The following is a 72,089-nucleotide window of genomic DNA, read 5'->3' as shown; positions in this document are numbered from 1 at the left end:
TGAGTCAACCAAGACATCGAGTGTATTTTTAGGTATCCTGTCCGACAGGGACTTTAAAATTTGAGGAAACTTTGTGTAAAAGTGCATAGGCCTGGAACGTTGGGTGAATCATTTTGTAAACTATAATTATAAATAATAGCAGTAACCATTTGAAGAAAAAAAAGTATAGATAATTTCTTGATAGACTTTTGTATTTTACTATATTAGTAAGAGAAGACTCCAGTATTATTCTTCTGCCGGTCTACATAGTTTTGAAACTTTGGTTGTATGATGTTTGAGAGAGGTGTTATAACACAGTGTGTCGTTCTAGTGTGTTTTTCTATAGTTTGCGTAGAATAAGTTTGGAATGTTTTTTTTTTTTTAAATCTTCTTTTAAATGTTGACAAATTGATTAATTGGCATTGCTTAAAAGCATGTGGGCTCATCATTGATACCAGAAGTCTGTAAAAAGGAAGATGCACCGTTCTAGTGTAAAGTAAGGAAGGAAGGCTCGGATTTCTCATAAGTATTTAACTTTATTTTTGTTTATTATTTTAATCCCATGGCATTAGGTGATAATATTATGATCAACGATAGGTGATTATAATTTAGAGAAAATTTCAAAATTATAGAATGAGTAAAAAGTTTGGCTTATAACATCATTATTATAGATGTCCACGAGGGACAATATTGATATTATAAAGGGGTATCCAAAAGTCTTAAACCTGTAATCTGATTGGTTGTTATGCAATCTGAGTTCAATCCCTTACTTCTGCTATAAAAAGAGGACCATTAAAGATTTTTTTTTTAGTCACGATACATAATATAAGAAAAGCATTATAGAGTCTTCATCGTACTGGCAAATCATCCCTTCAAATTTATCAGATTTCGAGCCCTTCAATCAGTCTCAGTTCTGTTAAATACAACGTTAAAAAGATTCAAGAGACTAGAAACTTTGATGACAAACCAAGAAGCGGACGCCCAGGTTACGCTTGGAACCCTAATAACATCCGGAAAGTTAAATTAAAAATATACCGAAACCTCAACAAATCAATGGCAAAAATAGCTAAGGAGATCTACGTGTCAAGGACTTTGATGAATCGAATCGTCCATAAGAACCTAGGAATAGTTTCTCTCAAATTTCGGTCAGAATCTCATGGAAGATGCACGGATGAAACGGATTCAAAGATGTAAAAACGTTATTAGAACTTTGCAGGTGGAGAAGAAATATTGATGAGAAGAAATGAAACCTGGATCAAAAATTCAAAACCACAAACTCTTGATATCATCATCAAAAGATGTATCCTTAGACAAAAGAACAATTCTGAAACGGGTTCATAGTCGATCCTTTTGATTTGGCAAGGATTTCAAGTAAAGATAAGCTTCCTTTGGTTTTTATTCCGGAGAGCCTCTGTATGAAAACAGGTGACTACATTTCATATGTTTTGGAGCCTGTGGTCCTTCTGCGGTTCAAAGCCAATATATCTAAGACAATTAAGGTGGCCTTTCAGCAAGATGGAGCTCCAATAAAAACAGCATTCAATGCCAAGATTGGCTTAAAGCAAATTTTCGTTTCTGGGGGAAATCTATGAGTCCCCTTCGAGTTCAGATCTTAACACCCTCGACTACTTTGTTTAGGATTATCTCGAGTCGAAGGTAAAAACTCGTCAATATCTAAGTTTAGAAGCTCTCCGTCCCTCAATTCATATGACATAGCCAAAACTTCCCTAATCTATGGTGCGTGCAGCATATGAAGCATTTCAATCACGTCTAAGGAAGGTAGTCGATAAAGGAGCAGTTATATTGAATAATTTATTAAATATGTAATAAAATTAAATACATTTTCTAAAATATTTAGAAAAAGAGTTTTTCTCTACGATCAATCTGTTACTCAATATATAAAATTGAAAAATGTTTAAAACTTATGGTCACCCCTGTATATTACTGCAAACTGCTTGGAGGTGCAAACATCCAATTTTACAGATAATAATAAATAGTTTTATGTAGAATAAAAGTAAACTATTCTTATCTGTCCCAATAGGTATAACATCGAAATATATTTGTGATGTGTCAATACAAAAACTAACTGGAATGATTCTTCTTCAAATTGAGTTTGGATTACATTTATATTCTTTGACAAAATATCGTCAATTTATATTTGCATATTATTACAATTTACCCTTGGAAGGTGCTGTAAATTAAAGTTATATAGCCAAAAATGATAGTTACAATAAAAGAATGAGAAATTGATTGATTATATTTGAAAGGCCATATCGGGGCCAAATTAAGTCAAATTAAAATGGAATGATAATTTTAAACTACCTGTGTGTTGATATGAAGTAAAAATAAATTTGGATTTTTTCTATTTCTTGATTTTTGTTCAAGATTGTGTTTGTGTTGACTGGCCACTTTTAATGTTTTTACTGAACAAATTGGATTGGTAAAGTAAACTCATTCATACTAATATAAAAAGTGTTATGTTTTGAGGGTGTTTGCTCACATGTTCGATCTGAATTCCAAATTTATTTGGCTATGGAAATGCGTAGGGTAATATATATTACTTTATATCTAAGTACATATTTTCCATGAATTTAAGGTTGAATTCTGTGAAGTAAAGACACATTTGCATACGTCACGAGGAAAATTGATTGAGGGAGGATCTGCTCTAAAGAAATTTGAATGAATAAGGCGGCAAGCCTGTTGACATAGTAATGAAACAAAAAAATTGTGTCTAAATTATGTTCACTCATTCGCAAATTCTTGATTAAAGAAATGAATGTGAATGGGAGTTATATAGAGCGCCGTGGGAAATAAAACTGAAATGTTTATTCACAAAATTCATAAATCTAACAATGAAGCTTGACAAGTTATGAACATACGCAGTAAACAATTTTAGACCTATCAGAATTCAAGGTGATAATGTTTTCTCTCATTTCCTTAGAGACTCTTTAATCTTTGATATCTCAAAAGGAACAAATACAAGTTTTTCTAGCTAATAAAAATGGTACAAAATAAAACTTGATCATCGTTTTTTTTTTTTTTTTTTTTTTTTTTTTTTTTTTTGGGGGGGAATTAGTGAAGGGAAGAAACAAACAAATAACATTAACTAATTTAAAACAGATTAACTGAAAAGTGTGAACAGGTTCAACCCTGAATACAGTCCCACATCAATCCCTACTCTGTGACCATAAAAGTCAATAAACAATCTCGATCAAGAATAAGAGAAAATCCAAATTCATTTTTTTTACTTTATAAGTAATATATACAGGGGTGAGCAGAAGGATACAGACACTATTTTCAAGTAAGTTTCCATAATAGAAGATGACATTTTAAGACAAATTTTACAATATATGAAACTAAAAAATGGAACAATTACCTGTTGTCTCATTCATGAGAACGTTCGTTTACCTTCCTTCTCATCTCTGACAACAGTTAGAAATCAAATGGACGTAGATCTGGCTACTGAGATAATACATGACAATTTTGCTAACAGGATAAGGCCCTGAGTCTTGAATCCACAAGAACCTTGTACCTGGAGGGTATGTGGCTTTCAGCCATGGCATCAAAACATCCTTAAGAAGGTCCAAGTACAAAAGGAGGTAAACATGAACCGTTGTCAGAAATATGAGACGGCATGGCATTCTCGTATCTGTTGATCAAGCCAAACAGCATTATACAGGATGGGATATTGGTCTATATCACAAGAGAAGCATTCCCTCTATCCTTTGTCAACTAAAAATCATGCTTTGGGTTGTAGGTAGAGTCCAAGGGGAAATTTTACACATCACTGAATAGCTTTATGATCCCTAGATTTGATTTACAAATTTGTCGGAGTTTCTTGCCTCTTTGCATCTTGATGTCATTTATCTTTGTGGTAAGAAGGTGACACCTTCCCTTATTGTGGGACCTCAAGCCAAGGTCCTACTTGACGTTTTGTGACTTTTATAATTAGCTTAGCATCTTTGCCGGCCTCAAACAATTAAGACATGACCTATGTCTTCTTGCTGCTTCATGCTAAAACTGAACAGATTATGTATAAATAAAAAGTTGGTGTCTATGGACAGTACTTTCTGGTTAAGTTAGATCTGAGCAAGATAAACTCACTTGATAAATAAAAAAAATAGAAATATGACTGGATACTTCTACCACCAGTGTACAACATACTGGCCAAAATTCCAAAGACATATTTAAGTCATTTGTAGGTTTGATATTCAAATTTGTGCTATGATTTAAGATACCCAAGAATTTTAATGATATTTTTTTTTTCTTATTTTTTAGATAAAAAACTTATATTGCCCCAATATGACTTTACAAATAAATTCAAAGCAAATTTCTAATTTTTTTTATTGTTACAATGAATTTTAACCAATTTAAATGGAATTTATGGCACTTACAAATAATTTAATAGGAATAATTTGTTGATAGAAAACATATTTGAATCCACTATAGGCTTTTTACTCAAATTTGTTGAATGTTGTAAGATACGCAAGAATTTTAACAATTGTTTAGAACCTTTATTTGATTTAAAATGATTCTATTGGCCCGTTATGATCCCATTCAAATAAAATCCATCAATTTCCCATTCTTTATGCTGATGATCAATTTTGACTACTGTAAGTGTAGTTTGCGACACACCCAAAGGAGTAATATAAATTATTTATCGATAGAAATTGAGGATAATTCTTGTAAGAATACAAAAGTAATCCTTACTCAATTACGAAAAAAATATTTCTAGTATGCTCTTGTGTTGGAAGGTCATATTTATTCCCTACAAAGCCTTTGTCAGATTATGGATGATTAAAATAGAAACATTTTGATATTAAAGTCTTCAGAAAAAGGTATTTTTCTTCTTTTATTTCATTTTTTTGTTTTTTGTATTATTATTTAATCTTCCCGCATCTTTTCGTAATCTAAAAAGAAAATAAAGTCAAATCAAATTGCATTATATAAGAATATCCCTGGAAATTTTTTCCCTACGGATCATTTCATAACTAACAGTCTGATTCATTCAAGAATGATTATTCATATAAGAATACTGTACATTAGGGGGGTTTGTTTTTCAACTTTTTTCGAATATCCATTACGGCTTCTTCAGAAAAGTTGTGATATGTTAAGAAAATAACCTTTTTGCAAAATTTCATTGGCAGGGGGGCAGTTTTTAATGATTAGAAAAGGAACATAGAATTGTCATTATTTCTTCACAGGAGATTGAAGACGTTGGAGGATTCTATCTTTAGTCACGAAGTCAATCGATAACCCCAAGTGTGTAAAGGAATTATCAAGATCAAGTGACTGGCATAAAATATTCATCCAAACAATAATTTAACTTATTAAATGTTTATGGACTTAATTTTAAATGTTCTCACTTCTTTCCGGCCATCATCAATACAAGCAAAAACAATTTTTATCCTCTCTTGATTATTGAAGATATGAATATAGATCTGTATCATTCAAAGTCCCACTACCCAAATCTTCAAACTCTCTATTCAAGTTTTAAACCTACTGATATCATAGAAAAAGTGATTTATGAGCTCAATTGCCAAAATTAATGATGGAAAAAGTTTTACTTTGCAATTTCAAATCTCCAGAGGATTTCTTTTTTTTATCCTCCTTCCAAATGTATTACCCTCAACATTTCTGGACTATAGGATAAAGTTGTAAGTCCTTTGATATAATTTGGGGTGAAATCAAAGGTCGCCAATGCTATAACAAAGACGCGTGCCTTGGACTTGAGTTGTAAAAGTAGAATAGCTGGTATTTTAACTGAAAGTGAACCAGTCAGAAAAGAAGAAATGAGATCTATTTTTATTGGGACTACTACAAGGTATTCAGCATTCACCCTCAAAATCCCTGATCTGGATGGTCTATCGTGGAAATATGAGAGGGATCTTACTCGCTACCACCCTTCAAATTCGAATAACATTAGGAAGTTTTTACATGCCTGATATACATCCATAGGCAGTTTCAAAAGTTCAATAGTTATCTTTTTTATTGACATTTAAACTATAGCTTTTGTTTCATTTTTTTATTTTGTATTATTAATATTTTAATGTGAATTTTTGGATTAATATAAAGGTTTTTTTTAATGCCTATGGACATATTTAATAAATCTTTTAGAGCAAATGCATGTAATAATGCACATTATCTGTTTAGCATGTTGATAGTAGTCATGTCTTTTTAGGTTAGGGATTTAATTATAAACTATATATATTTTTTGCGTATGTAACTTCCCTAGATCAATAAAGAGAAACGAAAAAAGGTGGAAAAGTAAAATGTAATAACATTAATGAATAAGTCCATATAAAATGGTAGATGAAGTTAAAATAACTCCATAAATATATTTATTTTGCAAATATATTATATCGTGTAGGAGGGAAGAAAGTTTAATAATGTATTTATACTTTAGTCATTCATGCAATATTTTCACGGTAACCATATAAAATCAAGAATCTTTTAGAAGACATATATTTTTTTTCAAAATAAGAGTTGAAGGGACTAGTCAGAAGTACCAAAAGGGCAAAAATATTATCACAATTGATTAGCAACGGAAGAAATGCCAAAACATTAGATGGATTTTAGAATTGAAAATACGGCACCAAGGCTAACCCACTCAAAATATCCAGCTAAAATGATAGTTATGGTGAAGGGGGGTCAGATGAGAACTTTATGCCTCCATAATTATATAAGCCAGGAAGAAGGGAGTATATTTGGGGCATTGGATATTAGAGCAGTTTGATTTTCTTTTCTTTTTTAGAATTACGTTTACGGCTAAATCAAAAAAGTTGGAAAAAAGGCAAAAACTATTTATTTAGTGAATATTGATACGAAGAAGATTAGTATTTTTGCATTAAATAATTTTGTTACACATTTTTTTAGCCTATAAAAATTGTTCTATGGAACTGAAAAGGCGAAAAAGTTAGAAAATGGATGATCCGTATCCATTGGTAACATTTTAAATAAGGAAATATTAAAAAAAAATTATCCTATTCCCTTTTTTCGTCAACAGAGTATCTTTGGGAAAAAGGCATTATTAATGCTTTTATTGGTTAGAATAAGGTTGAATAAGGTTGTAGAAAATTTATTATTGATAAATTAAATTATTGGAGGGTAAATGTCCCCCCTACCCTCCCTTCAATTCTGATGGTCCTGGGTATTTAATCATAAGCCGTACTTTGTTGTTGTTGAGTTCTGTTATTATTATTAGCTAAAACAAAATTGTTTTCATTAAAAATATTTAAAACTTCATATCCAAAATTTTAATGCGTACACAAGTTATGGAAGCTAATCTATGGGAAGACTGCTCCCAGCTAAGTACATATTCAAAAGCTCAAAACAAATTTAATCTTGTTCAACTGTATATAAATGTTGCTATTTTTTAATATAATTTTACCAACTTTTAATCTAACGAGTAACTGATGTTTAGAAATGGAGATATTTCTATGTAAAAGGGTTTACGTTTGATCTTGCATTATTTTTTATTTTGAAATTAATATGAAAATAAATAAATACATACATATAAAACAATTAAATAAATAATATGTTGTGGATATTCATTTTGACAAGGGATGGATTTTTATATGTAAAATAATTTATTTTGTTGGATACCTATCTATTTTTTTCAATATAAATATTCAAATATTTTGACAATGTAAGATCCTAAATATTGTGTATATATTTTGATCAGAAAGGCTTATGAATATTCTTCCCTAAGAAATTTCCTTGTATTCTCTATGTGGTCTTATAAAACTTTTCAAATTTAATTTGATTTGGTTCCAACAAAGTATAACCCATGAACTGAAAAATCCCCGGCTACACACATGGATAGTAGCACTGTTTCTTTTTTAATTCCCATCATTTTTAGTTAGTAGCAACCTTCAAAAGACAGATGTCAAAGATTCATGATAATCTCTTCTTTAGTATGTGATTTATGGTTCTAAGTGTGACGCTTCTTTCGTTATTTCAAAAAGAATGGTGAAAAACAATTTCCTGTTTTATTTTTACAATGCTTCTAGATAGGGAAAAATACCATTCAAACTAAGCTATGGTTTGAAAATTGTTTAGGGGACTCAACTCCATATAGTGTATAAAAAATAATAAAAATTAAAAAAAAACATTTAGAAAAAAACGTGTTTTCTATGTTAAGCCCGGGAATTTTGAGCACATGAGTTAAGTGAGTAGTAGACATTGGCTAATAATAGGGCTCTAGGACCTTTTGACGTAAACCTTATTGTCGAAAGCCATTTTGACGTAAACCTTATTGTCGAAAGCCATTTTGACGAATTAACACTTTGCAGAATGACAATTTTGCCGAATGACTTCCTTGACAAAACAAAAAACAAAACATATACTTGATGATGGTTCTTGCTGCAGTAATATGTACTCATCTACGAGACTACTCCATCTTGATAATTATAAGGTCAGAGACAACCTCGGGAAAGAGGAGTGTACATGACCAGATACATAAAAGCTTCAATATATTCGATAAAAACAATTGATTCATTCACATTGTCCATTGAATATCAATCATTGATTGATTTATTGACTTCTTCTCTTCTTCAAACATTGCTTTTCTTTTTAATTAATTTATATTAAGACAGTTTAGACAGTTGTCATGATTGTTGTTATAATAGCAGTTTAAGACAACTGTTGAAGCATCCTTATACTAGACTTAGAATTTGTAAGCTATCGCTCAATTGCAGAAAATAGCCCACTTTAATCTTTTTTTTTTTTCGAAAAGATGCTCATTTTACCCTAATATGACTAATTCAAAACTGGTAATTACACATCAGGTTTTGACGATATTTTTCGAGGGGAAAATCTAACTTCCAAAACACTCCTTTATTAGTCTATATTTTTGGAGGTAAAATATGTATATGATGAAACAGGATTATGATTACACGATCGAGTAAGTATCCGAGAACAGCCAAGTAGAGGAAGTAGACATTTTGGTGCAAAATTGACTCTTATATAACCCCAAAAAATCTTGCAACAACTGAGAAATACTTGTGCACCAAATTACTAAATCTCGATCTTCCATTTATGCAAAAGGTTGGACGTAATATCAGTGGTAGTGATGATAAGATAGCTCCTTCTGACAAGACTCTTCAAGATCCAACTTCATATTTCCTTCATCTACTAATATGGATATTTTTTCTATCTTTAAAACTACTAATATTGATCAAAGGCAATAATCTTTTTAAAATCTTGATTTGTCGATATAATATATCAAAAATATTGAATAAATTGCAATAAATATTGATCAACACTAAATATTATTTTAAATTATTATTATCCAACTGTATTTTTCTTTAAATACAAATCTCATGATTAATGCATTGCATTAAAAAAAGCTAAAAGTATACTTAAAGGTTAAGTGTACACTTAAAAAGTTCATCTACAGCTTCGTGTTTGGTGAAGCCAGATGAGTGTAAAAGTGTTCCAAAATGGAAATATATAAAAGAAAATTCGATACATTCTTAAGAATAACTACGACCAAGGTGAAAAGGGGAAAAAGGTTTCTGAATAAATTGCACTGGACTCAATACAGTATCAAATGCAATAGCAATGCAGTTGATCTAATGATTCCGTTCTGGTTATATGGACGTTGAAGTTATCGATAAAAAAATTGTAAGTCGTCGAGTTAGACCGGCATGTGAGGAATTATTTATTTGTCCAGGAACAAAAGATTAGCCAAAAAACCGATTTAAACCATCTACATCGGATAATCCTAACGATGTTAATTTATTGTCAAAATAAAGCGATAAAGGCTCAGAACTTTTTATTTCACCAATTTTTGTATTTCTTTTCTGGTTCTGTAAATCATCAATATTCCCCGAACAACAGCCTTTTCGCCCATATTGAGCAAGTTTCAGTTCACAACTTTCTTTATAGATTTTGGTGAAATGACTTTGTTGAAATATATTACAATCTACGAAATGAAAAATTGCTAAGAAAATTAACAATATAGGTTTCAAAATGTCGGATATTTTGTTTACATTAGGTTCCTTTAAATAATAGGTACCTTTTTGTAAGAAATAAAATAAATCATTCTTATTTTATCCCCACAACAGAATAGTTGATATATATATATATATATTTGTTTTCCTCTATAACATATTGAGTAACAACACCCTTGGGAAATTCATCGAGGATCAGCTTTCACTACCTTGGATTGAATGCCTTTATTGTGTTTTGTATATGTATAAAAAAAGAAAAGCAACAACAAGAATTATATACATTTACAACTTGATTCTAAATCCTTGATAACATAAGTAATATTTTATATAGAGTATATATATTCACTACCTCCATAAATTGAAGGAGACGATATTTTGGATAAAGACCCTTGATTGAACAACATCGAATTACTCTAAGAATTTAAAAAAAATTGCTGACAATGCTATGGACTGAAATTTGAATGTAATCAAAGTAATATGTACTAAAAATCCCCATAATCTCTCTGGATTTGTACAATTATTATTGTTCTTTTGATCGATTTGGAAGGTGAATAGGATGATAATCAGAAGAAAAAATATTTTTCTTTCCATTTAATAGTCATATGGAAATAAGATTGTTCTGTACAATGATGTAATTATATTGTATTATCTCATTAATTAATATGCATTACATTGCATACAGAGCGTTATAGTCAATCTCATATCAATAATGACTCTTTTGTCATTTACCTTGAATTAGAGAGAGCGACGTTCCAACCTGTATATTAAACTACTAAAATCCCAACATCTCCCTTCTTAGTTTAGATTATTATGAGCTCTCAATGATCTTCATAATTCCTTGCATTTAGGAATGTCGATCCTTTTCTTAGGTTGACTAACTTCATATTGCACTTTCAAGAAACTCTAATTTCTCCACAATATTTTTCCGAACTCTAATCGGACGTGATAGCTTTTATCGACTCCCTTTTCTAGAACTTCACCTACATCTGCCCATCTTCTAGATATATAATTTGTACAATTATATTAGTTTCCACATCTAACTAAGGTAAGTCTCTTGTATTTAGATTGTCATAATTTATTTCCTTTTCTCTATGTCTCTCCTCATCCGTTGATGGAGTCCGGGCCGTTGTATCATAAGTTCTCCAATGTTGTGGTATGCTAGATCGTACTTGATGGCCAAATAACATTTCATTAGATGATTTTTCATAAATCTTCAATGTATTTCTAAATCAAGTTCCAGAAAGCAAATAATTTCCACTCACTTTTTTAATAGTGCCTACATTTCATTAACTATGTATACTCGCAGCGTGGGTGTTGCTTTGAGGATAATGAGAAGATGATGGGCCCCATATTATACTCTATCTCTTCGAAAACTCCTTAAGTTCTTTAGAATTGAACTGTAGACCTTGATATGTTCTCAAATTTGTAGGAATTCAAGTTTCCCAAAATATCTTCCTCAACACTACAATTAAATCCTTAGAATAAGGAACTCTCTTAAATTATTGTATGTAGGGGTAATTCGAAAGTCTATCACCATTAACAATATAATGTTTACCTTTACTCTCAAACAGGTCAGCAAATGTAATGTCGGCTAGTAAACCGTTTGTCTGGCTCTTGTCTTTGTCTGTTCCTTGATGTGAATTATAAAGCTTCCCCAAAATATATTTCCGTATATTTTTTGAAATTGTCAATTGATTTCTATATAAAACAAGGCCCCTTTCATGTAAAAAATTTCAAGTCAGGATTCACTCCATCTTCAATTGCATTTACAAGGTAAATATACTCTTGATCTCTTAAAGAATCCTAACAAATATGCTGTACTTATGGTCCAATTACTTTATCTTCTTCTTCCCATTGACTCATTTTTAATTATGTAATCCGTCTTACTTAATCTCTGTGGTAGCTAACCATTCAAGGTGTTCATTAACTTCTGGAGATGACGCAGGTGCCCTTGATAATTCGTCTAGGATCTCATGATCCTTTCGTTTCCTCCATTCTGCCCTAAATTGATACATGGACAACTTAATTTTATAGCAAATCAATCATGCATTTTCTGATATATCTATAGTGTAGCTATTTAAAATAAGGATAAACCATTTTATGATAAGCTAGAAACGCAAATGTAGGCAATCGAGCCAAAAATATATGGCTCGATTTTCCTTAGTATTTATAAAAAAAGGATTTTCATTGTTACAGTACATGGTTATTTATGTCCTTAAAATGGTGGACATCAACAATGTTGACGTCACATGAAATCATATGATAATACATTTAGTATCTATTCTAAAAACCAGTAAATATCTCCAGATTTCTTGCAATAAAAACCTGCTGAGCTGAAATCATTTTAGGAATACTCTCTATTCAAAACTACATACTGCAGTTAAACTCAACTTTGTGGTGACATTATCTCCATTAAATGCCACACCCTCTGCTTTCCTTAGTTCTGATTTGAAGCCCTTAACAACAAAGTCAAGACACATTCGTCCAGATTCACATGTCATTCTATATTAACGTAATTAACGATTTGCTATAGGACGATTTCATTGAGAAGAGTCAAAGCCTTTGGAGAGTTCAAATAGTTACTGTGCCCCTAAGAAAGAAGAAAATGATGATTTTTGATTGCTCAGATACTCTCAACATGTTTAAGTTTATATATGCCTATTCCCTGCCTGTAATGGATGAACTTATCTCAAAGATCTCATAATACTCGGTTTTCAGCACAATAGGCCTTAAAATAACCTAATATCTTATGTGGAAGGGACACACGATTTACAGCCTTTGAAGAACTAGTTCACACGATTGTGTTTTTGTCTGACGGATGACGTAGCATATTTTTCAACGAAAGATTAACGAATTCGTTCGAGAAAATAATCTCTCTGGTACTTATGCGTACTTTGAAGATTTCCAGGCAATCATATATACAATGAAGTACATGAATCAAGAACTCTGAGCATGGCTCCATATTTACGTTTCTCAAACTATTCTATTCCTCATTTCCCGATCAATTAAAAAGAAATTCAAAATGTTTACAAAAAAAAAGAATATTTTTCAGAATAGGATAGCGATTCTTTCTTCTCGGCTATACTTAATAATACTTAAAATATGTCCTGGCAGTATGTAAAAATGAAAAATCCGAATTTAAAGTGGTAATCCTGACATTTTGAAAAAGTTTGGACAAGAACAACTTAGATCTGATGGCGTCTTATTAGATCAGCTACAAGCAACCGTGAGATTTGGTAATAAACGCAAATCCCACTCCCTATGTAGCAACAACATATAGGCTAAAATTACTCCGTTATCAATCCTCAATTCTACTCCAAGTACAACAAGGCTTACACTTGTAACTCCCTATACAACCCTCATGTTCCAATTTGTCGTTCATGAGAACATACAGTAGTGATTACTTTATACTTATATTTTCTGTCTTCAAGAATTAAAAATAATGATTACAGCTATGGCAAATAAAACCTATTTGAATTGCCAACTAGAAAAGCCATTCCCGCTTTTTAGGACCTATATATACATCTCTCAGAGATCTGATATGATAACTAAATTACTGGACCACCGGTTTTTATTTCTTTTTTCCGTGATGTTCACTTATCTTCCTTTATTTTAATAAATTTACGATAATATAGTTACATTATAAAATTAAAATGATGGAATAATTAACATAATTTATGAAATGTAAATAATTACCTTAATGATATAAAGAAAGTTTTTTTTTTTTTAAATAGAGCAAAAATATTATAAATATATGATATTACAAGAATATTACAGACTCTCGGATGGATAAATACCCCAGGGTAATAATACATTTAAATACCATTTAAACCTGTCTACGTATTTCCATATATACATATTTTATCATTTGATACGACACAACTTAAATTAATAAAGTTATATTTCAACTTTTCAGTTTTTTACATCAAACAAATTTTTATTTTAAAGTATTGTGAAGAATATTCTATTTTATATTCATATAAATGCAATTCATTAAAAGACAGAGTTCAATAATGAATTTCCTTGTTGATAAAAGCTATAACATTTGACTTGGGATTTTTTAATCAAGGGGTTTGCACAGGAAATACAATTACTACTTGATATAGCTATTGTATACATATTAAGTTGAATTAAATGTGGGTGTGTGTATTTTCATGTGACGTCAGCATTGTAGTTGTCGGTTATTTTGGGTACATAAACAACAAAATTTTATCATAATAAGAAGACATTTTTTCATTAATATTAAGGGTTATAGTGAGCTATTGGGCGTCAAGATGAGACCAACAAATAAAATGACTTATACTTTTCTACCTATTAGGGTGATCGCTCTCCCCAGTTTGTTTTTTTCGAAAAAGTTACAGGATGTGATTGGCCTTTGTTCTGGTCTTGAGACTCTTCAAAATTTGGTATGAATTGGACTATATCATACGTTGGCACATTTGAATTAAATATATTTGATATTTCCATTTTAATGCATAATACAAATTTATATTTTCTTTGAATATAGGATTTAATCACATACAGTCAGATACTATATTTTATTATCCGACTAATTTTACCGCTGCATTGGTAAGTGATGTGCCTACATTGTCATTGTAATGCTTATCTCCCTTTCTCTGAGGCATCATTTACAACATATAGGGTTTTCATGGTTGATTTAGCTACAGTTTGATTTTCTGTTAGATATAGATGTCTTTAAAAATCAGAACTGATATATAATGCTCGAAATAACGCTCAATAAATTCTGCCAAATCACAAGTATTTTTTTCGGGCACATGTTGAAATTTTGGTTTTCCATGTCTATGTAAGCATTTCAAAGGATCTTCTATTATGAGAATTTCGCTCATAATCCTCATTTTTTCTGCTTCAACCATAGACTCCTTAACCAATGTTAACAGAGCCAGTTCTTCTGTCAAACGCCAAAGATCTAATCCCATTGCTTTGTTAGGTGCTCCTATCAATAAAGGCTGTACATTTTTATATTCTGGGATAGTATGAATTAGATTTTAATCATTTGTAGGAGCAGAAGTTGAACATCGTGCATTTATCCCCTAAGTAATATAACTATTTATAAAGAAATGTACAAATTGATTTAATTTTTCCAATTTTAGAGTGTAAAACACATTTTCTTGGATCAATAAACATATTTGACCTGGTAATAGTAATTTTTAATTGAGTATTACGTTTTTGCTATCCATCAAGCATTTTAAAAAAGATATTTTTTTTATATCAGGGTTGAACATAGATGTGTGCGTGCTGAATTCTTGCATAGTAAAATTCCAAAAATTGCTTGCAATGCAATGTACAACTATCCTTTTCCCCGCAGTTACCCGCAAAAATTCAAAATCGAAGCCTTGATATCAAAAATGCAGACAGACATATACACGGCAAAGACTAATAAAAAGGCAATACCTCATGGTACGGAGAAGATGATCAAGAGATTAATATCAATGATGGACAGCTTTGATGTGAATGGGATGCTGGTTAATTTTATGGTAAGAATAGAGTATTGAAATTTGAGTATTTAACTTTTATTTCCATACATTTTTTTTTTTTTTTTTGAAATATTGATCCTTTAAACATTTTTACTAGTTCAAGTATTGTTAGATAATTAAAATATTGCTTTTCATTTATAATGTGTATTTTACGTACATAAGTTTTAGGTTTAAAAAAAAAAAGTTGTATTTGATGCAGCCTAGGTCTTTTTATATTATTAAAGCCATTTGATGAAGTTTATCAATATTTATTGGAAAATGGTCTATTTTATGTTGCAATAACATGAACAACATATTCTTCCCTTGGATGTCGTCACCTTTAATTATAATTCCGTTTTCCCGTCGGTTGGTCCTTCATTAGATCCACACGAGCCCATAAATTATAAAATTAGGTTACAGTGTAAGTAATATACAAATCTGATCAAATCGCCTCATTCGGACAACTAAAAGGGTAAGAAACTCTCCTTGACCTCCCACAACTTCTTGGTGAGAGGTCGTACAATGTAGCAATGACATGAAACACATTGTGCTAACCTGAAATTGGGACCCTACAATCCTGGTATTATTGCTCTCTCGAAAATTGAGCATCAGCAGAGTTAACAAACATCTAACAAGACATTCGGAACTGGTGTCAGCCTATTCTAAATAAAGCGGAATGCATTCTGCAAAATCCCTTCACAGACTTGAAACAAAAGTGGTTTCGCTGTAAATTAGCTACAGGTTTTTATTTACAAATAACAGGATCTCAAATTTATCAATTTATGAACGTAATCAGAGTAGAAGCTGTCCCACGCCTTTTCTAGTTGAATCATTAGAAAATTGCATTAATATGATGACCATTAATGTAAGTCCAGTGAATTTTTTTTTTTTTTTGGTTTTTTTTTTTTTTTTTGGAATTGGTAATCTGAAGAATGAATTTCCTTTACTTTATCATTTAATTCCTGAGTAGTGAGCATCCTTTCCTAAATAGATTCAACTATATTCCAAACCTGATGATTTGTAGCGGAGTTATAATTGTTAGTCCTTGTTGGACTAAGAGTGGAATTGGAGATCGACTCGGAGTAGTATTAGCAAATGTCCTGCTTTATTTCCTTATCTCCCTTGTCACAGCTGATCGTATAATGAACCGTCATTCGCATTTTTATTTATTTCCTCCGAAACATTCAACAAATTGTCAGAATTACCGTCATTTTCGGTTGTTATTTTTAACATACCTGTTTTAGACAGAATTTTCATAAATAATAATTACCCTTCTTTGATGCACTAGTCTTTTTTTATTGTACAATTGATTTTATATTATTTATTTTACATACACATGCTAGCTTTGATGTGTACTACCTTTTGTTTCTTTCTGATTTATTTTTTTATTTTTTACCTGTGAGTCTTTGAATTTAAAATGTAATGACGTAAGTATGTTATAAAAAATTTGCAATCCAATATTTTTCTTTTAAATCTGTTTTATTTAATAGATTATGGTAAAAATAATGCATCTAGACTCCATATAAATGAAATTAGGACCAATTTACTATCGGAATTTCATCCCTTTTTTCCCCCTACTCTTTATGTTATAACCTATCTTAAAATTATTGATCTAATATCATATTCCAATAAAAAAAAACTCCACTTTCTTTAACATCAAGAGAATCGAATGAAAATTTTAGGAGTTACTGAATACAATATTTTCAAAAGATGTAACTTTTAAATTCCAGAAATAGAAAAAAGTAATAATAAGTACAAAGTACTTTCATAATGTGCAGTAATAAGGGTTGAAGGTACTAATATCGGGTTGAAATTTATGTTACAGATTGGTTGAAACCTTGACGAGATACTTGATAAATAAATGATTTAACGTCCATTATACACTTTTTATTTGATTCATTACTCTCCATCTGTGATTTTGAACGCTATCTCGAGAGGATTTATTTTACAGCAAATAGTGCGATTAAGCAAAGCAACATTTAGACTGTTTTGGATTAAGATTTATGTACATCAAATATAAATGACGTCAAATGGATTTCCCGATTTAAGTAATGAAAATCCAGCATCTCTATGGGAATCCCCAAACACTTTTATACTTCCGTACACGTCTCCTGCAAGTTTTTTTTTTTTTTTTTTGCACTGTAAATAATGTATTAAACAATTATTGCTCTGTTAAAATTAAATTTTCTTAAATATTATGCAAATTTTTACCGGAGTAAAAACGCTATAGATAAATATTTTTTGGTGAGTGCTTATTTTGACTAGAGTCCAAATAATGTCATCATATGAATAAAGTAAACTCTCTATATTGAAACTTTAACAGCTCATATATTATCATTTGAAATATATCTCTGCAACATCATTTTCACCCACCGGCTAAAGCCCCCATTTATTATTGTTATTTAAACCATAGAGCTCAAATATTACCATTAAAAATTTTAATCGTAGTAGTGTTGGCCTTTAAAGCCTTTTTGAAATCGTATTTTTCTGTATAATTTTGATTCAGAGCCTTATGTTGTATAAAAATAACTATATAGATGAAAATTTAATTAGATAACAGTTGATAAAAACATTCTAACATTCAAAATATAAACTATTTATTAAGCTATCTTGAATAAAGCTCATACAAAATGTGTCTAATCATATAAAAATCTAGTAAAGTGAAGGATCATATATGAAAGCTTATATTACAACTTCAAAAATATTTGCTGTCAAAAAGAAACGTTCAATTTTGATGGATTTTTTTCATTTTAATTTTCTAATAGAATAATTAAAATAAGCAATGTGAGGTTGCGTGGCAATATTTTGAAAGTAAAATTTAGTCAATTATTTGACTAGTTCTAATACATAGTTTAGAGTCAAGAAGATAAATTAATTAAATATTAATTGATTAAATGTGAGTAATCTAATCGACTTAAATTTAATTTTTGAACTTTTTTTTATCTCTAAAATATTCATTACTGATTACAATTAGTCAAATAATCAACTTAATTATATTTTATTTTTAAATATATGGAATTACTCCGTTGTCGATCCTCAATCCTAGTCTGAATCCAACAGGGACTTACATTTATAACTCCTTAACATATCATCAGTGTTACTCTACGTCATTCATGATCACTTTACGGTTCGATGTTTTCGCTTCAATAATGAAAGAATTTTGATAGCAACATTAGAAAATAAATGAAAACTATGTATAATGCCAAAAACAACAACAAAAAACGCTTTTAATTTACAAACTTATTTTGCATTTCCTTTATTCAATTCCTGAATTAATTATTGTTAATTTCTGGCCCCAACGATGAAGTTGAAAAATGGAAATGGAAGGGTACTGTGATATGTCTTTTTAATTGTAAAATTATGAAACTTTTTCAGACTGCCATGATATAAGGCTCGGGCAAAATGGTCCATTGCTCATTGACGGTGGCCTTCTAGCCAAGTTTATTTCCATTTTCTGAATTCACAGCCAGAAAGAATAATCCAAGGAGATGAAATCCGGCCCGTAAGGGCCCATATTTATTAAAATATAAAATTGTCCTCCAATAACTTCTGGTCCACTTTTGAAGTATTTACGGAGCAGTATAAGACATAGTTCCCATTGGGATTAGGCTGGTGTACCATTGGGAGGAAAAAAAAATTATATTTGGAAACGTTGAACTCTGAACATGGACTGCCTCCTTCACAAAAAAAATTATACAAAATTCATATTCAACTTAAACTTCTTGTCAGAGGCAGGATGTCTATTCATGCCTTCACTCCGTTTTTTGACATTGTAAGCCGTCTTACTAGTTGTTCCTACACAACTCAAAATCACAAAAAGTGTATTTTCCGCGTAGATAAATTTTTCTATGCTGATTTTTTTTGTAGAGTTTTTCCGACATCTTCGATTTCACAAAAAAAATATTCTTATACGTCTATTCTTAAAATAATAGATTGAAAGTTTACAAAAAAATCGCGTAAACTTTTCAACAAATATTTTTAGGAGTGGGTAATAACATAAATACTGGATACAGTTTTATATTGCTAAATTATTCATTTTGGTGGCTAGAATCTGAGAAAATTATTAGAGTTAGGTTTGAAGGATAGTAACAGAGGATTAAACTACCTTGCCAAATGACATAATATTTAAAAACCATGGTATTAGCTTTTATTATATGGCATGTGTTTTTTTTTGTCTTCCAAATCTCTTATTGTTAAAATTCCAATATTATCTGTCTCTCAGGAGTACCCCTTCTTCTATACAAGCAACCTCCATTTTCCAAAAATAACTTCACGTTTTTGACAAAAATTATGCTAATTTTTTGTGCACTTAAGGTATATTATGCGAAGGTGAATGATGGTCTTATGAATTCTTAAATAAGTTTTTAAGATAAAAAAGAGTCAACAATTGAAAATATTTCAAAAGAGTGAATACTCACTTTGTGCACACCTCAATTTATTTTACAACCGCGTGTAGATGAAGCAAAATATAACAATTGTCTAGATGTGAATATTTTGATAATGATACTTAATTATAACAGAATAAGGCCTTATTTAAAAAAAAAAGTAAATTATAGATATTATATCTTTTATTATATCAATCCACCTCATTTGAATATTGACTAATTATAGTACATGGATGAATGCCCGCGGAATAAATGACATCTGTAGAAAATATCCCTCAATTATACTACTTTTATTATGATTAATCTACCGATCTGTCATGACAAAGAATCCCTTGATAGTTTTCCCATCTACAATTGGACGACAGTAATATAGACCTCATAATTAACCAAATTGCACAGAAAGCCGACGGAATGAGTGTAAGGTAAACATGAGACAACAAGACAGGTTAGAAAGCACCGCTTCTACTTCAATTAATCAAGTATAGAATTGCCATAGGTCAACAGTTTATTCAGTAGAGAGTTGGGCCTCGAGCCTGATTAAATAGACATCACCAACCCTTAAAGAGCCATAAATGACCAAACTTATTTTCCCAACATTTTTTAACAATGGCAGCTTCAAGGGCTATTATCTATGGTCAACAGTTTTCTTATATTAAAAAAACAGCCAACTTTAGCATAAATAAGTATTTTTAAGACGAAAAAATTATAAAGGTGAAGTTTTCAGCACAAGACTTTGTAATTATTACAGATCAAAGACATGCAGTTTACGAATATATGTAAACGATGTAAAATGAAATAATATTATAAAAATTAACATCTCCTCAAAAAAAACTGCACTCTTGCCAGATGGTTATAAAAAATTGCAAAATCTACTGAATCCCCAGAATGAAAAAATCCCGAAGAAAGATAATTTAGACTGTTAAAAAGTGCCCACTGCTCTGTCTACTAAAGCTCTGATAAAAAATAATAATAAAAGCATAATAAATCAAAATCTTATATTGTTTAAACGAGATAAAGTTATATCATAATATTCACGATACCAATAATTTTTTCAACATCTCACTTTGAAAAAAATTATAATGGATGCATTTGCACTAACAATAACATTGAATAACCTGAAGATGTGATATTTGTCCTCTTCTAGAATATTGTCATCGGAAAACTGCCAATAACAAAATTATATTATTCAACTACGGAAATGTCCCATTTACAGATGGGAATGATCCAGTTTTCCAATCAGTCTATCACATCTTTAGTAAGTATGTTGATAATGGTTTATTATGTTAATTTTATTGCACATGAATTCATTGAGATTTTTTACATAGTAATACTCGTTTTAGTGGTAGGATTAAAAAAATGATTGGTGCTTTTACTATTAAAAGCACCTGATGTAGAATTTTCTTTCTTTATAAGGGAGGACAATATTAATGCAAGCAATCTTCCAATAAACATTAGTTAAATATATAATAAACGTATTTACAATATATTTAAAGTTTATCATAGGCGCATAAGGTGTCTATTTTTTAGGGTGACAATTGCACGACTTTCAACTCTAGTAGTAATCCGTTCTCTATGTGCGTATGTGTATTTTTTTAAATATTTGATAAGAAGTTTTGAAAAATGACATTTCATAAAATTGATGTACATAGTTCATTTCTTGTTCAATTTAATTTTACAAATGAATAGTGTATGTTGGATTTTGTTCGTTGTGATCATTTTGTCCACATGGAGAGACTCTCTAGGTCAAGGGGATTGTAAGAACTGATACTAATAAAAGATATTTATATAAACAAAAGGACTTTTCTTCAATTCTAGGCGAACTAAATTACTCACTTATTCAGTCTAAAGAGGGAGAATATCGACGTTTCATTGACGAATTGAATGGAACTCTCATCGATCCAGAAGAACTTGTTATTGAAGATGACTTCAATTTAATTCATTTCCAATATACTGTGGATTTATCCAGGAGGATTTTCGATGAACAATTGGCAAAACTTCGAGGAGAAATTAGAAAGGACCAACGTGAAATCGTGAGTCATGTCATTTTTCCCTTAGTTGGCTAATTAAATTTTAGATCCATGGAAGTCTATTGATGTTTCTCCCAATCCCCCCTCCCCCCATTTGAGTCATAGATCCTTTTTCTGATATATACAGTGTCGTTCAGGTAAGTCCTGGCTATCCTGAATAACATCCTGAACAATAAAGAAAACAGTTAACTTGGTTATTTCAATTCTAACGTCAGAGGTGGAGCGTTAGCTTTAAATTAGTGGCGCAACTTTTTATTCAAGACAAGTATTTACGATGGAGGAGACCTGGAGTAACACCATCATCGAATTGGTGTGAGCGGAATACAGCCCAGCGTACATCAAGAAAATATTCGGGTATCCAAAGAGCACAGTCTACAATGTCTACAGGCACTGGAAGATGGAAGGGAATATAACAGAAAAGCCTACAAGTCCTGGAGTGATAAAAAGGCACTTCTAGATTCATCGTAGGCCTGAAATTGTCTTTGAAGGAATCTCCTGGTACTCCAATAAACGTTTTTGCCAAAAATCACCATGTCATCTGTGCAATGGTCTGCAGGATGATAAATACCAAACTGAGGATGAAGTCATACCCCTCTAAAAAAAGACATGTCCTTACAGACAAAATGGAACCCATCCAAACTACCCACGGAAGAAAATTGCAGAAAGATTTGAAGTTATATGGGTAACCGAATCATTTTTTATTCGAATGAGAAACAATAGACTGGCAAATGATCCCACAAGCACCAAAAGATAGATGGTTTTCCCAAGGAGAGCTAATTTCCCCATCGTCTTTAAAACCAAGTTACTGGTAACCATAATAATCTTTGGGATCATTGGAAGCAACAGCAGTGTCATGTCCCAATCTTTTTTTTTGTTTGAGAGGGTGCGTGGCAACAGTTACTGTGAACTCCTGTCTGAGCAAGTGATACCTTGAATGAAATTTGAAACCTGGTGTCGAGTTCCTACTTCAACAAGTCTTGGCCTCGTCTCAGAAGGTCCACAAACCCAAAACTTGTGCAAAGAAGATGATGTACCTTTTTGGGAGCCCAGGACCTGTTCCTTTGACTCCCCTCATATGAATCTCATGGATTACTTCTTGAAGGGGAATTAGAAAGGAAGGTCTCTACCAATCAACACAACAGCATCGTCTCCTTGAAGGCCTCCATTATCAAGTACTGGGACAAAGTCTCCCAGTTAGATGTGGTCAAAGACTACAAATCCTTTAGGTCTCGTATCGAGCGAATGATTGGCGAAGATGGTGGACACATTGAATGATTTTTTTCTTTTGTATTACTAGAACTTGTTAAAAAATTTTTTAACCCTTTACTTACTTCCCTTGATCCGGATACAGTTAAATGTCGTATGGATTTACCTGAACGACCCTGTACTTTAAACAATTACATAATGCATAATTTGTATTTAGATATATTTCTCGTAGGTAATTCTTTAGAAATGAATTTTTGCTTAAAATTTACAATTAATTGTGAAGATGAATATATGTAATAAAAAATGTGTTGAGAACTGGTTTTTTTTTTCTGAAGTTTGTATACTGAAATTAAAAAACTGTTGAAGACACTTTATTTATTCTTTAGTTTACCCTTCTTTCTTATTGCACAAATAAAAGGAACATTGACTCATATAAAAAGGAAAAATGCCATCTTTATTTTGCATATCTAGAGTTCCATGGTTAGATATATTAACGTAAATACTTCTCTCCATAGCCTCATTTTGAAGAGACTATAGGTGGGGTCACAGAGACAAAATCGAAATGCTCTGCAGTTTGTGGCGAGGGAGTAAGACATGTGACAGAGATCACTTGTGAGAATGGGAGAAATTTGAACAATTGCACTCAGCCAAAATTTGTTACAAGACTGGAACCCTGTTTTCCCATTTTTGGATGCCCTCCTGTTGCCTTTGGAGAATGGGGTGGATGGTCATCCTGTAGTCAATCTTGTATTGAATCCCTCAATGACATTCCTTACCGTGTACGAGTTCGTACTTGCACTCCAAATTGTCAATTCGGAAATATAGAAAAGAGGCCCTGTGATCTTCCCATGTGCCCTCCGAGTAAGTTATTCGTTATTTGTCATTAATCGTATTTTTGAGTCAATTATAGGTACACACATATATATTCATTAAAATGAAGATGGGGATATAGTTATTAAATAAAATATCAATATCACTTCGTTATTTCCCAGGCAAATATATATCAAATATCACAATTATGTGAATGATTAAGATCTGTATCCATGACTCTCTAATGATCTAAATAATCATAATAATCATGATGTAATCCCCTTTTTTTCAGCATGCCCAGAATACACAGCAACACTCGATCGAAATACAAAGGATGATTTAAAAATATCCGTTCTCTTCACAATTGATCCTCCAAAACGAACGATTGGGCAAAACTCTCGACAAGAAGTGAGCCTACGAGACTTTTATGATGGGAGTGTCGTTGAGACATTTAATGTAACCTACCATAAAACAATTCAAAAAAACAAGTCTCCGGATCAACTCAGCATATGTCCCAGAAATTCGCATCATTAACGAAATATTTTTAAGATCCCCTCATTCAAATCCAACTTCACTTCTTGTACATCATTGTCAAGGCCGAGTCCTTCATTGTAACTTTTTTATTTGTGATGATGGAACGCGGATACTAGCAGATGAGGTATGTAATTATTCTGGGCGGGGCAGGTGCTTGGATTTTTCGACAGAGGGGTTTTTGAGTATTTAAAAAAAAAAATTTAATTGCCTTCTTTTTTTCCGACTCTAATATGAGAATAATAATAAAGGACCACTTATATTAATGGTTTAATGAATTCCAAGTGACATCCTAATTTTTCCGACTATGATACTCCATTGGGGAGGGGTGGGGGTTTAAAACTCTATCGCAGCGGTCCGAATTCTTTAGCATTTTTTAGAAAGGCTTTACTCACTTATTCTACTTTATACCATACATTCCCGATCATTTGATTACAGATTATTTTCATGCCACTCAAAGATAATTCATATTGAGAGTATTGCCAAGAACTGTCAATAAATATTAATTAAAAACATTGCTGATATGAGCCTTTAGACTTAATACAGAAATAGAAAGTATTGATTATGGTTATTGAATTTTACATTGATAGGTAACATACTATCAAACACTTTTTCCCATGTTTGAGGTGATGATATTATAAAGATTCCCTCAGCAAAAATGAAAGAAAGAAAAATATTAGTACATTTTGACTATTTACCTCACAGAGAAGGCCCCAATCTTGATATGTGTCAAATGAGGAAAGGTTATCAAGTATATACAATGAGGGAACGAAATTGGAAACATGCATCCTTATCAATTTTTGATAAGCTGATTCTAATAAGCCAGACAAGTTAAGTCAATATTTATTTGTGGAAGAAGAGAGTAACTGAAGTTATATAATATATTTACATAAAATGACCAAAAAAAAAAAAAGGTCAAGTGATGAAGAAGGCTACATTTCTCGTTTCAGAATCTAGCAAAGTTTTTCGTGCACCAACTTTGGACCAATGAGATTCTTTATCACATAGGGGACTATTCCAAAATAATTTACAGCCAATTGGATCGTCTTATGATCCAATTGGAGCTCTTTAGCAAGTGTTTGCCTCGAATTTCGCTGATTAACCGCTCAGTAACTCATCAGTACTTATTTTGTTGTGTTTGCTCCTACCAGGCTCCCTGTTAAAGTCTCCTCCCCCTTCTTATGCTTCTTGAAAGTAGCTACAAGCATATCTCAAGTATAGAGAATAATGTACACGTGCTACCTCTTGGACTCTGTCTTGAACTGACGTGTAAATGGGAAAAATTTAAAATGATCAAAATCATCAAGTTTAAACTACTTAAACACGCAAGTACTATTAAAAGATGTGATAAAATCAAATCTATAAACATCAAAGTAATCAATATGATAACATTCTGATGGAAATCCCACATCCATCATCATTTGCAAAGCGTAATATCTTTACAGATACAAATATTAAGAAATAAATGCGGTTCATTTTTGATATCCACTGTCGTTTAAGGGGAGTCGTTACCATCCGTCGTTCTTTTGTTAAAAGAGTGTACAATCTCAACTTTGAAAGCGAGTTGTCAATAACCGTAAACTACCAAACTAAAGAGTTTTTTTTTATTGGGGGAGCACATACATTTTTGGCAAAAAGTTTGAATGACCTAAAAACATACTTTGCTTTTATAAAAAAAATACATTTTATTTATTTTTCTTTATATTTTGATTTTTGTCAACCATTGTGTTTTCTGCAGAAAATATTACAACAGGGGAAAAGTCTTGTGGTGCCAACATCAATACATAATTGAGTTATAAATTTTGCTTATTTTTTATTATTTGGCGTAAAAACAATTGAAAAACTGAGACGACTTTCCCTTTTCAAACAAAATCCTTCAAAAATTTTAATCTTTAAATTATAATTTCTCAGGATTTTATAATTGCACATAAAATTTAAGCACATATTTAATATCAGCAAAAAAAGTTAGAAAGGAAAACTAACTTTTATATCTCCATTTATTTTTTATTTTTGCTCTCAAAAATTGGCTCAAACCTATGAAAAGAATAAAGTTACACAACAAAATTTTAATTGAAACTTCTTCAGTACCAAAATAATTAAAAACTTCTAAACTTGAGTATGGTGTTTAAAAAAAAAATTGTTGACTTCTCTAATCCATAAATATATTTTAAGGAGTTTTATGGAGGAGTTCTTCATTTTCTAGGATCTAACTCTCATGCCATTTATTGGGGTAAAAGAGAGTTTAGAGAAAGAAGAATAGTTATAAGTAAAGAACAAGTTTAAATTAAACAAACAATGTTGACACAGTGCTCTACAGAGCATTAGTCCACTCCGCCTCAGTTAAAAATGAGATGCGCTCATTTTCCCACTCGTAAAGGTGTACTTGAATTTGACAACTCTTTATGATTTAAATGAAATTCAATATACAACTTCAAGTGTGCCATACGATTTGAGACAACCATACATTATTTGCCGTAGCTTATAATAATCCAAATGATTGGTTTAATTAAAATAGGTGTGTGAAAAAAATTTTATTTGTCTTTTGGTGTGTCTTGGGCACAAAAACTTTGGCAACCGCTGTCTTAGGGTACATGTACTTACAAGCTTGCGTGCACAATCATTCAGTTAAGTCTGTTAATTAGCTTGAGCTTGAAACAACAGAGAGGCATAGATACAGAATGGAAAAATAGGATCCAGCTTATCTTGAGATATAACTTTAACCTGCCGTGCCCAAAGGGGGAGGGCTGGAGGGGCTGTAGCACAAAATTAAGAAATTTTAGTATTTTACTGGAAATTTAATATTAGAAATTTAATTTTGAATTTTTTTTTAATTTAACTTTTAATACTTTTTTCTAAAAAATCTTAATTTATGGATTTTTATCAAAATAATTCCAAAAACCAAGTCCTCCCCCCCAAAAAAAAAAAATATATACAAAAAGCCTGCAGACGCCCCTGCTTCAACTGTATATTCTTGCCATGTTTAATATACATTTTTTTATCTCTCAAAAATTTTGATGTTATCTCTTAAGAAGTAGAACCAGAAAAAGTAAAACAAACTAATATGAAGAAGCGAATGTTAGAGCGATTTTATTGTTCTTCTAAAATAATTAACACGCTCTCGCTCAAGTACTTTGGGTGCCTTTCACTAATGCTTTGGTGTTCTACATCTATTTTTCTTTTTTCAACTAAAAAGGTTTTGCGATACTTTGGATGTACTTGGCTAAAAAAAAATTAATTATTTTTCATCAAGGTAATAATCTCTGCTATAAGGCTAGGTCTTTGACCAACACAAGTAATTCTTATTTGACCTCCAAAAAAATAATCGGTCTTGGACCGAGTCTCAACACTAAGAAGTAAATAATTCTTTGAACAACCTTCGCGAAAAATAATAGAAATGCATTCCATTTTTTACATTGTTTCATTCATAAAGAATCGTTTTTATACGATGCCTATTCTATTCTAAATTTAGAATCTTAAAATAACGAGTACAAGAGATGGGGTTAAATTTTTTTTCCCTATCTTTACATTTCATTCTACATTTATAAATAAAATAATGAAAATCATTTTATATGAATATATTTTGTTAAATAAATATTTTAACATAATTAATACATAAAGTAGTTTAGCTATGAAACATTCAAAGAAACATAAGATAAATGCTAATACTTAGCCCTCCAATAATTATCTGGGATATTATATATTGTAGACAGAACATCTATGTATAAAGTCTTAACTATCTAATGCTTGTGCTCATGAAAGTCGAAAAGAACAATGAGGGTTTGCTTGAGAGTTATAAGAGTCAGCAGTGGTCGATTTACAATGTCAAACCAGGATAGGGGATCGTCAGCGATGGACTTTGATTGTTTGGGGCTCGAGAGTTTCTCCCCCAGAAATCTTTTTGTAAATAGTGTTCATAAACTTGGAATTTTAACGCAATGTTTGCATATACATTCATATATATGCTTACTATAAACATAACATATAATATCTTGTTGTAATCTTCTGTAGTTAAAATTATATAAGAATATGGCATTACTTTTAATCGAAGTTTTATATATATACAAGTATTTTTTGCTCATTAGTTGATATGTACGAGAGAAAATTGAATGGAATAGTTAAAAAAGTAATACAATATTTTAATGACTTAATTCGCATCCTCGTCCAACTTTTTATCAGGTAATTAAATATGTTTTGATTTTACAGTTTATTTTTTACCCAGTTCACTTACCAATGATTAAAAGGATGTTAATAATTTAGAAGTAAACCGATAGTATACATAGTGCTTGATCGGGTCTTAAGACTGCATTTCCAATCAGTTCTCCTGCCCCCCCCCCTCCCCCTTCCAGTCTTTTTTCTAATTGGTCCAATCATAGAAGAATAAATACATAAGGACGACAAGTTATTTTTGATGGAAGTTTGGTATCGTGAGGTAGGTGTCTTTTTGAGGATTTATCTTTAGCTACTATAAAAATAAATTGGCTAGGGATATCCTTGGTTTAAAGAACAAGTTTGGACTATTCAACGTTAACTCTTTTTTTATATCAACTGAGTTGATTAAATCAATAACATTATTGGCGAAAACCATGGAATTCTATACTCTTAATAACGCATAATTTATATTTCCACGTGAGGGAAAAATATAAAGAGTGATTGGTTGGAGAAAAAAATAAATAAAAAGAGTCAACGTCGTTTGTTACTCCTTTCTTTCTAGAGGAGAAATAAAGAAAAACTAGCGAAGCTACATTATGATGTTCACTTTCTACAAAAGTCCTATCTGCAGCTTAGCTGTCATGACGTTTTATTAAATCAGTTGCAAGTAACTGTTAGAGGATGGACATAAATATGACTCCATCTTCTCATATACTGGGGGGTCCCCATATAACGTGGTTTCAAACACTGCGGATTTCCCATTACATTGTGTGCGGTATATTTGTTTTTTATATTATGATAATGAATTATCAAAACAATATATTGAGGTAAACATTTCTTTTTGTAGTTGTTGATGAGTCCGTTCATACTATGCCCGTATATTCATATAATCGACAAGTATAATTTTGTTTAGGCGGGAGTGTCTTATAAGTATTTGATTTGATACCTAGATTTAAAAATCTTGGTTACTACTTATTAAGCAAACTTGCAATTGAAAAGTTTGCTTAATAAATATTGGTGAAGTTCCAATTATTCTAATTTTGCAGTAATGATATGCCTGGATTAAATATCTATTTTATAAGTATATTGTCTGGCATACATTGTTTTAAATAATTTATGATGAATAAAGTTTTTATTTGTCCAAGCCATACAAAAAAAAAAAAATAATAATAAAAAATGTACTTTGAAAAATAATTTCTCCCATTTTACATGATTTCGAAGTAAAAAAAAACCGTTCAATGCATATTTTTCTTGTAATTAAAAATTGCAACATTATCTTGTAGAAAAAACATATATTTAAAAAGGAATTACTCCGATGGAAATCCTCCTAGTCCAACAAGGACTAATACTCAGTGCTCGATTTGTAAGAGCCCCCTCCTCCCAAATTCTCTTATAATGCTATCCTACCTACAATGAAAATAGTAAAAAATATATCCCTTCATTACAAATGGTCTAAAATCATCTCCCCTCAATGAAAATTGTCTAAAATCATCCCCTTCTAAAACAGACATCCCTTCACCTACCCTTTTGTCTAATTTTTAAAATTAATATAGACACTCCTTCTATATTAACACTTAGTCTAACTTTTGTCAACATATTTTATACAAAAAATTATTTCAATATTGTATATATTAATTATTAGCCTATATTCAGGGGGAAGACTCAAAAATTAGAATCCTCTTTTAGGTCGTCTAGCCTCAGTTCTTACGATTTTTTAATTTGTGTCATTCGAAAGAACTAGCAAAAAGCTACCATTAAGTTGTTTTTTTCTTTTTGTGTGATCAAATATTTTCAAGCAACAAGTAAAACAGCAGATCTCCTACGCGCACTAGTTGACAAGTTGACGTTGTTCTGATAGAAGAAATAATCGTTTCTTAGCTGAATCAAGAGGTCAGGTCGAGGGAACCTTCAGGATCAAACATCCAGCTCAGGTCATGGTCTTCGTCATCATGGCGTCTGACGACAGCAAGATACCTCTCTACTTCTTCAAGGTCAACGAGAAAGTCAATATGGACGTCCACTACAAGGTCCTCAGGTACCATGTCTTGCCATGATTGAAGAACACGTTCTTTAGGGACAACTATGTTTTTACACATGTACAAAAAAGTGCAACATTTCTTCAGGGAGAACAAGGCTGCCTTCCAGCCTTCATCCTCACCTGACGTGAACACTCAGAACTTCGCTGTTTGAAACATTTTGGAGGGCAAGGCATACAAGACTTCTCAACTGAATGCCGATAACCTGAAGGCCATGATGACGAAGGAATGGAACAACCTGTTCACGGACTTCAACAAGGCCAGCTGTGCTTCTGTTTATCCCCGTATGGAAGGAATAATTCATAATGGAGGTCGACATATTGAATAAAAAGTTAGAAAATTGTTAACTTCTCAACTTTTGCTTCAAAAGTTTGCCATGAAATGACGCAAAATAAAACTTTGTAGAGTGAAGATGGTTTTTAAAACTTTCAAATTTTTGAATCCTCATATTAAATTTATATTTTATAAAAACTTATGTAAAATGTTCATTTCTGTTATTCGAATAATATTGGTAATCAAATAAGTATCATGAGTTTTTGATAAGGTTTGATGTATTATAAAATATAATCATAGCTACAATATGATATTTCTTAAGTTACAATTGTACATATTAGTCCTCAATTGAGAAAAAAAGAATGCAAGGGATCTATAGGATAAACAAAGAAACAGCTATAAAGCAAAACTGTTCATTAAATTTGTGACTGATAATTTTGTGGCCTACATTTTTGCCACTGATAATTTTTGTGTGAGGGAGATTTTGCCGTATGATTTATGACTGCCTTCTTATTTTTTATATTATTGGTTGGAACTTTGTTTTGGTATCTCACTCAGATTAATAATATAAGTAGGAGAAGAAGAAAAAGACAATATCGATAAAATAATTAATATAGAAGAAATAGTCGATGAGTTGAAATTCTATTTGGAGGAGCACAAACTCTAATCATCAAGGGCGTCAGTATTTAATTTGTTGAGCATTATATTTATTTATTTTATTTCAAGGGGCTTAGTTTTTGGAATTTTTTTTAACAAAATTTTTCAAACATCCATAATTGTTCACAAAAAGTTAATTTTTTTCGGTTTTTTTTTTTTCAAAAAACAACCTTTCAGACATTTATTTTTAAATTCCATTGTTATTCCCAAAAAATTCAATTTTTTGAATTTTTTTTCAAAAACTAGCAGTTGTTCACAAAAATTTTTAATTTTAGAATCTTTGGGATTTTTTTAAAATACAATTCACAAATAATACATTGATATATACAAAAAAGTAAACTTTTTGAAAATTTTTTTTAAATACATTGCTGTAAAGAAACAAATTCAAATTTTAAAATTTTTGAAAAAAATTTCAAGAAGCAATTGCAATGGACCAAAAATTAAAATTTTCGAAAAAACATTTCAAAACACACAGTTGTTAAAAAAAAAAATCAAACATAAAATTTTTGAAAAAAAAATTACAAATAAAATTTCCAATATTTTTTTGTCTTTTGTATAATTTGCCAGAATCACCTTTTTTTTAAATAAATCTGTAAAAAAAAAAATAACCCCATTTTAGTCGTGACCAAAAAATATCAAGTAAAAAGAAAAAAATTCCAAAATTTAGGAGAGGGGTACAACCCCTCCAGCCCACCCCTTGCAGATACCCCTAATCACCTGTTGTGATAAAAGTATCATTTTTTATAAGAAATTCCTATTGGTAAATCTAATGAACTTCGTAAATTTTTTTTTTTTTTTTTTTGACACGAGGAGATGCAACAGTAAAGTTCAAACCGATAGTATACAAACAAAAAGACAGCCAGTATATCATGAGAGACTATTTCATCTATACAAAATTACCAATGCCAATATTATAGGCGGAGAAACTGCTTTCCAGTACAAATGTACGCAGCAAAGTTACCTAGAACCAATTTAATTCACTAAATCCCAATTAAAACTTACTAAATATTTGAATAAATCATAATATTGCAGGAGCATCCTGGAAAGTATTGTCCATAAAATGTGGATTGATAGGAATTAAAAGCATTTTTATACAAACTTGGGTGCATAATATCCCAGTTCACTAACAGGGGTTAAAAAGGACTCCCCTTACAATGATTGAATGGTCGTTAATTTGATAAAAGTAAATTTATATAAAGTATATAACTAATATACCATGTAATACATCTTGTATATGTAAACAAAAAACCATTTTATATAAAATATGGAAAGGTTCATAACAGTATATGTAATTTAATATATATTATTTTCGGTTTCTTAGTGTGTATGTATACAAAGTATAGAGTATGAATATATGAATCTTTTAAAACTAGTTTATTAAATTATATTGAATTTACATATTTATGGATTTCAATATATTATCTACAGAATTTAAAGTTACACTGCGCTTATATCATTACAAATAAGCTATGAAGGTACATATATGAATATATTTAATAAAAATAATAACTTTCAACACAACACAAAAAAAGTGAATCTCATCTAAATTTGTTCCAAATTAGTAATGCAGACATTTGATACTCGTACTTTAAATTTATTTATTTTCGTGTCAAAAAAATGAGAAAGAAAGAAAGATAGGAAAAGTGACAAAATTGGTACAATTATTTTAAATTGACATTATATCTCTTAAACAGGTTGTATCTAGTTATAAAAATGAGACAAGAGTACAAATTCCAGACGATGGACAACCTGCATGTGAGAAATTCTTCACATGTGAGCTGTATCTAGGGGTGTACGCAAGGCATGTGCTGGAGGGGCTGGTCCCCTACCCCAAATCAAGGATTTTTTTCATTTTACTAAAGATTAAATATTTCAATTTTTTTTTACAACAATTATTTACCAAAATATTTTTTTTAAAAATTCCAAAACATTTAATTTTTTGACATAAACGATCCTATTTTTGATTTTTTTTCCAAAAAAAATAATATTTTAATTTTTTTGCAAATAGCTGGAATTTTTGAATTTATTTTTCAGAAAAATTTAATATTTAAAATTAAATTCTCGAAATTTTTTTAAAACATTTAATATTTGGTTAACAGCTGTCGGTTTTTATATTTTTTTTCAAAAAGCTTAATATTTGAATTGTTGCTTCAGAAAATTTCATATTTGAAACGTTTTTTTCGAAAATTTCATTTTCGAAATAATTTTTGTCCGAAATTTTAATTTCTCAAATTTTTTGTCTTTGGATTTTTTTCAAAAAAATTCCAAAAACCAAGCCCTCCCCCCACCATCCTCCCAAATATATATATATAATCCTGCAAACCCCCTTGTGCCTGTCATTATTTAGGACTGAAAAGTGCAGTCCTGTCCAATTCAGCCTCGGTCCAGCCCCAAAATGTATAAATATCTGTCCTTGATGACGTCACTCAACTTTATTTCTTATTTTGTTATAAGTTCTATTACTGAAAGTCCAAAGGACCAACTGCCTTAAGGATCAGTCTTAAAACTGGAGTGGGCTAGACCAAATAAATTATATATAACAGCATTTTTGACTACATTATTATTGTTATTTAAGCCGTAGAACACGGAAATAACGATTAAACCCCTCAACCGCAATAGTTTTGGTATTTAAGTACTTTGTTTAAAAGTCACGTTTTAAAGTACAGTTGGGATTAATATATATACATCTACGAGAAATAGCTTCTAATATAAATCTATATATAAGAAAATTAAATGTGATACCATAGATAAATGGAATGGACACTCGCTAGAGCACAAAACCTCATCCTAAAATCAGTTTGTACTAAAATACTGATTGATTATGCATTTATTACGTTTTTTGTTACCTTGCCATTGTCCTCTTACTTTGACAATACATAATATTTCTACCAAGTTTAATCAAAATCGATCGGTACCTTTAGGTGTAATCTAGGTGACTAACAGACAAAGGCAAAAACATAAACTTCTGCTCAAATGATCATATCTTATAGCTAAGCCGGTCAACTTTGGAGTGAAAAACATTCCGGCATCTTAAAAATACATTATTTTATTAAATTATCTTGAATTTTGATTCCACAATATGTGTCTACATAATTATTCAAAATAAATTCAAATAAAATATCTAATTTGGAACCTAGTATTTTTTCAACTGCATTATGTTAAGTGTTAAAACTAAAGAATAAGTCATTTTGCAACTTAAAAATATATCTCCTAAAACAAAGGTCAATTTTGATTAATTATTGTAGTTTAACTTTTAATTTTTTTTATGGAAAATTAATAAATATGTAATGTATGTTTGCGTGAAAAAGTTTCATAATTAAATATGATGGAGTTGGTTATTTGACTAATTGTAATTTATAATTTAGAGACAAAGAGACTAATTCCAACTTAAATATGTCTTATATCCAATCTATTTTATTGGTTTTTAGTCCAAATAAATAGTGATCGGCTTATTTTTATTTAATTTCGGAATTTGCTTCTGTAGTCAATATTAAAATTGAAAAAACTATCCGAATCGACCTTTTTTATGATGTCCAATCTTTTTAAATTATAATATAATATTTATTCTTTAGTTTAAGAAATAATATAAGAAATTTAAAAAAAAACATATTTATCACGTATTTTTGATTATATTTTCAAAAACATATTTGGACGAATTGAAATAACATTATAGATAAAAATTAAAAACAATAACAATGGATAAAAAACATTGTAACATTCGGCAGACTTATTTATTAAGCTGTACAAAATGTGTCTTACCATACAAAAATCAAGTAAAATGAAGGATGATGTTTTTTTGTAAGACACATTTTGTACAGCTTAATAAATAAGTCTGTCGAATGTTACAATGTTTTTATCCATTGTTATTGTTTTTAATTTTTATCTATATAGTTATTTCACTTCGTCAAAATATGTTTTTGAGAATATAACCAAAAATACGTGATTAAAAAGAAAAAGGTATTAAAAATCAAACCTACAGCAGTTTAAGGTTTTGATAGTCATTTTCGTTTTCTATGGCTTAAATGAGAGTAATGAATGTGGGTTTCAACCTGCAGGCGTTCCAAGACCGGAATTTTGTTGCATAGCGTAATAGAAGAGAGTAGAATGTAGGATGGTAACTTTTTGAGTGTTTTATTTTTTTAAACCAAGAATACAGAAGCAAAAATTTAGTCCAGCATATTTTTCTTTGTTATATTGCAGTGGTTTTTTTATAAGATACTTCAGCTGAAAAGAACATAACAATTTTTCTACTTTGTCACTTTCCTTCATTATTTCCCTCTTTTTTTCCTATGTTCTTTTTCTCTAATTTTTTTTTTTTTTTCCAGCTTTGCAATAACAAAGTGAATTGCCCAGATTTATCCGATGAACGAGCTGACCGCTGCACTGGAAGCTTTGGGATCCCTCTCATCACCCTAACACTCTTCTTATTCGTTTACATTATTATCGGAGTCGGATTATTTCTCTCAAGGAACAAAGAAGAATTTTTCATGAAAGATGAACCTTCCAAAACACCTCAAGAATTAGAACTACTACGACACGAGTATGCTAATTTACACATTAATAAGAGCACAGAGGAGTTTTTACATCTGTATGCGAATGATCGACAAGTTTTACTCGAAGTAGTTCGTCCAATGGAACTTGAGGCTCATGAGCAAGTGGTTTATAAGGCATTGGAATGTTTAAAGGATAGTCATGTCATAGCGGGAGGGAATATGATTATCATGGGTTCATTCTCTGGAAAGATAAAGGCTTTAATCCCATATAGAGTTCGAAGAATTGCTACTGCTCTTAAGTACTGCTTCAAAAGTGCTAGTTTTTATTTCGATATCTATAAAGATATTGCTCTAATATTTGCCCTGATGCATATCTCAAGGGAAATCCTCAATTTCCGTTTTGGTAATGATTTAAGACTTGATGTTCTCGCCTATTATATCCTTGGAATGATTTTACTGAGTCAATTCTGTGTACATGTCTATAGCTTTACTCAGCGATGGAATGAGCAGGACAAATGGACTGCCTTGATTTTTCCCATTCACAATGCATTCGACAAAAGTGACCTTCTTGCTGAGCTTCAGCTTATGGAAACGTTTTTAGAGAGGGTTCCACAACTTATGGTCATACTTTGTTTGTGGAACGAAAGTGAAGAGGTAATAATTGTTGTTGGTATCAATCAGGTTTGGAGGTTATGAATATATGCATTTAGTATATACATACATTGACCCAAGGTTGAAAATCCTTCCCCTTTTATACAGACGCGGTACAGGATTATATTTTGGGGACTTGGCTTTTGGAATTTTTTGAAAAAATTCAAATATTAATTTTTTTAGAAAAAATCGACAGCTATCCCCAAAATATTAAAAAAATTTGAGCTGTTCACAAAAAAATTAGAGCTGTTCACAATTTTTTTTTTTTTTTTTTTTTGGGGGAGTTATAAGTATAAGTTTTTTTTTGGACTGGGAATAAAGATAAGACATATATTAGATCCCGAGTCCAAGTACTCGAGTACTGTATAAGTAAGCTTGTAGTACATGGAAAGACCCGAGAGCCGAATTGGGTTGAGGTACTTGAACTTATAACGGATTTTAATATAGATCCGAGGATTTTTTTAGATCTTAAAAAGCATATTTTATTATTTCATCCTAGTTTTAAAAAAAGAAATAATCTATAACAAAAATCTAGCAACTCTATTTATCTTGATTAGTGCTTGGAGTGGCATCATCATATACAGTTACATCCTGCACGTCGTTACCTTTACCAAAATCATTTGGTAGTTGGCAAATTCTTTCTAACTATTCAATAATGATTTCATAATTTGAATGCAACCAATCAACTTTCAAAACGTGGATTAAGAGAAAAGAACTAGAAACATTGACAGCTGACAACAAAATAAGTTGTATATTTTTGTAGTAGCGAGATAACGCGGTATCTTTGGCCATTTAATACTGCATTACCTCACTAACACACAAATTACACTGTATTTGGTTATCAGCTGTCAATTTTCCTTCTTCTATACGTCTAAGAAGTTTTTTAATATTGATTGATTTGATTTAAACTACTTTACTAAGTTCTGAACAATTATCAACTATAATCATATGACAATTACATAATTATTTAACTACCTACAGATTGTGGGCCTTTTCCCCGTTTCTTTTTTAGAGGTGAGGTTGCTAGATACAGTATAGGTAACATCGTATCGAATGTTTGTAAAATATCAACTAATAAATATGTTTTAATAGTATTAACATTATGCTATTCATTGTTTCGGAAACAGTGATCAGTAAAAATGTAATTATATCCTGGATCCTATTTTATTAACGTCAGAACTTTGGATATAATGTTCACAAAAATATGAGACAAATATCCATATATTATTGGTTTCGAATCTAGATTCGAAAGGTCGAGTGCCTTAAATTTCCCTAATATATAAGTCTAAAAATCCGAACTGTCCCGGATCCAAGAAAACTGAAAGTATGTCCTATCTTTAATTGGGAATAGAATTGTCGATCGACAATGGAGTTATTACTATCGATATCCTTACTTTATACGGAGAGAAATTTAATGACCCGTCATGACAGTTAAGTTTTTCTCATCTTAAACATTCTTTAAATTGGCAGGGTTACCATTTTAATTTTCGGTTTCTTTTTTAATACCAAAAATGCTTACGATTTACATCCCCACAGGTAGCTATGTATTTAATAAGCATAAATATAAGTCTAAGTTAACACTAGAACGACAATGGTAGAGTCTATACTGCTAATATTAAAAATAAAGCAATTTATAATAAGCAATGTAAATTCGTCAATTTGTCTACCAAATTATTTAATTATTATTATAATTTAAAAAGATATTTTTTTTGCATTTTATACTTCATTAGATCTTTACTAAACGTTAAGAAAAAATTTAGAATTACACTCAAACTTAAATTCTGTTTTTTAAAGGGGGGACAAACATACTGCAACCGGATTTCAATGTATCACCTATTGGGATAATTTTGTCCCATCAGGAATTTACATTTTATATAAAATTGTTAATAATTATTTTAGAGTCCTACTAGGATCAATCTATTCCATGGTTACTTAATTAAATCCAGCTAGTACGATTTTGTCATAGCTGTCATAAGAAAAGAAGTTATTACGAGGACCGTTTAAAAAGTCTAAGAGATGGTGCTACTGGTGCTATCGAGGTTATGTTCAATGAGTAGCGTATCTTAGAAAAACACACACAAACTTTCAGCCAGATCGGTATAATTCCATCTGTTTGGCATTCGTTTGAATCCAGGAATCGGCCGGAAAGTTTAGGATGACTGTCTTTTGTATTTGAAAGGACTATCTGGAAAAGAGTAAAACTATTAAATTCGCATATTACTCATCGTTATTGGACCGAGCTGCAAGAAAAACTCCCACAATTTGCCCTTCAAGAAGACATTTTCCATTACGACAATGCACCAGCTCACACCTCAGCAGTTGTAGGCGCAAAATTAATGGAAATAGGGTTCCAAATCGAGATGCCCACAGCACTAGCAATCTCAAGCTCCTTCACTCTTCTGTCATCCATCACCTTATATTGGGTTTTATCAATGATTTCTGGAGTAGTAACCTCAACAGGGCGTCCAGAGCGTTCAGTGTTACATGTGACAATTGGGCTACTCTGAAAATTTTGAAACCTCTTATAAACTGTTTTAATCGAAGGTGCAGAGTCCCAATAATGTTTATCAAGCTTCTTTTTAGTCTCCTAAGGCGTTTTTGCCTCTCATAAAGTAATGTTTAATCAATACACGATAATCTTTTTCGTCCATTTTTTGAAAATTACTCCATTTCCTCGATTCAAACGAATGCCAAACAGAAAGAAATACACAGATATGACTGAAAGTTTGAGTGTGTTCTTCCAAGAGATGCTGCTAAATATATATTACCTTGACAAGTGCCAGTAGTGTCATCTTTCGGACTTTGCATGGACTTTTCAAACGACCCTTGTATAGTATATAGGCAAAGGAGTATATAGTAACTTCTCGTGTGTATATTATACACATTACAATTGTATTATAACTAGTATTGTGTCAATCCTTATTGATTCCGCCCAGTCCATTCTTAAAATCGGTCTTATCAGTCCTTGGAACAAGTCCTTAAAAATGTCGTTTTAACGGTTTGTTCTTCAACTTTTTTTGAATTTCAATTATGGGTACATTGAAAAAGTTGTGATATGATATAAAAATTACCAATGAAATTTTGCATTGACCTTGGAGGTCATATTTATGTAGCAAATCAAACTATGAAAAAACACAAAACTCTTTACTTTGTATTATATATAGATACTAACAAGATAGTTTAAGCTATTTTGCATTTAGTAACTTAAAAATACATTTTTGTATCCTAAATTTTTTTATAATTTTTCTACAACGCAAAGTAAGAGTATTTTTTTATATTTTCAGAAAATAAAGATTACAATTTTCTTATGTATTTATCTTTTTTTTTCTCCAAATAGTAGCTTTAGAAAAAAAAAACTTTACTAATACTAATTAAAGGTTAGAATAATGTCTAGCATAATTATTTTTTGCAAAATAATAATAAAGCTTTATTTCAATCTGTATTGACTAAATAAAGAAAATTAGTCTTCTTCAAACTTTGAACCCAGATGGGCCACCTAAAGACGATATCATCAGATGATTAAATTTTGCATAGACTATTTTCTTAGCATATCAGAACCTTTCCGAACCAACTGTAATTAAAGTTAGAAAAATGTTATAAAACAAACTGCTGTACTATCGCTCCCTTGGGCTGAACTTAATAATAAAGAAAATGTAAAATAAAGTTGAGTTACGTCATCAAATAAATAACTTTTTAAGTTTTTAGGACTGATATACTGGATTGAACTGGTCTTGACCGAGAGTGAACAGGACGGGACTGCAGTCTTCAGTCCTAAATAAGGACATAATAATAGCCTTTTTCCTGCATTTCGATTCATGAATGTCAAACTTTAGGAAAGTTGTATATCCAAAAAAATCTTGTATTCAAGCAAAAAATAATAATATCCACTAATAAAAAAACCAATATTTTCAATAACATTTTTTTTTTTCCAAATCAAATTATTTAACAAATTAAATTAGAGTTCTCGTTGAATATATTACTCATTTTAATGATTGAGAGCAAATATAATATGTGTAGGTTCATTGACATAATCAAACAAGTTATTCCCTAATGTTTTACGATCTGCAAAGAGGGAATTTACATCACATTGCTTAATAACATATGTGATGCGTCAACATAAACACAATCTTTTTTACTTCATATATGTATACAATTACATACCAATATTCCGTTGGGATTTTTGAGTCAAATATATGATTATTATTCAAATTCTTGTCTATATTACGATAGCCCAGAATTTTAGCTATAGTTTAGAATTTTGAATTGAATTGAAGAGGTGGGTACTCCACTAATAGCTTCTTTTAATCGCTAATTAGTCTACAAAGAAAAAAATAACGGATTAGTAATTGGCAGAATACCAAAATTGTAAGAACACAAATTCCGGAATTCCTTTTCACTTACATAGAGGTCTATACATTTTGAAAATTTGATATTTGAACTTATAGTTTAAGTAACTTTTTGAGTTTGTTCCTAATGGCTCACTAGAATCCAATTTTCAAATGGATAAATTATAGATTTATAATCCTGTTTCCTTCGTCATGTAACTCTGTTAGCCCCAATGCACTTGAGATCAAGTGAGAAAGAAATATCAAGGACAAACAATCTCAGCCAGGAGTAAAGGCCACACGACTATATACTCGAATTATTATGAAGACAAAAAATCCACTACCCCTTAAGAAAGTTTAAAGTCAAAAACAAGACTCATCTCTGCCCCCTGAATATTCATGATACCTCTCTTATTGGGAACCTCTGACCTATATACAATCATTGCTAATCCGCGGGTTATTTGGTAGACTTTTCGTTAAAATAATTTACTTAGTGGATTATGTTGGCAAGTTATCGTTAGCGGACCAATGAATCTATAAAGTTAGCAGAATTTGTGAAAGTACAACGGCTAACAAACTTAAGACATTAGTGTTTGGCAGAGTCGTGAAATATTCGCGCTTGCTCACCTCAAATTTGCCCCCCAATATCATACCTTTCAAATATATCAATTTCTTATTTTTTGTTGTGACAATCAATTTTGCCTAGTATGAATAATTTGATGATAGAAATTGGCAATTATTTGTCGAAGAATACAAATGTAATAATCCACACTCAATTTTGATGAAAAATACTACTTTCTTGTTTTTGTATTGACAGACTACATATGTATATACTTTTGTTATATAAATATTCAATAACATTGTACCTTTGAATCTAGAATCCTCGTCTTGGATTATTTCTTTTCTCCATCTTTGATGGAAAACTTGGACTCTCTGCAAAGGCTATATTTATCTTCTCCATTGTTACAACCTATATTGGAATCATAAGATCTGTAATAAATGTGTATAATAGAAAGCGTTACCCATTAACTCCCTCTGGAACCGGGCAAATCATTCAGTATTTTCTATTTTCAAGCCTGCTAATACCAAAAACTCTCGTTGGATCATGGATATTTAGACATTATCCCTTCTGTTTTCCTCTTTCCGTTGTAATGGAGATGTTTTTAATATCTTTAATATACAAGACACCACTTCCTTTCACACGAATCAAACCTTGTAGTCTGGGTAAGTATCTCAATATTAGGGATGTATCATTTCAGAATAGGAGATTTAATAATCGGTCCCCTTTCTGTTATTTGTCCTTGGAGGACGTTCACTATTTTAAAATACTTTCTACAATGCATCATTTTCACTAAATTATTGTTCAAACACTACTTAAAAACAAGAACATTTTGTCATTATTCTTAATTTATGTATGGAAAGCCGTGGATTTCAACACGGGACCGTAACAATACTCCAATTTTCTCAAATAACCCAAAAGTGTCAGCCATAAAATTTACATCACAACTGAATTATTATTGACAAAAATTAACAATTTTTGTCGATTTTGCTTTCAGATATCTAAATTTGATGTATAAAATTATTTTTTGTAGGAGTATTATTTTTTGTAGTAAAACACGTCGCTAAGATTTAATACAGGAAGAGAGGGCACAATTGTGAAACTGATACATGCCTACAGAGTATTTATTACACAAATCAACATAATAATAATTTAGATTCTCCGTATTCAATTTCAATAGTACTTTACGTATTTATCAAGTATATATATTCAGTTTTTTTGTATCAATTCTGACTTTCGATGATAAATTTTTAAATAAATTAATAAATTATTCGCAATTTTTTTTGTTTATTTCAAATACCTATATGTTTATAATTTATGTGAGATCATCCTATCCTAAAAAAGTAATATAAAGGCTAAAAAACCACCATATTTAAAGATTTTTGTATGAAAAGGACACCTCGGTTTTGTAAATTTTTTTACGCCAATGTAGTTTACTTAAAACATAAATAAATAGTGTTTCACTTAAAAAAGAGTATTTGGTTTAAAAATGTTTTTTTCTGCGTTAATTTTGACTTGACTTGAATTTTATACAATATAATTTATTATCACATTATCAAATGCTATTTTCTAAATGAAACTATATACATTTATACTACAAATGAGGTTCATTGGTCATTGTGAGCCATTGTGAATACGGAAGCGTTATTCTTATATAAACAAGAGCCATAAAATATGTATATAGGTTTTTTTAAACTTTGAACTGCGTTTTTTCAAGATTGGATGATCACACATAAAAAATAAGTGCATATTTGAAATTAGCCTATTTTTTCGCAAATAGTTAACTAACTTTTATGTGAACTATTGTTCTTTTTATGTAAAAAAGTTTGTTCAAACATATAAGTAGGGTAAAAATATTAAAAAAGTTCAAATTAAAAATTCTGGAAAACCAGAATGGATACAAAAAAAACTCATTGTGGATTTGTGATCATCTCATGAAGTGTTTTATTTATTTATTCAGATGGAGTTGCACTGATTAAGTATAAGTAAAAGTTATATTTTTAGTACTACAATTACTCCATCTGACCTATGCACATTGAGTTGAAGAGAATAACTTTTAACCAGGGCGTTTTCAATTGAGCTGTTCCACTACATGAAGTACTTTTGAAATTAAATAGGGAATTAAAAAGATTGATTTTTGTAAATAAAACTATTTTGACTTGTGTTATCAATTGAACATATCATATTTTCTTCTATATTTTAACAAATATTTTTAGAAATTGTTTGTGCCAGTGTGGTCGTGCCAGCTTTTTACAGGGAATCACGATTTTGTATTCTACAAAACCTATGCCTCTTCTTCATTAGTTGGGCCCTCATATACATACCCTGTGATATTTTATTTAAAGATATTTTAGGGTTGGATCCATACTCAGTATATTCCATAGAAGAGTTTATTTACCCAAGTTTGTTTTGTTATGGAATTGGAGCCCTATTGTATGCTCTATTTGCATTTCTGTATTACTTTTATGGGCATAATTGGAGTAGCATCATTCGTGCGACTCATCTCCCCAGATCTTTAAATAATGTGCATAATAAAAATACTTAATATTCGATCTTTATAATATATTGTTTCATTTCAATTGTCGTTTCTTGGAGTTAATATTATGTATATCACTTTTGTATTAATCAATTATAAATTAAATAAGTTTGACTTCTAACATAGAATATTACTCAATGTCTTAATGATTAAACATTTATGTAAAAGGAATAAAGTTTATAACGTTTTTTCACATTTAAATTACAATGTACATTCATAAATATTTGAGTAAATATATTTATTTACGGCTCAATGTATGCACCTGTATTAAAATTCATTTATTCCTATTAACAGCAAATATTTTAGTCATTTATTAAAACAATGTTTGTGGTCGTTCATGAACCCCGTGGTTCTTTTATAATATAATTCTAAGCCCCATATGTACTTAGTTGAATCTTTTCTTCCCCCTTTTCTAAGAAACACTAGGAAGGATGTCTGACTGTAGGACCACGGAGGCATTCCCATTGACATGTTTTTTTTAAATGTAGTCTAATCTTGCACAAAGTTTCCTCAGGGACTCATGCATGACCGATTCGAAGGTTTTTGAAAAATCGATTGAAACAATAGAGAACTCTTTGCCCAATAAATCTCAATTTTGGATAGAAATCAAATAGTTATCAGCACTTTGTCTCTGGGTAGTGAGTATGGGATGGCTGGAGAAGTGTTTTTTTATAAGAGATCGAGGAGAAGGCAGTAGCAAGACATAGGTTAGAATTGTTTTATGGTTTCGGAGGAAGAAAATGAATTACTACTATAAAGAGGAGAGCCTTCTTCATAAAAAAATAGATGTATTGCAGGGAAAATATTAAAATTATATCTAAATTCATATATATTTATTTCATCATTCCTTTTTATATCAATTGCCACCAAAGGTAGACGAGAATTCTTCTTTTAAAGGGAGATGTTAATAACTCTGCGAGTTATTTAATAATGAACAAAAAAGAAGAAAGAGCACACTCATCTACAATTTTTCTTTTTCTAATCGCTATAATTAGTTTTTTTCTTTATGCATTTCCTCTCTTTAGGAATGAATAATGTAGAGAGAATTTGCATCTTTTGTAAGACATTAAGGGAAACGGCTAGGCATTTTTTATTTCAATGTCATCATGAAACAGTTTTATGGGATCCCTTAAGGTTTTAAATATGTTTTAAGTACAAGTTTACTAGCACACTATATGATATTCTTGATATAATAATAAGATATAGTTGTAGCTAGGTACAAAAAAAAGGCCATGACCACCTTCTTCTTTTTAATTTGATTTTGTGGGCAACTTCATCACTTACCTTAGGATAAGGGAGTTCTCAGAACAGCTGTTTTCCTTTTGACATTCACTTATACGTACTTGATTAAGTCATTTGGAAAGTACCTTATAGAATTCCGTAAACAATCAATGAAGAATCAAAATGGAAATAATAAGTTATTTTTCTCTAATTATAATTTTTTTCATGTTTCATGTTTATAGGGATTTTCAGTACATTTTATCTTTAATTTAATTTAAATATTACTGTTAATCATTGGCATAAACAAGTATTTAATGCAATCGTTTAAGTTTTTTTTATTTTTAAAGCCATTTGATGGAATTTAAACAAAATTTATTTATCATTTGTCCATTTTATAATTTAAAAATATTAATTATAAGTCCTGAACATGGTGTTTTCTTTTATTATTATTAAATTTATCTCGTCAGTGAAAACGCTTCATAGTACTACTAGTTAACTTACAGGAATGTACATAACTAAATAATAGTTTTAAGTAAGTTATTATTTGTTTCAAACATAAACTTAAATTTTATTTTTGGGGTTTAAAAAGATTGATACTACGATTTTAAAAAGAAGAGGATAAAAAACCATTTAATTGGAATTATGTATAGGAAAAATTTCCAGATTTTTTTTAGAATCGTCTTCGAAACTTGAAACATTTGCGTAACAATGAAGATTTGTTTTTTTAGCTTTTTCGCATACTTATTTTATTGATGTCGTTTAATGAGGCTGAATCTTAAATATGTAATAATAAGACAAAATATTGAACAAAGACAATTGTAAGGAAAAAATTATTTTAGAATTTGTAATTATGTGATTTCAATGTAAAATTAAATGGAAAATGAATGACAAAACACGAATACAAACGAACATTCTGTTCTTTGTTACAAAAACCAAAAAAATCATTTGGGAAGCACCGATTAATCAGTAATTGACCTAATCTACCCCTTTGTGAGTTAATCAGTGATTGGCAAATGCTTCTTATGCAACCATGGCAGAGGAGGAAGAATAAAAATAAGGAAGCTAGCTGCCTCACTTCTGGGTGTCCATTAAGGTTTCACTCGCTCAAGAAACTTATGATTGTATCAGCAGCAAAATACGCAGCCTTTTCGTTAAGGATTCCCCGTAATTAGGATATAGAATTGAAATACGCTGCATAGATTGTTAGGTTGAGCCCACCATTGGCGTTTCTATTCAAGTTCTATTCAACCTTTAAATGTTGAATAAGTAGATACCTGATGATAAAGACAAGAAAATCGAAGATATATTATTTTGTAATAGTAAACATTAGTATATTTTTATATATTCTGTAAAAAACATAAGTTGTTAATATTGAAGAATTTTAAGCTATAACGTTTATTTATGATTAATTTTATCACAATCCCTCTTGATGTATTTTATTATTATTTTAATTTTTATATTGTTGTATTAAATTTTAATAAAAGGACAATTAAATAAATATATATATCTAAACATAGACAAGAAATACTCCGATGTCAATTCTCAATTGTACTCGGAGTCCAAAAAGGACTTACACGTATAGTTAATCAAAAAATACTCAGTATTACTCTTTTTCATTCGCACACAATTTATACTGATTGTTTTTTCTTCAAAAATAAAAATAATTGCTTTGGAAATTTAAAAAAAAACACATTTTAGGGTGAAACAACAAAATAACTCCCTCAAAAAATCCTTCATCGTTCATGAAAACACATACTCCTAGTTACACTTTATAAGTTACTAGATGTTATCTCATTAATAATTATACATAGGGGGACAATTATAGGGTAAAACTTTCTGCCAATGAAATGAAGCCAATAATATAATTTATCTTTGAGCTCAAAATCCAAAACGGATCTCAGTTTTTATCTAGTTTCAGAAATATATAAGATTGTAGTAATTTGGGACTATTATCGTACAGAGTCATTTTTATGATTAAGACAATCGCTAAATTGAAGTAAGGTAAATAAAATTGATGTGAAAAGATTTTTTTATAATTATAAAAATGTTTTTATTGATTCTGTATATTATTCTGAGCTCGACATATTTCAACTTTTAGACTGAAAAATGATGAAAAAAGGTACTCTTTTTTGCCTTATAACTTATTCATCATTTATAGTGATAAGGAATATAAATACTAGCTAATATTATAGAAAATGCTCCATGTTTTATTTAAAAAAGATCCAATTAAAAAATATGCATTTTAATCATTTATAACCCTAAAAATATATGTAAGTCGAGTTCAGAACAAGATACAGAATCAATAAAAACATTTCTATAATCATAAAACCATTTTACATCAGTTTTATTTGTCGTAATTCAATTCAAGGGATTGTCTTAATGATGAAAAATGACTCTGAACGATAATCCGTAGTGGCGAATTACTATAATCTTAGATATTTCTTAGACCTGACGTGCTAGACTAAAATTGAGATCAGTTTTGGATTTTGTGCTGAAATGTAAATAACATTTTTAGCTTAATTTAATTGGTAAAAATTTTATTTTGCCCAGTGTTATAGAATTATATGAGCTTTGCAAAATAAATACACGGATCAGATTGCCAACTACAACATATATTGAATGCTAAAGAATCTTTAGTGTTTACAACCCTAGTTATTTATACTTAAATATATACATGATCATATAGAAAACATAAACATTCAATACTTGAATTTATAAGAAAATGGAGGCCATTATTTTTATCAAACTTAATATGTAGTAACTAAGTGAAAGAGGAAGTAAGGCTAGGACCATTCTGCCAGTGACATTTAAGACGTATTACGCCTAGGAACTGGGTTTATTATAAATATATTTAGTATTTAATAGAAAATTAATAAATAATAGATTAACAGCTGGCGAATAATTGGTAGTTAGCCAAACTCATTGTCTTAGTTACAATAATTTTGTAATAACTAAATCAATTAACTTAATTGACGATCAACTGTATTTTTGAAATTTGTTTTTATTTGATGTGAAAAAACTATTTATTTTAATTATTATAATAGCCTTTCAAAATCTGTTTAAATGGAGAGATGAGAATTGATTATGTATTTGCATCTTTAATCATCCCCTGTATTACTTAATATAAATATTTGTATACATTTGTCGTCGCATTTTCTTGATTGACAGAAAAGAATATATAATATAGCTTAAATTTGAATGAATGAACATGGAATTATATATAATTTGATAAGGAAGTGGTTGGTTAATAAACCTCAATCAGTCAAGAAAAGATAGAAAGCATTGAACCAGTGCCATACTGTTTGGTACTTCAATTCAAAGAAAAGGGTAACCTTGCTATAACATTCAACAAATTTATTTCTTGCTTATTAAAGTTTAAAATAAAATTTTTGAGGAGGTTCTCCTCAATAGTACTAGATGGGGGAAAAGTAGACTTACTTGGCAAACTCCTACAAATATCTGAAGTATGGCCACATAACATCTAAATGCTCCACTTAAAACAAAAATAGCATTTAAAGGGGATAAAACCGAAATTAAAGACGATTGGGTTGACAATAAAAATTTCAAAGTGAAAAATATTGTTACTCATTAGAGGAGGGAGAAAATATCGACAAAGAAAGAGAGGAAACAATCGCAGCCTGTCTGGTTGGAAGTGACGAAGAATTTCACTTGTGTACTTGTACTGGTATAAGAAGTTACCTCGTCCGTGCATATCGCAGCAAGGATACTCTGCCTTTTCACGATTGTTGAATAAACACTTTGTTGATCGATGCCATTTTTTAAACTGACTCCAAACACTTCTGGCGAACTGGCAAAACAACAAACAACGTCATACTTGCGCAGGCACAGCTCTTGCAGGTGCTCAAACTTTGTTGTTAAGCAACGGCCAGAAAGTGTATTAAATCTTAGAAGCCTGGGTCATTTTTGTCCTCCGAAAAACTCTGTCTATGCTTAAGAGGGTTCTAGGAGAATTGGCCAAAATATTTTTTGTCTTTGGTTAATTTACTGTTTACATATTTTGCCAAACGAAATATTTCACCGAATGTCCATTTGTGCCATTTGATTATGATATTTAATATATTGATCTATGCGATTGTACATTTTAATTCAATTTAAAAAGATAGTTTGGTAAAATGTTTTTTCATGAGATCAGCAGACTGATCATTATATCAATAATATAAAAATATATGTAAAAGAAGCTCAACAGTGTATTAAATGTATTCCTTTGACAATTCAATTGGAGCATCACTAAATACAATTTCAAGGTTCATTGATAGTTATATCATACAAAGTGGAAACTATTATAAAAAAGGGACTTTTTTAATACTATTTTTTTCGCCTTGGCATAGAAAGCTGAATATAAATAAACTGGAATCAATAAATTTTTCAGAATCATCCCCTTAATATTATATATTATGAAATTGTTAATAAAAGGTTTTTCAATAGGGACGCTCACATTTTACGTTGATAGGTTTCAAAAATGACGTCATATTTGTTATTTTTTCTTTGACGGCTGTGCTCAGAAATAAGTGTAGTTTCATCATAGAGCAGTACACACTCGAGCAACGCTTGCAAATTATTAAAATTTATTACAACAGTGGTGAGTCTTTGATCCAAACTTTAAGAACGTTAGCGCCAATTTATGGTCAACGTAATCGACCTGCAAAATCAACAATTCAACGATTGGTGAAAAAATTTGAATCCACATACACGCTACATAATGTTCCTGTGCCAGTGAGACAAAGAAATGCACGAAGGGTAAAAAATATTGCTGCCGCAAGCGCATCAATTCAAGATGACTCAAATTTGTCTCTTACGCGCCGTTCTCAATCGTTGGGCATCTCTGTGACATCGTTGTGGCGAATTTTGTGAAAAGATCTTGGCCTACACCCGTATAAGATCAAGTTGACACAAGAACTGAAGCCGCTTGACCACTTCAAACGTCGGGAATTCGGAAAATGGGCTGAAGAAAAATTCGAAAATAATCCTAATTTTCAACGTAAAATCATCTTCAGCGATGAGGCACATTTTTGACTCTATGGCTTTGTTAACAAGCAAAATATGCGCTATTGGGCCGGGAAAAAATCCACACGAGATTCATGAGGCGCCATTACATCCCCAAAAATTACTGTTTGGTTTGTATTGCATGCTGGCAGTGTCATTGGGCCGTACTTTTCCGTCGACGATGACAATCGCCACGTTACTGTGAATGGAATTCGTTACCGCGCCATGATAACCGATTTTTTTTGGCCTGAATTGGAAGATATGGACTTGGACGATATGTGGTTTCAACAAGACGTTGCCACTTCACACACAGCAAATGTTACAATCGATTTATTGAAGAGTAAGTTTGGTGAACGTCTTATTCTCCAAAAATGGACCAATCAATTGGCCGCCTCGCTCGTGCCATTTCACACCTCTAGACTATTGTCTTTGGGGTCACGTGAAAGCCCTGGTCTATGTATTAGTACCACGTGGATCTATCATAATTTTTATCCACTTTTGTGACCTTTTTTAAAGACACAAAACTATTTAATACTACATATATTTATTTTTCTTGACATTTTTTTATTTTTTATTTAGCACATAAAGGATTTAAATGCCCATAAAAATGGGGTACAAGTTCCTTTATAAAATAATAAATTGTATAACAGTTGAAAAGTACATTTAGTGCATACATCTCAAGATTGTTGTGTTAATACCTGCAGGAAGAGGAGTCCTTTTTTATCTGCATGCATAAAATTATTGTGAGAGTCATTGTTATTATAGCCGCCACTTCTAAGTCATTTTCTCCTCTCAATGTAGGAGTAATGAGCCAATCTGATCCTTAGAGACTGATGTCAGTGAATATTCTCCACTATAGATAATATAAATCTCACTCAATCACAAAAATAAAATTAATGGAACGAAGATTCTACTGTTTCTTTGTAGAAAAAACATCCACAGTCCATTTTATTCATCTTGCTGGTCTATATCGAGGATGTCGACAACCTGTATCAAAACTACTTCTGTGACGATGTAGTGGGTATTATTCTTGGGTTGATTGCTTCTTCTTCCATATTAAGGTTATTCCAGGACTTTGCCATCAATAAACTTGGTCTTGACTTTGTTGGTTGTTTTCGGTTGTGATTTTTTTTCCTTTCCACTAAACCAATTCCTATGAAGAAGGGATTAGCAGGCCTTGTTGTAAGAAATTAATAGTACAAGGCATGGAAGTGACCCCTGCATGAAAAATCCATTGGGCCATGTTTCTTTTGAATTTTTTCAGTTCGCCTGTTGATGTAATGACTTATTCTTCATAGTACTGATCGACAGTTCTAAGGTGCGGGCTAAAGTTGAGTAGTTCATCAGGACCTAAGACAATGACAGTTATTTTCTTTATTTTCTAAATTTATCATAGACATTACAACTATAACTACATAAAAAATGACATTGGTAGACAGACGTATTAAAAAAAGCTCTTAAGTTTAGGCACAATAAAATTCGTAACGCAAATAGTTCATAAGATAACTTCAAATGAAATACAGCAAAACAAACGAAAAAAAAGAAGATATATAATGTTTTGCAATATTTACTAATCCATTATTGTCAATTTTCTAATGCATTATCATAATAAATAAAACATACTGGTTTTTTTTTTTTTTTTTTTTTTTTGATAAAATAGCATTGATCTTCTCATTGCTGGGCCATAAAAAGAGTTGAAAAAATCTCCTTATCGAGTTAGAATCCAAAGATATTCCCCAGTAAAATTTTAATTTCATATCAAAATCATTTAATATGGAACAATCACATAAAAAATGGTCTATTTACCGATTAGTAAGAGTCGGAGACATTGCAGCATTGGCGGCAAATATTTTTTACTATATCTATAAAATGAGTTTTTTAATATCTTTCTATATTTCTAAAACAAACTTTTTTAAACAAGCTCACTCTTTTTTCAAAATAGAAAAAAGGTAATTTTGTATATAAAGGTTTGTACTATGTACACTATGACGTCATTTTTACCGTCTTGGTATTATTTAAGTATACTTGGTTTTAAGTTGACTCCTTCCTTCCCTACAAGAATAGATGTGGTCACTTGGTTTGGTTATTTCGACTTAGCTCATATTCATAGATTACATAAAATAGGTTTTAAAAAATCAATTATGAAAAATGATTTATGTTAATGCCGCGATTGTCAATGGATGAAATAATTACAAAATATTAATTAATGTGTAAACTTCCATTTAGTCGTCATTTTATGCATAAATAATATCGATGGTTTATTGACTTTTTTTGAAGAAAGCAATTGTTAATGTTTTTTTTTACCTTGTTGTTTATTATATTTTCTATGAGATTCATTCATGTAAAATTAAGAAATCTTGTTGCCTATTGTATTATCAATTATCAAATATTCAATAATAATTAATCAATAAATGGCTTTGTGTATTAATCAAAATATTTTGGTACAAAATTATAAAGGGAATTTCTAGATTAGGAACTTATCCTTGATTAAATAATATTTCTATTTTGATAACAAAATTAAGAAAAAATTATATTATACTATTAACATTTGACACATTATTTTTAAATTTAATATAAACACAACAAAGGCTTTTTCTTTAACCCAAGATTAGTTTATTTCAAATTTTTAGCCTCTGATTAAACAAATGGATTTTTAATATAATGTAACTACTTACAATAGACAAAAAACATTGCCTTATAGTAAAGAGAGTGTACTTTTGATTGTTTTTACTCGAGAAAGATAGAATAGACATACAGTAACCAAAATTTTCGCTTTTAAGTCTTCAGCAAGCAACATTTTATAAGCTATTAATAAAACTTTATAGCTTAATAAATAGATTTCCAAGCAATAAATCTTACTTAATTTAAAAAATATTATTTTTTAAGAAATTTTTTTATAAAGTTGTATATGTCTTCCTTCGACGAAAAAATATAGTTTGTGTCATTGTATTCAAAAATGAGGAATTTATTAGATTGACAAAGAAACAATCAGATTTATGTCTTAATTTTTAGTTCAATTTCTCTGATTTAGTATAGGATATAGAAGTAACTTTTATATATGTTTTAATAGTGAAAAATCTAGCTACAATGTATATTTTATATTTGTTTCTGTTATGTAAATCTTTCAAGGCGAAAAATAACATTAAATAAAAAATAATTTAAAAAAAAAACACACCGTAGACTACAAAAACAGTAATTTTGGTTTATATAGCTCATTTTCATGTGTCTAAGCATAAAATCAATCAGGATTAGACACTTTTAATCAAGGGGCAAATTAAAGTCAAATTTTTGTTGAATAGGGTTATTTTCACTCCCAAATAATTGTATTACCTTCTTACATTGCTTAGAATCTATATTTATGAGAGGTTGCATATATGTATAGAAACTTAATTTTAACACCTATTACATTAAAAAAATATAATCCCGAGTGAAAGGAATCATTATTCTTAGTTAAGAAAAATTAAAATTACTATTAGAATATGCAATAAAATAAAAGATTTAATATTAATAACTAAATTAATATAACAAATGACATTGGGGAACATGGAATTTCTACCAAAATGAAGCCAAAAATATAATTTATCTTTGAGCGCAGAATCCAAAACTAACCTTATTTTTTATTTAGCATATGAAACTTAAGAAATATTTGAAATTATAGTGATTCTAGAATAGTATCGTTCAGAGTCATTTTTCATCTTTAAAACAATCATCAAATTGAAGTAAAATGTATAAAACTGATGTAGAAGGTTTTTTTATCAAATAAATATGTATTTATTAATTCTTTGTAATGTTCTGAACTCGACATAGTTCTTTTTTTAGTCAGAAAAAAGATGAAAAACGACACTCTTCTTTACATACTTATAACCTATTTATCATTCATAATAATAATAAAATTTAAATTTAAATGGTAAATATTATTAAGATAATGTTTCTTATTTCTAGTACACCCGCCTAAAAAATATTATGACTCAAAAAATACGAAATCGAACCAAATCCTTGGAAATGCATATTTTTTTTAATACCATATACCGGGCCAGCCATTATTATTTACCTATTTTAATAGAGAAAGGGTGATGGTACATTGAAATCTGAACATTTACTAATTCAATCATTAATAAAGGTTGAGTTATTGAAATGAACTCATATTTGAATTTATTAAAGCATAAGGAATGAGGTACAAAAAACAAAAACAAACTGAATTGTCTAAGTTAGGTACAAGTCGAGAAAATAACACTTAAACGTGATCGAAAAATTTCTATTCGCGAACTACAAGCAGTTTGGCATCTCCAGAACCACCGTCTAGGCTGTAGGTAACTCCAAAATGTTGGAGAGGAAAAAGGGATCTGTCAAAAGGCCAAAGTGGACCCGGAGGAGTTAAAGAAAACAGCCTAGGACATTTCCCCCCCCCCTCAAGTCCATGAGGCCCATGTAAGAGATCTATGGATTTCACACTAGATTGTCTAGAGAGCTATCAAAAAGGTGGCTGGAAAGAGCCTTGTGAGGGCGGAGAGACCATCTATGAAACCAACAATGAAAGAAGCCCATCTCCTCCGTTACAAAAATCATTGAAAGAGTCTTTTGATTTCTTTTGAACTATTTTTTGAAAATTTGGTCGCCCTAGAGTGTCTGATACCAACCCTCTTGATAAGAAATTTTGGGTGAATCTCATGAGGAAGGTCTGCAGTCCCAGTCATCCAAACGTCGAGGCACTCAAATCCCTGTCAGCCAGCACTGGGGCACCATGACCTAAAGTACATCTGCAGTGGGTGCCAGTCTTCCACCACCGCCTGGAAGCTATCATTGCCGCAGAGTGCGGCCACATTAATGATTAAAAGAGCTCAAACCCACATTTTTTATAATATTATTTCTTTTGAAATTTTATTGTTAGTTAATAAATTATATGTTATTGAATATTAAAATAAAATATTACAATGGACCACTCAGTATCTGAATTTACAAACAACAAATATATTAAAATCTTTTAGAGAGCTGTATTATATTCCTGCATGATATAAATTAGATTCATATTAACAACCGTAAACTATTACTTAAACCTGTAACAACGGCGTCTCACATATGTAATATTGTCATAAATTGCATTTATGATTTGCATATTCTATATTTCTGTCAGTTTTTACAATATCTGAGTCATGTGTCATCTTTGTCACTAAAGGGTTAAATACAGTATTGGAATGGTTAAAGGATAAATACATTATTTTATAGGAAGTAAAATTTTTTTTAAATACTCATAAAATCTAATTATACCTACAAAAAAATATCATTTAAAAGCAAATAATCAAAATACATTTTTGGGGATCATTTTTAAAATTTTAGAATTAAAACAAATATTTAAATTCACTAAACTCATTTTTTTAATGTACTACTTAATAGTATGTATAACGCACTATTTTAACATATAGTATATACAAATATTTAAGAATAAATACCAACTTTAAGTTAACAAACCTTTAAATCTTTTTCTTTTTTATTGAGTTGAAACTGGTTTATACTTCGAGGCAATGGTCTTGACTAGTTATAAACAAAACTCCAGCAAAATTTAAAAAGCAACAGTGAAACAACAGCCGATAATATGGAGAGGCGTCGAGTCGCAATTTTGGAACTTTCCGCGCGGGGAAAAACTCCCACTGAAATTGCCAAGGTTCTGAACTGCAGCCGCACGACCGTTTACAGCTTGGTAGCCAAAGGGACTCCTGAGGCGACCACAAGATCTAAGTCAAGGCCTCGAAAGAAGGTCGGACGAAATGGTTGTTGCCGTGAATAAGTCTGTCGAGGACAAGAGAGGCAAGATCACCGTCAGCGGCCTCTCCAGGGAGATCAACGTCAGTAGAAGGATCATGATGGACCGGCTAGTTAAGAAAGATCTTTGCCTTAAGGTCTACAAGAGGACCCCTCGTCAAGCCCTCAAGCCTGTAGACAAGGAAAAACGCCTCGCAAGGTCGAAGATTCTTCTCAATAACCTTAAGAAAAATCCAGCCGATGTCGTCGTTTTGTCCAGTGATTAGACGCCCTTCAGCCTAGGCGAGTTGGTGGCCAACGACACTGGATTTTATCTGGTGGAGTCTTTCGGTGCCAGAGATGATGTGGTGCATGTGGGTAAGAAACGGCACTTCGCCAACCTGGTCCTCCAGGTCCTGGCTGTTGTTGCGTCCAACGGTCAGAAATGTGATCTCATCTTCTTGGAGGACCACGAGAGACTTAACTCCGAAGCGTACTGCCAATACTTGAAGGACAAAGTGTTCCCTGGGGCCAGGGCTACTTACAGGGACAGGTAGTGGTGGCAGCAGGACGGTACCAGCTGCCACACCTGCCACTTTACCCAAAAGTTTCTTCAGATTGAGACTCCAGCCTTCTTCGATCGGAATTCTTAGCCGCCTCACTGGCCAGATTGTTCGCCGCTTGACTTTGCAGTGTTTAAGCGTTTAAAGGGGATGCAGTCGGCAGTCCAATACAAGTCCAAGGACCAGCTGAAGTCTGCCCTCAAGAATGTCTGAGCCAACCTCGACCAGAGCTTCATCGCCAAGTCATGCAGCAAGTTCCGGTCCAGGCTAGAGTTGGTAGTGGAGAACATGGGCGGCCATATTGAATAGACATGTCTATAAGACTCTCATCTTTCATGTTAAATAAATTAATTCGTCGACCACTTTAAAAATTACAGAATTATTGAACTATTTTTTTTTTTAATTTCAGAATGTTCAGTTTTAGACGCAAACACATATATATATTAGAAATCCAATAACTCTAATTTTTTACTTATAACATAATAATATCAACTTTTGTTTGTAAGCAAAAATACATGTTAGGTTTTTTTTCAATACCTTTACATTACATGTTTTTGCAGTTCCAATATTCAATCCTTTTTAACATGATTAATAATATATATAGTTTTACTACATACTTAAAACACAAAACAAAATTTTATAGGGAATTTTCAACGTCCAGCAGACTTGTATGCAGATGCACAGCGCTAGTAGTATCGCTGTAAACTCAATAGGATTATAAACGATAATTACGATTGAAAAAATTATGAAATGTAAAAAAACAAAGTTTATATCACCATAAAAATGAGAGGTTTTGTAAGAACATTTATTTGACAAAATACTCTGAAAATAGTGCTTGGCGCCACTTTTATTCCATGTGTGAGCCCTCAGCTCTAATTGGCTTAAATCCCTTACAAACCTTTACTAGGTAGTCAGAATCGAGCTTGGTCCACTCCTTCTAGAGACAGGACATTCTGGTGAGGAGTATCACTCACCCTTTCCTCCGGACCCATGTAGATAGAGAAGTCCAAGGGTTTCGCGTCTGGAGAGGAGGGAGATTTTGAGATCTCGAAAGTCAGGGTAGGTTCGCTCTCATGAAGGCCTGGGTCTTAGCGGCACGATATCATGGAGTGAGTGAAAACAAAGTTGTCCCCGAAATTTTTGTCGGTCTAAGTAGCGCTTTCTTATGCATAAGTTTCATATAAGCATATGTATGGAGCCGTTCCTTCCTCTCCACAAAAATGGGAGGCCAGACTCCACAAAACCCATGCCCATGATTCTGGCATTTTTTTTTTGTTCTGAAGACATGTCTCACTAAAACTGAGACAATGTCTGTATATTTGATTTTGATATAACGGCTGTTCTGCTTATTCACAGTGACATCAATGGTGAACCTTTTTGTAATCAGAAATGAGCAAAACTTTCCCCGAGTTTTTGTTACCCTTAAGAAAATTTAGAATCTTCTTTTCTCTTTCTAATTGTCTCAGCTTGCTTTATTTAAAGATAAACTGCCTTGTGTTCCTCCTCCGTGATTTGGCACAAATGTCATTTTATATTGAAAATAAAAACATGTGTACCACTAAACAGGATCAACCCTGTTGTAAAATGATAAATTATTCTACCTTCTATTTGTTTTTAAAAATAAAAACGTTAGAAAATGTTTATAAATTTACAATTTTTGTCAAACATTTAAGAAGCAACAACCTCTGAATGTCTCTCAAATGTTACAACTTTTAAAACGGGAATATATTTTCTTTATCGGAACTGATTGACACGGTGGTGATGAAAATAAAAGCATATTTGCTTATTATACAATTTGAGCCACCCTAGAGTTAAGGATACAATGACATAAAAGATGTATAGTATATTCTTTTTTTTTATGTTGTCGTGTCATGATGAGTACATTTTAAAGAGATTCCTCCATGTACATGACCAAATCATGTACAGTGTGATTGTGCATTACTTAGATTAAATCTTTGAAAGGAATGTATGATGATGTGGCAAGACTGTTGTTTGCTATTTCTGTCGTAATTAGACTTGGATGATTTCTATAAAATAACTCATCATAAATTCATTTCATCATTAAAATATGAGGATTATTATCAGAGGTTCAGTTACAAAAGAATATTTGCTTCTAAAAGGGTTAGTTTAACAGCAATATCAATTTCTTTTAATAATAAATTTATCTTAATTATAACCTTTTGTATAACAAAGGCAAATAGATAAACAAATGAAATTTTAAATATTAATTAAACATTAAGAGATCATACGTTTCAAAAATTGATAGATTTTCATAAAAATGTAAATGTTTTCACCAAAAAATTTGAAAAACTGAATATGTTGGAAAAAATAAGTCTGAACTTTTAAATTTTTTTTTTAATTTTAAAAATCTATAGCTATTTACAAAACAAATAAATTTTTACCTTTCATTTAAAGTAAAAAAATATCCTCCTGACTAAATAAAATTCTAATAAAGAGCAATATGGCAAGATAAACTTCTTAGACCAACTCATAACGAGGTTGAGCTGGCTCTGAAGTTGTAGAAATATAGGTGATTTAATTGTGAGTTTCATTTCAATCATCCATGCTAGTGATCGGGGTAAATTAAGCAAAATGGGGTAAAAAGGTTTCATGATGAATCAAGCAGTACAACTATATAATTATGATTCCCATTATATGACTCCAATTTCAAAAATATTTGCCACAAATTCCAATCAGTAAGTCGGCTCGAACTGCTATTAAAACAATTCTAAAAGGAAAAATATTTTTTTATATAAGTAAGAATGAGAAAATAAGTTTAAAGAAGTGAAGTAGCCTGAAATGAAGCCTCTATTAAATAATGAACTGAAAATGTTTGTAAATATTTTTACTTTTAAAAATTAGTATACCATGAATAGGAATTATTATTGCACAGTATTACAGCATGAATCATCATCAAATATCCTAATTATTTGTTATATAACATTTGACAAGAACTTTCCTCTTCTTGACTTTGTAAAGACGAGACAAAATCTAACGAAATAAAACGTATATAATATATATACTAGTGCGCCTAACCAAAATCTTAACAAATGTTAGTACATTAATATTTGATCATATATCTCAAGAACAAGAAAGTATAGCAAGTTCAAATTTAGTTAATAAATCATGATATAATGAAGTTATAATTTGTTCAATTTGATTCTCATTAGCTGCCACAACAGCTTTCAAAAGGGTCCTTAAGACAAATCCCGATGATTGAGCCCGGCTTGTATCGGAAGAAAACACGGACGGAGAGGTGGAAGGAAGAAAGGATAAATAAAATTATCTTTACGATCAACATAAATTTTAATAGAAGTGATGAGTGTACGCTCCTCTACTCTCTGTTACCCTCATTTTACGACGTTATTTCCTTATATTTTGGGATTTTTTTCCCTTCCTCTATAGACAACTCAGAAAAGTAATAGTATGCATTAAAATTTACAGTTGCCGTTCAAATAAATAAACCATTGTATGGTTAAAAAATATACACAAAATTTGTATGAATAATATTATTTTGATGACGTTTGGTCACAATTCTGTGGTTTCAATAGAATAACATTTTTTACACTATTAATCAGGTAAAGTTTGTTTTTCTGTCAATGAATGTCTGAATATATGAAAAAAAGTCACCTGGTGCATTGGATATAAACTCTTATTATTATTCTTTCATTCTTGAGGACAGAGAGATAGGAACTGATCTAAGTATTGAGTAGTGATGTGTGAGGAGTGTCCTCAGAAAAACGGAAAGTAAGAATGATAATTTTTTTTGGGGGAGTTATTTTCTATCGAGTAGTCCATTAAAATCTGAACACTTCGAATTTTAAAATTCAACAATATAGAACTTATCAATTAACAATCGAATTTCAACACAAACAATACTATAAATAGATTAGTGATTAATGTGCCCTTTAAGGAAATCTTGGCTTCCAGGCGGTGGCAGAAGGCCTGGTACCCAAAAGGTGTAATTGAGGGGTTAGCATCAGGACTGAAGGAGCCAAAAGTGTCAAAAAACAACTCAAAAGACTCATTCCAAAGGGTCTTGCAAATGTGGAGATGGTTTTTTCATTGCTGCTGTCAAAAGTGGCCCTCACAAGACTCTTTCTACTTTCATTTTTCATAGGTTTCTGGGCATTCTGTTGTGAAACCCTGAGATCTCTTCCATGGGCCCTCATGAACTTGAGGGGATTTGCCTGGGGTGTTGTTTTTTTTTACTCCTCCAGATCCAGTTTTGCCTTTATGACAAAGCCCTTCCTCCTTTTCAGCGTTTCAAAAAGTCTGACGGTGTAAAATGTGGCCCTCGAGACGTCCAACTGAGTCTCGGTCTAATGAGCTATCCGGTATATTATTAAAACATCAAATTTCTTCTATCCGAAGCCTAATTTCTCCTGCAAAACGGCAGGTTATTCTATAAATTGAAGATGAGAGACAGATTTGGAGGTAAGGTATTCGAGTGCTCTCCCTCAGAGTTACAACATAGAATGTATTGTATGCATATTAAAGTATTATCTATTATTCCAAAAGCCTAAGGCTACCACATGACTTAGTTTCCATTGTATAAATACAAGGAATTTACATCTAAATCTGATTTTCTCAAAATGCAATAAATACCACCTAATTTGTTATTTTCCTCTTTGGAATTGTAATTTCACTATTTGATTTAAGAGATAACTTGCATTATGTAACTTTACTCTATGTACAGGGTGCATGATCCAAAACATTGGGTTGCACGAAGTATGTTTAGGCCCTCATTTTCAGCGATACAAGGTTGAGTAACGATAATGAAATAAAGTCTTGTTTATAGAATTTCTTTTTGTTTATGTTAGAAGAGAATTGATTCGAAAATGGCACCGCAAGAAGACAAAGGAATTAAGGTTATCTTGAGGTCCAAGTTCTTCAAAAGAATATTGCAGAGCTCGTCGGAGTTAAAATTGTCCAGCTGAAGAAGTGGTTTTGTTATCGAATGCCAACGTTATCCCTATTTGGGAATAAATCGAAAGATACTAGAGGAAAAACTGTCTCCGTAGAAAATTTTTAACCTGTCATACTATTTATGGTCGACTGTCCATGAGAATTATGTCAAGGCTACTCCCCGCCAGAACCTTCACCCACTTAAGGCAGTATACAAAAGAGAGTGAAAATGATATCAGACTGGGGAAAAAATTTGGAGGTCTGTCAAAGTTTTCGACATCGTGTTGAAGCTGTGATTGAGGCAAGGCCCATTTATTAAATTTTAAAGTTCATTAGTATATGTCTTGTAAAATTTTGCAAAGCTTCTTGAAATAAATTTATTTATCATGAGGTTTAATATTTCATTGTGCACCCGGCACAAAACATTTCTCGTGCAATTATATAAAATAAAGGGATCCCACAAAACAGTTTCAAATCAAATGTTTTGCATTTTATACATATACATAATCCTCAAAATTGAAGTAATTTATAAAAAAAAATGGCATTCCTAGTTATTTCTTAGAAGAATATGTATGTAAAATCAAAGACACTTTGTAAGGGGTATTGGGGAACCTTTTTATTTATGGTTACTTAAATTTGGCATTTGATTTTGCCCTGATTAAGTATGAGTAAATATTATACATAGTATTATAATTACTCCAACTTACCTAGGAAGTGAAAGCATTTTTGATATGTAAAATAAAATAAACCCAAAACAAATATATATAATAACCCTGACAATTTTAAGAATGTTTGAAAGGAGAACCTAGAAGAAGATATATAATGATAAATTAACGATCACTCTGAGACAACTATGCAAAGGTAATTATGGCATTAGAATGAATAAAATTAATTGTACAAAGACAAATAGAGGATGAAAGATCTAAATCATTCTATACTTCATTACGTTGTCTAGCTAAAAACGCTGGGCTACGTGAGATGACATTTGATGCTTGGATGTCAAATTTAATTACAAGGTGGAAACTTGAAACTTGCATACTTCGAAAGAAAAAGGAAAAAATCCTACCATTCTATAATCATTTTATATTCTAAATCTTTATTAATATTTTTCTTATACTTAGCCAATGTCAAATTGATTTAGTCTATTCAGCTGCTATTTACCTTACAGATGGTGACAAGCAAAAATAGTTGCAAGTATTTCGAATGAAGATTGGGTCCATGGCAGCTCATTCGTTGTCGACGGAGGCATTCATGACTTCAGCATTCGGGTGACAAATGATACAGGCCTTCATCTCGATGTGCCGCCAGAAAGAAACATCGGGGATTGAAATGCTGACGGTATGGTGGTCCCATTCTCTTGTCCCAGAAAGTGAAGTTGTTAACTAAGTAGGTCTGAGTAATTTTTGTAGATGGAGCCCTGCTCCATCTACAAAAAAAAGACGCCGTTGCCGTCGTGGAAATTTTCTTGGATCAAAGTGAGTAGATTGCTCTTGAAAACCTCAATGTTTATGGCTGCCGTGCGCTAATAACCCTCTGTGAACAAGATCATAGGCATCCTTGAGAGCATCCACGTTAATGGTAGTTTTTTTCGTATCACTCCTTCTTCTCTATGGTCTCGTTGTGTTCTAGCCTCTTTTTAATATTGTGGATGATCTTATGAGCCAATCCTGACAACCTAACTAGCTCTGTTGGAGTGTGACCCTCATGAAGAAGAGTGTATGCCCTAAGCCTTGAATCTCGCTGAAATTAATTTCTTCTCCGATTAAAAAAAAAAAAGCAGGTGTTTGAGATACATGGATAGCTATATAATTACAAACAGTTCTAATTTTCTCACACGGAACCTCTCAAATCAATATAATACAAGTCTGTAAGTTTCAAGTTTCCACCGGGTATACTGTAGATCAGAAACAGATTCAAAGAAAAATTTATTATGCGAACCATCTAAATTATCACATGTGGAAGTAATTTCGATCTTTTGACGTAAAGAAAAAGGGGAAATCCAGGAAGAGGTATGAGTTAAAAATCATTTTGGTTAGTATCAAATATAAGGAATCAAAATATTGAAGAGATGAGGAATACAAAAAAAACAAAGGGTTATTGTGAATATAAGTATCATGAAAAGGGAGGAAAATATCAAGGATATGAAAAGAAGTGCAGAAGATACAAAAGAATAGGACATTATGAAAGAGTTTGTAAAGTTCAAAATTGATCAAAAACGATTTGCTGCAATTAGAGCAAATAGTATTAAGGAGGATTAGAATAATCAACTGGTATAACTGGATGTGGGTATATAGTATGAGTTAGACAACACGTCATAATTCTCTGTTTATGTCAAAATAGGAGACAGCTAAAATGGGTAGTTGAAATTAAAGTATCTGAACCTTTTAAAAATAAGAAATATATTATTGGAGAGGAGTTTTGGCTTTTTTGAGATATTTGGACAATTATCACTTTGAAGGATTATGAAAGTAAATGAAAGGTCTCATTATGTGGAGGAGGTTGTGATTTTGTCTCTTATGAAGTATTCCGGAAGGAAGGAAGACTCAGACCCAATCTGTGGACTGAGAGATGAGATCGGAGAAAATGTACTCGAGTAATTGAGATCCATTGAGTCGAGATCCCCATACTCAAATTATATATTATTCGCTTTGCAAAGTGTCGCTACACTAAGTGAAGTAATTCTCTTAATATTAAAAGGTTATGATAATTTAAACGGAAATAGTAAGAGAAAATATGATATGCGAGCAAACTTATACAATGTGCCTCTCGAAATAATTAAAGAAATACAGATGTTTGGTAAAATTGAATCAGGTCCTCACATTGGAGCAGAACTTATTGAAGCAGGAACAGAGTTTAGGAAAATGAAGAAAAACTACGAAGAAGAAAAGATATCAAGTGTTGAGGAATTGCAATTATAAATTATTGTAAAGTTAAAAATTACTTTAGTATTAAGTTAAGTAAAAAGTGGGGAAAAATATAATCTTGCATAAATATATTTACTAAATATTTGAGAGAACTGCGAATCATATAAAAAAAAATTACAAACAAATTAAGGGAACGGAGATGAATCTGTGAAGTGGGAAGAGTTAGAAAGGAAAAATAAAATAACAGATAGAAGAACTTAGAAATTTATTTTGGGAGAGGGAAAAATTAAAGATTTTGGAGGGGCAACCCATGAAGATATAACATGAGCTGAAAAGTCCAAGGTATCACACAAAGATGGCGTTATCTTTTTTTTAAATTCCGCTCTAGTTTAGTTAGTACCAACCTTCAACCTTATATGTTTGTAAGCCTTAATTTGGTGAATAAATTTTAGACTATAATGTCTAGTTATAGTTCTGTAAATGCATCTTCACCAGAAATTTTTAAATAATTTTAATTTTTATAAATTATTTGCTGTCTATATAAAGTGATTTTCTTTCCATAAATACTACAGAATATCATAGCAATAGATGGCAAATTTTTTTTTAAAAGTTGTTATATAGGGAGGGGGGCAATGGTCCCATATATTCCCTGCTCTCGGCCTGTAGCTTGTCAAAGCAGAGAGGAGAGCAATCATCTTGACATGCTCTGAACAGATGGTCGTGTCCTCTTCTGTAATAAGCAGAAGGGATTACAGATCTGGCACTGCCAATTTTGATTTAGATTTCCTAATTTATCCGGGTGCCTTATGCAGATCACCAAGGACTTGTAAGGCTCGTAGCTGGAGCTCCCCTTGTAACGCTCGGAATCACCAGTTTCCGGTTGAGGGCTGTCATGATACCCGCTGCTGTAACTGTTTTCATGTTTTGTGCTGAGTATTGGCTATTGGCTTTCTGAACTCAGGAAAAGGTGACACAGACCAGTAAGGTACATTGTTAGAGGTGAATGATGTGCCACGCACTGGCAATCATGTTATCTAAAATGTCAATGAAATCATCGAAAATATAGAGATAGACCGTCATGCTAGTAGTCTTACCATCACCCAGGAGCTGAACCTAAATCATTCAACCTTTTAAACCATCCGTAGAAGCCTGGATACAAAAGGAAACTCAAATAGGACAGGAGTTTTGTTTCATTAAGACAACGCCGGCCCGTACAGATCTTCAATGACGTGCAGAAGCTCCGCGAGCCTGGATGGGAAGTTCTTATGTATCCACCCAAGAGTTGGACCTAGCATCTGATCTTGTCTATGGAAACGAGCTTAGGGTTACAAATTTGGTCTCAATAAAAGCCTGAAGAAATGATTTATCCGAGTCTAGCAAAAGATCTAGGGGGTTGGGGGGAAGGTGGAAATTCCGACTGATATCCCATTTTTTCTGAGTTTAACATGAAATAACATTTTTGCCTTAAATAAAGGTTAAGCTTTCTTTTTAACTTTTTAATCAACTGTGTCCATATTTCCTTTAATGACGGTTTTTAAAGAAAGTAAAATTTATTTATATTGCTAAAAAAGTGTTTATATTAAATAACATTTTTTTAGAAGCGACATATAAATTGACTCTTTTTCTAGTCAGTACATAAATAATACAATATTTTTCCCTGGTTGCACATCAGTAAAAAATGTCAAATGTTATCAACATACATAACATTCCATATTGATAAATTATTTCTAAAATGATTGGAACAAGACTTAATTCAGGCTAAAGGAATTCATTAATAAGCTGTTCTTATTAGAAGAAAGCATACGAAAACGTATAGTTGTTTTAATTCATGCTTGGTGTTGTAAATCGTAAGTCCTTTTGGTATGCCAAAACAAGAAACCAAAAATAAATATGGTTAACCTGACAATTTGAGGATAGCAGCTTAGCTGCTATGAAGTTTCATTAAATTTGCTGTAAAAGATATTCAATCAATTTCTACTCGAGATTTAAAAAAAAAAAATGAAATAAAGAAGGAAAATGAACGTTTATAAGTTTAACATTCATATTCAGAACATGTCCCGGAGTAACTGCACGGGCTAAAAATAAGGACCGAAAAAATACTTCTCTTTCAAATTTTCAGAATTATCCATCGTTTATGAACAATATCTACAAAACTCCCACGCTAAAGAAATCCCTAAGATTGACAATACTATCTAGAATTGTATAAAGTAGGACCTCTGGTATGTAATACAAAAGAGTATCAAGAACAGCAATTTTTTATGATATTCACTGCATCAGTCAGTAAGAAAATAAACACAAATTCCACTGTTTCTATTACACCGATGTTGATTTTCAGTTCTACCGGATGGTCCATTGAAATCGCATCACTTACTAATTCAATGATTAATTAAATTTGAGAGATTGAAATAAATTCCTATTTCGATATAATAAAACATAAATAATTAGTTATAAAACAAAATAAATCTGAGCTCTCTGGCTTACATACAAGTCGAGAAAAAGACACCTGAACGGGATCGAAGAATTTCCATTCGTGCACTTCAAGCAGTTGAGCGTCTCCAGAACCATTGTCTATGACATCAGCAAGTCTAAAACGTTGGAAAGGACAGCGTATCTGCCAATAACGCCTAACTGGACAAGGAGGCGTTAAAGAAAACAGCCCAGGCCTATCCCCTCGAGTCCATGAGGCTCCATGCAAGATATCTTGGGATTTCACAACAGACTCTCCAGAGAGCTAATAAAAAGGGGGGGGGATATAATCTTTTGAGGGGGAGATGCCATTTTTAGCATCAGCAATGAAAGAACCCCATCTCCTACGGTGCAAGACTCTATTGCATGAGCCATTTGACTCTTTTGAACTCTTTTTTGACAATTTTGGCTCCCTACACTGACTACACATCTTGGGTGCATATCATGGGAAAGGACTGAAATATCCGTCATCCAAACATCAAGCCTCTCAAAGCTACAGTCAGTGAGGACTGGGACACTATGACAGAGTACTACATCTGCAACGAGTGCCAGGCCTTCTGCCGCCGCCTTGAAGCTATAATTGCCTTAAAGGACACATTTATGATTAAGAGAGCTCAGACACAAATCTATTTATCGTACTCATTTTGTTGAAATTATATGGTACGTTAATACAATAATATGTCGTTGAAGTTTAAACTTCGAAGTGTTCAGATCTTAATGGACCACTCGGTACTCTGAGTCCCACAAGGACTTACACGTGTAGCTCTGCAACAAATCTTCTTTGTTACTATTTTTTTTTTATTGGCAGACGCAATAGTGACTACTTTATATTCAGATGTTATTGTCTTCGATAACGATAGAATAATGATATCAGCTTTGAAAAGTAAAAAAAAACACTCTATAAATTACCAATTAGGTCATATTTTATACAACTCTAACCCTATCCATGCGGTTTCTTTTGGACACTTTTTTGAAAGGGGAGAAAGGGGAATAAGAGCGGTTGCGTGCTCTTTCTTTTCACGTTTCGGAAAGAGAGAGGAAATGAGGGGAGGGAGAATGAGGCAAAACAAGAAAAAGAACGCGTTCATAAATATTCCCCCTCCCTAATTCACGTCTATTTAAATTCAGTGAGACAATCCATTTCTCAACAGACACTCTCTCACCTTCAAAGAATATGAACAAAATGAGAAACCTTGGACTTTTATGCCTCGTCTCCTTGATGATCATTGTATTGATTGAGGCACGTGGACTGGGAAGTGGAAAACAAGATGAGGGAGTCATCATGTCCCCGCCAGAGTTTGACCAAGCTATGAAATACCTTTTTAATTTTGATCGATATTATGCGGACGTGGGATATCCAAGGTAAGTTCCTCATTTAATATTCCATGTTCTTCGTACTTGGACGACTTGAGATGAAATAATTAGGGTTTAAACTATGTATGAAAATGGGAATTTATTCGTAGGGAGAGACGAGAAGGCGTTGCATCCGCTCTTAAAAAGCTCTCACAGATTAGACATCATTATTCTGATGCTGGAAGACCTAGGTAAGTGGGATGTAGAGATATGTTGAACAGGAAGCACATATGTACAAGTAATAGAAAGTAGAATCTTCACATCCCTGTATATAGAGTATCATTAGACATTTCATTCACGCAATTTTGCAACCCCGTCCTTGATGGAGGATTTATTAAGTATATTAGAGATTATATGTGTATTTTATTGTGTATATAGTGTAGAAAATTAGATTTCTTTTTCTTTTCTTTTTTTAATATAAAATAAAAACCTTCTCGACTCCCAATTGTATTTACCTTTGAACGAGTAAAACTAATTGGGAAGAAATAGTTGTTGTTTTTATTTAGTAGTTAGTTTATGCGTATGTAACAATTTCTGTTTTTACCTTCACTTAAACCCCGGATAGATATGAATTACCATTTAATCCACGAGAAGAAAAGAGACAAGAGGGAGAAAAAAAACCGATAGGTCGATTTTTAGCACTCCAAGGTCTAGATAACCGTCTATCACATATGTCAAGACCTAGGTAAACTTACATTATCACCAGACGCTCTATGTGTGAATATGTTCCATCCTTAACTAATCGTACCGTGGAAGCCTTAAAAAATCTGTTAACTTACATTCTCATGTTGAAACGTTTTTAAATTGCATGTGTATTTACACCCTATATAAATTTCTTGTCATAATCCATTGATGGGTAAGTTGATGTTATGTCCTAAGGGAAAGTTTATTTTTGTTGGTAAAATACGTTGGAAGAAATAAGTATTTGATCCATGTCGATTTTCTAAGTGTTCCCAATGATCATAAAAATTATATGGGATTGAGGTATGGAGATTGTCTAGACCAGTCTATAACCTTAATGTGCTTCTTCTTGAGCCACTCCCGGTGGTTGTACGTGTGGGATTGTCGTAATGGAAGTGGAAAAATAATCGGAAAATGGATCCCTTCGATCCAGTGAAGTTGTTTTTTCTCCTAAGCAGAGAAACGCCACCATGCTTGACGCTGGGGATGATGTTTTGTTATTATACTTCTTGTTTTCCCTACTCCAAACACATTTTCTGTTGTTATCATAATACAAAATCGGCAATTGATCAATTATTTATTTTCTTTACTGTGTATATATGTATGTATGCAATATTGTTGGGTTCGGTGTAAGACAGTTATAATTTAAACTAATTATGTCCAACTTTGGAAGGGACCAATATTATAGTAAAATTCGGTCTACAAAATAAATTGATCTTGATCCAGTCTCACGTCATTAAAAACGAAAAAAAAAAAGGGAGAGCGATTAATTTTTTTTTTTTTTGAAGGAGGAAAAAAATAAAATTTTTAGAAAAGGAAATTTCTATCAAAGATTTCGAAAATTAACTTTTAATATGGCATATGCTTTTTCATAAAGATTTTTTTTTTTTTTTTTTTTATCATAGCTGACCTTAGATATTTAAGTCAATATGATTTTGAAAACTTTGAGATTGATAATGACTAATCATATTATTATTCATATAACCATAGTAAATAATATATTTTTTTTTAAATCAGAGGCGCTTTAAGGCGGTTAAACTCTAATTGAGAGTAGAGAAGTGAGGGTATTTTACAAAAGAGATTTCAGAATATCAACTTACATAAATGAATTCAGTGAGAAAATTCGTAAATTTGTTGTTCATGAGAAGCAAAATTTTATTTTTTGACTTTCTACAATGAACTAATAAGTAAAATATGCCTTGTCAGATCAAACATTAGCATATAGCCACAATGTAATTATTATTATTTTATTTTTTTTACACACTGTTCAATATCAGTTAAATATTGATATATAAATACAGGCTTGAAATAGCAATAGAGTATATGAGCAGAACTTATGTATATATTTTTTTGTTCGGATGTTCCAAGAAACGCTCTAAACATATATTGAATGTGTATTCTTTTCTTTTCTTTTTGGACCAACAAGGGTAGAAAGTTATAAAATGAAAAAGGGAATGGAACTAAAGGAATTGTATAATAAATGTCATCAGAAGTTAAACTATTTTTGAATGAGGTTGATCTATTTACTTTATGTCATTAGAATAATAACTAATAAATAAAGTTTTTTAATTACTTAAGACATTCATTATATTATTGTTTTAAATCAATTACTTCTTTCATTTCTTAATTATTCAACTAATAGAAAAGGCAGCCTTAAGTTGGTCAAAAAAAAAGGAAGAAGAAAATAGTGCACTGCCCATCTATAGAGTATTCCTTTGATATACCCTGTACATTTTAAGGTTAAATATAGGTATATACAGTTCAAATTGTTTTACCCACTTTATTTTAACTCTTAAGATAAAAAATCAACTCTTCAGAAAGATAATTTTCGGAGTATTTATGTGTGAACCTTTGCTTATTTATGTATCTTACTTGTTATAAGTGTTATATACGTTGATTGATTGAAATTTTGTTCAACCCTTGGTAAGGAGTGAAGACTATCAGCAGTGGTGGTACATTACCTGCAGAGTGCCATGACAATTTTATGTCCTATCTGTATTTTTGTTATTTTTAATTTTTTGTTTAAATAGTCTCAATCAAATGTTTAATTTATGTTATTTTTCGCGGAGCCCTTGACGATGCACTGCAGAGAACAAAGACTCTGAGGATCTCCGGATGGAAATCCCTGACTTAGTAGTTGGGGATAATTTCCTATCTTTTTAAGGTGGAAAAGTTGAGTACAAATATATACCTTCAGATGTTGATCTTTTAGATGTTAGAATTCCTCTCATTACAGAAAGAAATGGAAAAATATTATTATATATTATTGTAATCATGATTGACACTTCTTTTTATTTCAATATAACATTTTTATTCAAAGAAAATCCTAGTATTTATTATTGTAGCTTATATAATCTTCGTTCATAATGAATCTTTCACTTTTTTCTTCGAAACTCTTTGCTTTGACATCAAAGGGAAAACCTTTTATATTGCGAATTAAAAAGACCTGAAGCATGTCAGTGTAATCTTGAAATACCTACATAGCTACAACTTAAAATCATTATTAATTGGAAACTTCACTTTTCAGATTCGGAAAGCGAGGGGGTGATGGGTATTTGGAGCCCTACTACAATGTAAGTAAATGAATTACTATAGTTTCTTTGGTCAATGGAAGATGGAGTAATTTGAATAAAGAACGCTTAAAATCCCTAAAATTCCATTGGCTCTTAGAAAATATATATTTGTAAAAATAATATGTGATATTTTTTTCTATTTTATAGATTGGATCCGTCTGAATCATAACACCACGAATTGTTGATTTTTATAAATAAAATTATTGTTTCACATATATTTATAGAAATAATATACTTATGAATATAAGATTTTAAAAACATCCAATTTTTTAAATTAACTATTTTCATCATTTGAATCACTAATAAATTGTCAATTTGTATTTATTTTGGTTAATTTTCTGGTTTTTCTGGTTTAAAGGTTCTGGTCTAACAATATTTAATACAATTTCCCGCTTATTTCTTTGTTCTGCTCATTTTTTTTTACTCATTTATATTAAGAACTTTATATAATATTTGATTATATTTTTGTTTCGTCATTGTTAATGTGAATTAGTATTTCTTTCTGCAACTACTTTGAACATTGAAATAAATACTATATATATATTTTAATTATTGCCTCATTTGCTGGATAATACATTATTGGTAAAAAAAAGAAGATTAGAGTCGCTGCCATGTTGTTGTTACAGAGTGTGTATGGAATAATGTACCTATATTTAATAAAAGCAATACAGCA

At 31.2% G+C, this 72,089-nt stretch overlaps 3 protein-coding genes across 4 annotated transcripts; all 3 read left to right on the top strand.

The window, feature by feature from the left end:
- Positions 1–21,353: 21,353 nt before the first annotated feature.
- On the top strand, positions 21,354–31,073 carry LOC121117581 (uncharacterized). The gene is made up of 5 exons (XM_071888810.1): positions 21,354–21,548; positions 21,610–21,824; positions 23,543–23,888; positions 24,130–24,495; positions 30,314–31,073. The coding sequence occupies exons 1-4, from the start codon at positions 21,434–21,436 to the stop codon at positions 24,369–24,371; spliced, it is 918 nt and encodes a 305-aa protein (XP_071744911.1). The 5' UTR covers positions 21,354–21,433; the 3' UTR covers positions 24,372–24,495; positions 30,314–31,073.
- Positions 31,074–35,514: 4,441 nt separating this feature from the next.
- LOC139904739 (uncharacterized) lies at positions 35,515–44,268 on the top strand. The gene is made up of 4 exons (XM_071888111.1): positions 35,515–35,520; positions 35,809–36,630; positions 41,831–42,176; positions 43,728–44,268. The coding sequence occupies exons 1-4, from the start codon at positions 35,515–35,517 to the stop codon at positions 44,054–44,056; spliced, it is 1,503 nt and encodes a 500-aa protein (XP_071744212.1). The 3' UTR covers positions 44,057–44,268.
- A 23,664-nt stretch (positions 44,269–67,932) lies between these two features.
- On the top strand, positions 67,933–71,690 carry LOC121118815 (uncharacterized). Of its 2 annotated transcripts, none has more exons than XM_040713405.2 (4): positions 67,933–68,171; positions 68,728–68,847; positions 71,371–71,416; positions 71,564–71,690. In XM_040713405.2, the coding sequence occupies exons 1-4, from the start codon at positions 67,984–67,986 to the stop codon at positions 71,576–71,578; spliced, it is 369 nt and encodes a 122-aa protein (XP_040569339.1). In that variant the 5' UTR covers positions 67,933–67,983; the 3' UTR covers positions 71,579–71,690. The 2 variants fall into 2 exon arrangements, with proteins under 2 accessions (XP_040569339.1, XP_040569340.1); XM_040713406.2 differs by lacking the exon at positions 68,728–68,847 and adding an exon at positions 68,273–68,353.
- The last annotated feature ends 399 nt before the right edge of the window (positions 71,691–72,089 follow it).

This window comes from Lepeophtheirus salmonis, chromosome 5, assembly GCF_016086655.4.
Source record: "Lepeophtheirus salmonis chromosome 5, UVic_Lsal_1.4, whole genome shotgun sequence".
Taxonomy (NCBI): domain Eukaryota; kingdom Metazoa; phylum Arthropoda; class Copepoda; order Siphonostomatoida; family Caligidae; genus Lepeophtheirus; species Lepeophtheirus salmonis.
The sequence above is the reverse complement of the archived record's forward strand: the minus strand, read 5'-3'. Positions and strand labels throughout refer to the sequence as shown.

Coding starts and splice junctions, on each gene's coding strand:
- LOC139904739 (XM_071888111.1), top strand. Junction 36,631..41,830: donor TGTGGAACGAAAGTGAAGAG/GTAATAATTGTT, acceptor CTTTGAATCTAG/AATCCTCGTCTTGGATTATT. Junction 42,177..43,727: donor AATCAAACCTTGTAGTCTGG/GTAAGTATCTCA, acceptor AAATATTTTTAG/AAATTGTTTGTGCCAGTGTG.
- LOC121117581 (XM_071888810.1), top strand. CDS start 21,434: ATGTACATAGTTCATTTCTTGTTCAATTTAATTTTACAAATGAATAGT. Junction 21,825..23,542: donor GAAAGGACCAACGTGAAATC/GTGAGTCATGTC, acceptor TTCTCTCCATAG/CCTCATTTTGAAGAGACTAT. Junction 23,889..24,129: donor TCTTCCCATGTGCCCTCCGA/GTAAGTTATTCG, acceptor CCTTTTTTTCAG/CATGCCCAGAATACACAGCA.
- LOC121118815 (XM_040713405.2), top strand. CDS start 67,984: ATGAACAAAATGAGAAACCTTGGACTTTTATGCCTCGTCTCCTTGATG. Junction 68,172..68,727: donor GCGGACGTGGGATATCCAAG/GTAAGTTCCTCA, acceptor AACCCCGGATAG/ATATGAATTACCATTTAATC. Junction 68,848..71,370: donor TCACATATGTCAAGACCTAG/GTAAACTTACAT, acceptor TTCACTTTTCAG/ATTCGGAAAGCGAGGGGGTG.